We start from the raw sequence: 60948 nt of genomic DNA, 5'->3' as shown, positions 1-60948 counted from the left end.
CATTGATGATTCAAAGAATTTGTTAAAAAAGGGAAAGAGTTTGATCTCATTGAACTTAACTTATATTCTATTGGGGCAATAAGGTATAATCTTGGTTGAGTAATTTATTTTAGAGTATTTTTTATAGAACAGAGAAATATCTAGAAGATGAGACACATTTGATTTTAAAATGAAAAGCATTTATTCATAATTACAGTACTTTAAAAATACTTTCATATTATGGCCACTTAAAAGAGGGGTTAAGAAGAGGAAAGAAAAAGAATGGGGAAAAGAAGAAAGATGAAGGGGAGAGGCAAAGAGACAAATATTATTTTATAGAGAGAGTGACTCAGACTCTTAAATATACACAAAAACACATGTAATGGGAAAGACAGAAAAAGAGGGAGAAGAAGTAGAGAGAAAAGACAGAAGGAGAGGGACACAGGGATGGATTTTCTATTTGTATCCTTAAGGATGTCACACAAAAAGTGTTTTACAAATGATGTTTCATTCATTCATTCATTGATTTATACATTTGGGCTTCCATAAAGTACTGGCATTTAAGGCCCTCTACAATCTGGCTCACTGACTTTTCAACCTTTTATCCTGTTCATCCCTATGTGTTCCATTCATCGGTCTATTCACTCCTGCACCTTTTTATTCTGATGTTTTAGCCCATTCTCATTTTTGTTTGTTGGAATTCGAAACCAGCTTCACAACTCAGTTCACCTCTTATTGTCTCCCTCATCCTCTCAGCCATATGTGGTTTCTTCTACATTCCTATACCAATTTATTTCCACCTCTCTTTTCTGCACATTACCTTTTACTGTTAGTTTTAGAAAATTCTCCTTTCCCTTGTTAGACTGACCATCCCTCTGAGACAGTATCTCACTTTTGTTTGCTTCTTCTGTGGTCTTTGCTGCCACACTACTTGGCCTGGTTGACTCTCCAAGCAAAAGCTTTTATTTCGAGGTGCATCTTACCCTTTTTACCAGGAACAATCATTGGTATGATTTTGGACTATGTCTTAAATTTTCAGTTCTTCAAATTTGAAGATCAAGGCTCTATTAAGTTAAATGATTGATGTACTCACACATGGAGTAAGTGAGTGGGTCAAAATTTGAGACATGTCCTTAGGCTCCAAATCCAGTGTATTTTGGAGGTTGCTAATTAGGAACAGTGTGACTACATTTGAAAAGTAGCGTAAGGAAAGAATTTTAAACTTCACTAATTCCATTTAATTAGCCAGAAGCATCTCACCAGGTTAACCCCGAATCTGTCTATTAAACTCACTGGAGTTAGCATAATGAAGCATAAAGTATAGTAGAAGTATTCCATCCCTAACCTCCTAAAGATATTTGGGAAAGCACCCAAGAAACAATAAGTAAAGGTATAGAATTCTACATTAATTTAAAGTCAGAGCTTGAAGGGACATAGGGACATTGAATCTATAATACCTCCTTAGAGAGAATTTTTCCAGCCCCCTCATTTCAGAGTGAGGAAAACTGAGGTTTAGAGAAGTAATGATTTGCCAAGGTCTCACAGCTATTTAATGGCAAAGCCTGGACAGGGTATTATTCTCCACTTGTTAGTAGGTTTTTTTTTTTTTTAAATATCACACCTGTTCCATTTAGAAATAACAATCAGTACACAAAGGTGAAAAGAGGCAGATTAGCATTCCAGGCACTGTCAGAAAGGGATGGAGGAGTAAATTTGGTTCCATTCCCTCTGAACTGGTAAGTCCTATCTCTGGGTCTCTTCCCTCTTCTTCACTGCCAGACTCCTGTGAATGAGGCAGCTTGGATTATCATCCCTTCCAAGGATGAAAAAAGGGAGGTCCTGTGACTCAGTCTAACATTCCCAATCGGCCACACATCTGTCCAAAAAACTCTGAGGCAGCTCTCCATATGTAAAACAGGAAGTTCCTCACCAGTGTTGTTACTGGGGGCTCCTTACCAAGGTCAGTTTTCTCTAAGAAGGACCAAGTCCTCTCATACCAGATCCACAGAGCATCTAATCAAAATCCTTCACCCTGGAACATACCACTCTGGCTCAGGTAGGCTACTCTTAATCTATTCGTACAAAATATTCTTAAACTATTCATGAAATATTCTTCCAATTATTTTACAAATTTATTAATCCTCAAAGACAACCTTCTAAAGGAGGAGATTCTTTTCATTATTATTATTATTATTATTATTATAGCTTTTTATTTATAAAACATATGCATGGGTAATTTTTCAACAATGACCCTTGCAAATCCTTCTCTTTCAACTTTTCCCCTCCTTTTCCTCACCCCCTCCCCTAGATGGCAGGTAGTCCAATACATGTCAAATATGTTAAAGTATATGTTAAGTCCAATATATGTATACATATTTATCTTGCTGCACAAGAAAAATCGGATCTAGAAAGAAAGAAAAAAAACCTGAGGAGGAAAACAAAAATGCAAGCAAACAATAACAGAAAGAGTGGAAATGCTATGTTGTGGTCCACAGTCTTTTCCCACAGTTCTCAAGGAGGAGATTCTTGACAAGAAGGACCTATGTTCTAATTTATAGTTATATTTTATATTATATTAGATAATGACATTTTTATATAATATATAACAAAAGATTTAGTTTTGTGCTGTAATTTATGTTTGTATGACATATGGATAGAGAACCAATCTTGAAGGCAGGTATTATGCCCTTCTGAATGTTTTCAGAGATATAGAAGGAGGTAGTATGGGCAAAAAGTTAGCTTTAAATCAACAAGACTTGGGTTCAAGTCTGCCCCTGAAACCTACTAACTGACTAACATTGGGCAAGTTACTTCTCAGTGCTCTAGGGACAGAAGGAAACTGAAGGACCATAGGTCTAACTCCTTTGAGATGAGAGAGCATGACTTGCTAGTTAGGGGAAGCAGGCTGTCATTAGAAATTCGCACCTCCCAAATCCTTTCTATTCATATCCTAATACTGCTTTTCTGACTCCTTTCACTAGAGCAGAAAGATGTTTTCACTCAAGACTGATCCCCCATTTTATTATCATCCAGGAAAGCACTCAGTTTTTTGCTTTTGAGAATCTGGCTTTGGTATCCCCACCTGTTGAAGAGTTAGGAATGTATGGAGACATTGTATATCTTTGCTTATGTGCGCATGGAAAGGGAAGACAGGCCTGGACTTCCTGGCTCTTGGGAAGGTTCAGAGGCTTGAGGCAGTGAGCTTGCAGTGTAGGCAATTTAACAGTCATTTCTGCCTGGGGAACAGTTATTTTGCTTATTGGGACTCCTGGAGATGAAATTCTGTCTGTTAACTTCTTTTTGTCTGGTTCTTGAATCTTCTGCGGATAACTTTCTATGAGTTCCTTGTCCCAGAATTCTTGAGATTCAACTAACTTTTTGGTCTCCATTTTATCCAACATAAATTCCTAGGAGTAAAAAAGAAACATATCTTTCACAGGATCTCATTCATGTATGGTTTCTTCTGTGAAACTTTCCCTAGTTACTTTAGTCTATGTTTACTATTATTCCTTTCCCTTAAAATTAAAGAAATATATATAATCTAAATCTAAAGAAAACTTTAGATTTGGATGAGATGTTTAGAACATAGAATGTTAGGGATGGCAAGGACCTTAGAATACAGAATATGGTATGTTAATATGGCGTATTAGTGACAAAAGTGACTTTAGAATATAGTTAGTTGGAACATAGGACATAAGATATTAGAATTGTAAGGGACCTTAAAGAAATTCTAGTCCAGGACCTGATGTTTTGCGATGAGGCTCAGAAAGTTAAATGATTTTCTCCAAGGTCACAAATTTAAAAGTTCTAAGTCCTAAGGGAACCTATGTCTTCTAAGTTTCATTTCAGTGCTTTGACTTAGAATTTAATATAATTTTTATATTTAATATAATTCATTATGTAATTATTGGGTATTCAAAGAGGAAATTAAAAAACAGTCTCTAAGGGGTAGGTGTGGGAAATATTGAGAGTGTATATGTGGGGTGGGGAGTTTTTGATACAAGCAAACACAGATAAGTATATGTGTTAATTTGAGAAGGGAATAATTGGAAAATGCTTCCTATAAGTGAAAGCATCTGGAGATGAACCTTGAAGGAATTGATCTGTTCTAGTGAGGCAGAAGTGAGATCATAGAGGTGACAACAAGATATAAACTCAGGTTCTCTGATTCCTAAATAAGGTTCTTTAGATATCAAATAAACTCTTTTTCTTTCTACTTGACTCAGCGCTTTGCTGTGGAAACACACACACACGCACACACACCCAGCACATGCATAATGCATGCACACACACAATGCACACACATGCACAAATGCATACTCACATGCACAAAATATATATCTGCACAGTGCATGCATGCATACATGGATATACATGCATACATATAATGTTCACATATGCACTGCACATACACATGCATGCATGTACCATACCCAAGCCTTTTGATATTAACTCAAACCATTTTAAAAAAAAATCCCTTTTCCACTCTATTGCAGTTTGAAGGTTCAGCTCAAATGTTTTCTCCTGAGTTAACATTAGAGTTGAGCTCCCTGCATTTAATTATCATCTCTGCTGTGGGCTAAAAGGGACAGTGGATAGAGTGCTAGACCCAGAGGCAGGAAGACCTGAGTTCAAATATGACTTCACATACTGTACTAGTTATATGATACTGAACAAGTCACTTTGTTTACTTCAGTTTCCTCATCTATAAAATGAATTCTAGAAGAGCAGCCAAGAAAACCCTAAAAAGGATCACAAAGAATTGGACATGATTGAGCAACAATTAAAAACTCCATCAATTTTGTCATCCACAAAATGAAGTATCCTATTTTCTATGCCTCCCTCAAAAGGTTTTTGTGAAAATCAAAAGGTGGCAACCAAATGGTTTTTATACATTATAAGATGTTATTATTGTTAAGATTATTGATACAATTACTTTTCATCTTTCTTTGATAGGGTTCAAATAGAAATGGCCTAAGATGTCATTATCCTGTTTTTATGCTTTTATATTTAATGTTTGTCAGGGAGATAAAATGACATTTTTTCCCCTTGCAATTGATTAAGATAATTAAGCTGTGAACACATTACAAGTCAACAAATATATATTCATTATTATATTCTAGGCATTATGATAAACATTGGCCATCATCTTCATTATTATTAATAATTATGTGATCTTGGAAAAGTCATTTAACCTCTCTGTGTTATCAGTTTACTCATCTTTACTTGAGGCAATTGGGCTAGATATATTCTCTGTTAGATGATCCTGTGATTCCCCCCAAACTGAAATGATATCTTCTACTTCTCAACTCTCAATAGTACCCTGTTTACAATTGTGTATCTCTTACTTTATATTGTACTTCTTTATATCCATTTCTTAACTTCCTTTCTAGATTATTTGATTCTTGAAGGCAGGGACCAAATCTTGTTTACTTTTTTTATCTCCCATAGGATTAAACAAAATGTCTAACTTATAACAAATGTTTGTTGAATTGAAATGGAGCTTAATGTAAAGGGGAGATGAAAGTGTAGTGGGAACAAGGATCCTCAGAACTTTTTGCCAAAGCTGAACTAGCCAGAGGAAGGAGAAAATACAACAATCCCATTTAGGTAGTGTCTTATGATTACAAAACATTTCATATATTGGGATCATTTGATGCTCAGAGGTTCCCAATGAGAACGAACTTTGGTTTTTCAATGTAATTTTCTTTACAATATTTTATGTTTGATGATTCTCCCTTTGGTCTCTTCAGAGATTGTGAGAACTCTTTCTCTAGAGCTTGTGCTCTTTCCAATGTCCCTACTTTGCTTCCTTTTGGGGGATCTATTATATGTCTATGGCCTCATTAACATCCCTACAGGAAGTACAAAGATAATAAGATGTGATTTTTGTACCTGAGGTGCTTTTTGTTGCATATTAGATATGGATCAACAAGGGGCTGCATCATGAGGCTGACTGATGGATGGTGGAGAACTTTGCAGGGCTGTCACAGTCTGAAGACAGTTGCAAAGTTTCCCTTTATATAAAACTTTCAGGTTTATCAAACATATGCTTTACTCAAAACAAACTGATGAGATAGCAATATGAGCTTTCTAATCCTAATTTTCCAAATGAGAAAACTGAGGCTGTGAGAGAAGTGGCTGGTTATTCAAGCTTATCCAGCTAGACAGCCAGAGCTGGGATTCAAACATGGCCTTTTGAATCCAGAAGTCCACTCTTTTTACTCTGATACTCTGCCCAAAGACAAAGAGCATCTCACTCACCTGAATCATTTCCAATTTGCAACCCAAGTCCAAATGTGTCAGAGGGCCATAGTGTTGGATTTGGCACTTCTGTGCCAGGTTGGTGATGATTATCAGTGTGCTCCCTATATCCTGGTCCTGTGGGGGAGAGGAAGCATTTGTAATACCTGAGTGTAAAGGGTGACTTTCCTAGACTCTGTGTTCAAATGATCATAGCAGTCACCATTGTATAGCACTTTATAGATTATAAAACTCATCAATATAATTAACTTCATGGATTAGATAGTACAACTATTATTATCTCCATTTTACAGAGGAAGAAACTGAGAGTGGGGAGAGAAAGTGATTTGTTCAAAGTCACACAATTTTAGTGTCAGAACCATGCTTCTTTTCACTGCTCTTGCCTCCTTATTTGAGCAGGAAGATAAAGCATCAAGTGTTTCCAGAAATGATGGAGAAAACATGATCTTCCTGGGATGATGAAGACCCATTTCTATGCAGGACAATGGGGCTCTGAGCCACATCCCTCTTCTGGGGAGAGTAGAAAGAACATTAGATTTGGAGTTAGCAGTGCTGAGTCCTAATCCCGGTTTAGCTTTCTGCTGGGTGGTGGCTGGGTAAGGCTATCCCCAACTCTGTCCCCATCTGTAAAATGAGAAGGTTGGACTAGCTATCTCTGAAGTTCCTTCCCATTCTAATGAACCAGGTGTGCATCCTCAGGATAGAGTGCTTGAGTCAGCCTTCTAAACTTTCCGTTTTCATGACATTGCTCTTCAATTCCCAAGCCTTCACTGGTTTCCCATTGCCCATGGAATCTGATCTTGGCATTTGGTCTCTACAAACAGGTGCCAAACAGATCTTCTCTCTGCTCTCCTTCAAATGTACACATTTATATAAGATGTCTCCAGTTTTAAACTACTGAAACTTAAAACTGCATCAGGACTTTTGGGACATCCTGAATGGTATTTTAATGCTTACAAAGCACGTCACATACTTGGTTATCTCATTTGATTTTTACAACATCCTTTGATGTAGGTTCTATGGGTATCATTGATCCCATTTTACATGGAAGTGTGAGATTAAGTTCCTTTAGGTTTTTGACTGGTCATAAATATATGTGAAAAATTGGAAATGTGAGGAAGAAGAGAGGGCAGCTAAATGGCATGGTAGATAGAGTGATAGATAGCTTTGGAGTTAGAAGTTCCAGAATTCAAACCCAGTCTTAGATACTTTCTGTATGACCCTAGGCAAGTCACTTAACCCTTTTTTGCCTCAGTTCTTCAAAAAATAAGTTGGAAAAGCAAATGGCAAACCTCTCTAGTAAGCTTTGCCAAAAAAGTCCAAATAGGATCATAGAAAGTCATGAAAAGACTGGATAACTAAAACAACTCACCAACAAGTAGAAGAGACAATGAATAACCTTTCACCTCAGCTGTTTTTTTGAATGTGAGTCTTACATGTACAAATAGAAGAAGTTTAGAGTTGGAAAACAGGACACTCCATGCCCCAGAGCTATTTGGAAGTCATTAGAGAAAGCTGTTGTTATTATTGTTGTTATTTATCCTTCTTGATGAGGACCAATGACATAATGAAATTGATGTCTTGATCTGCTCATGAACTGGATAGAAGTGGGACAGAGTTATGGCCCTTACTCTCTCCTTCAGATTCATTGAAGTTCAGTGGCAAGACAAAGGTCAGATCACTGGTGATGACCTTGGGTACAGTTCCTCATCTGTAAAATAGAGCTGGAGAAGGAAATGGCCTTTCTTAGGTTTCAGTTTGTATGGGGTCAGGCTCATTCAATGACTAAAGACTGAGTGAGACTTGAGATAAAAGCTCACAAAGGTATCAATCTGGGAGAGGATGACCATTTGGGTTTCTGTATAGAACACAAAAAAATTGCTATATACACTCATTCTAAGCCATCAGGACTTAAACAATGAGCCACAGTGGTTTAGCTTGGGATTATTTTTGGCCAATCAATGAAAGCCAGAGTAGTTTTAAGATAGAATCAAATAAAATTAAAAAATCTGTTTTTCCAGAGTTATATTTCAAGAAATCAAAAATGAAGAGCCCTTGTATGGATAATGGAAATCTTGTTTCAGAGACTCAGTAGGAGACACAGAATTACTACTAAGGGACATGAGGTCTCTGACAGACACTTGGGCATCATGGCTAAGAAGCCATGATGAGGGTATTAACTAGCATGAGGATCCTGATATCTATCACTAAGAATTGGTACCTGGGATAAATAACCACCCCCCAAAGTGGACGTGAAATGCCTCCTAGCTAAGAGCCTAGAAATAAGCAGATGCTTTCATAAAGAAAAGAAAAGCCAATAAGGATTTTTTCCTTAGAATTGTATCTGGGCTTACAGTTGTGGAAAGGGTGTAAAAGAACTTATAAAAATGTGTTGAAGGAAAAACATAACACAGAGCTCATTCTTTTCATGATAGTCAACAACTTCAAATAAAGGCAGAACTGAAAATTGAGAGACGCTCCATAATAATCCAGGATGGGGTGAGAGTACCAATGTGGCAAAAACAGAAGGTCCAATAAAGCGGTTTTCAGTAAAACTATATCTGAAAGTGATGTGCAACCACTGAGGGCAGTGAACAGATAATCATAGGAGATAAAATGGATAGTTTTGATCACATAAATTTAAAAGTTTTGTACAAATAACACCAATGTGGTTGGAATCAGATAAAAAAATAGCAAATTTATGTGATTGGGGTCTAATATCTAAAATATATGAGTCAAATTAAAATATAATTACAAAATCATTTACCAATAGATAACTGGCCACAGAATTTGAACAGTTCTTCAAAAGAAGAAAGTAAGCTATTAATAACCATCTAAAATGTTCCAAATCCCTAATAATAGGAGACATGTAAAATGTTAAGAGCTCAGAAGTTCTACCTTATACCTGTCAGATTGACAGATGAAAAAAGGGAAAATGACAATTTTTGGAAAATTTGTGGAAGGATAGACATGCTAATAGACTGTCAGTTAATCATTCTGAATTGTGAATTAATCATTTTGAACAGTAATTTGGTAAGATACTCAAAACATGTTAAATTGTGCATATTTTTTAATAAAGTGATAGCATCATTGGGTCTATACTATAAAGATCAAATAAAGAGGGAAAATGTTCATAATATTCTTTTTTGTTCAAGAAAAAAAGAAACTGGAAACAATATGAGTATCCATCAAATTGGGAATGACTGAAAAAATTATGGGATATGAATATAATGAAATATTAGTGGATTGTAAATAATGAAAAGAATAGATTCAGATAGAATCAAGGGGATTTATATGGTGAATGAAATGAGCAGAATCAAGAGGATAGTTTATTAATAACTATAACATATTCATGAAAGACCATTGTCTTCTTGATGGTCAATCATGAACTCCAGAAAGACTTATGATAAATAGGCTGCCCATCTCTGGCAGAGAGGGGTTGAATAAGACACACATTATAAGCATTTTATCTTAACACATTTGTTTTAGGAGAGGCTTTTAATTTGGATTATGAGGCAGGACTGATGGAGTATGGAATAAAGAAAGAAGCATCAATGACACATTTTAAAAAAATAACCCAGAAGAAAGCAGTACATTCAGAAGAGAATCCTGACATGTAGGGCAAATTGGATAAACTTGATATATACAGTTCTCCCCAGGTTGTGGCCCCTCAATGAATTCTTAGCAAAATTCTTTACATTGACTAACCATCATAACTCCATAGGTAGTGTATCCAATCAGAAATCCAAGATATGATGTCAACACCCAAAGATTATATATTCCTTATAAAAGAAACTTCTCTAGGAATTTAGCCCTCTACTTACTGCCATAATCCCCCACCTGCCATATCTGAATGATATTTCTCCCAATGGCATCTTTCTACTTAATGACATCTTCTCCCTAGTTAATTGAGGGTTCCAGCTAGGGAACTTGTTTTTCCCTTGTTATTGCTAACCACCCCCCCCCTTTTTTTTTTTTTTTTTTTGCTAAAAACTCTTAAGGATTCAGCCAGCTCTTAGCAGCATAATAAAATTTTTGCCCCTTGATTTGGAGAATTGATTGTTAAATTGCCTACAAATTCTTCTGAGACATCTTGTGATACCAGTCTGTAACCCCAATATATTTTGGGGGTCCAACAATCCCAGACTTCAGTATTTGGTGGCCTATAGGTAAAGTCTTGAAACCCCAATCAATGTTTTTGGGGATTTAGTACTCTTGTACCCTATCATTTGGTGGTGATTCCCATCAGAGGGCTAATGTTATGGTGGAAAATATTCCAGGGTTCAATACAGGAGACTAGCATTTGAATCTTATGAATCCTAGCTAGGTGACTATGGACAAGAGTGCTGTTTCTTTGAGTTTCAATTTTTTCTGTTATAAAATGGGAATAGAATAAAAATTTCACTATCATATAGGATTGTTCAGAGAAAAGTGCTTTAGAAATGCAATGTATTTTATGAGTAACCCGCAGACTTCATAGACTTACTTCATCTTTTAAGATACTTTTCTTCAACTGTTCAGCCATTTTCATCTTACTGTTTTTTCCCTTAATTTCATCAAATTTCTTTTGCAATGTTGAGAGCTCAGTATTCAGAGCCTAGAATATGCAAATGAGAATAGGTTCAATCCTAAAAACATATAAAAGTTAGACAAGGTGTTTAGCATCTACCAAAAAATCTTTAGTTCCAACCTCTAGGAATCTCTTCTTCACATTTCTGCTTTTATATAAAGGCTTGATTCAATTGTTTTTATTTTCATTAAGCTTTCCTGATTCTCTTCAGTCACATACTGTAGAATCATAAAGCTCCAGCCAGGGCAGGAAGGGATTTCAGAGATCATTTAGTTCAACTTGTAGTTGAATTGTAATCCCTTCCACAAATCCATTGCAAGTCATGGCCAACCCTTTGTCTGAAGATGTTTAGATCATAAGAGAAAGGTTCTAATTGTAAAATAGAAGAGTTTGCTTATGTTGGGTTCAAATCTACCTTTCTGTAATTTCTTCTTATTGGGCACAATTTTGCCCTCTGGTTCCACAGAACAAATTTAACATGATCTTTATATTTTCCCCTAGTCCTTTGCTTATATCCCCCTAAAGTAATACATAGGCACTAACCTCCCTCTGTTTCTCTGTCTCTGTCTCCCCTCATTAACTAATACATCTATTTAATTATTTATTCATTCATTTATTTAATTGTTCATTTATTTATTCGTTCATCCATATATCAATTAATTATTCATTTATCTATCCATATATTTTTTCTCTATCCCATCCATCCATCCACCCATCCATCCATTCATTCATCTATCCCTCTCTCTCTCTCTCTTTCTCTATCTTCCTCTCTTCCTCTTCCTTCCTTCCCCTCCTCATTTCTCTCCCCTGAGTTTGCTATCCTATTAGTATCATGGCCTAGTCGATAGAAATGGAATTTGGAATTAGGAAGATCTGATTCAAATCACTACTATTTCTGACACATATTAACTTTTGACTCCAAATCTTGGTGCCCCAGGCAACATTCTAAGACTGTAAATTCTAGAGTTGATGCTGATCTGTTTGTGCTGGAGAGAATATCCTCACTAGGAGTTCCTTATACTTGGGAAATCACAGAATTGGTCCCCTCACCATCGTCCCCCCAGATTAGAAGGGTCTTGGACAGTGTTCCTCTCAGAACCTTTAGCATAGCAACACTTGTACTGGGTGCTGAGTAGATGTTTTTTGAATAGTATTATTCTATTCAATAGAATAGAATTTTACTGAAAAGAATTAAAACTCTTACTTGCCAGCCTGTGTGTTGGGTAAATTCCCTCATCCTTTCTAGGGTATCATATCTAGGCTCAGGCATGACAAAGAGAAGTGGTTCTGGTCAATTATTTACCCAAAATTATCACTTAATGCATGTTTTCTCTCCAGGCTTGACCCTATGCATGGAAATTGAGGACAGCCAAATAAATGGACTTGGGGAATATGGAAAACCTTCCTCCAATCTTAAGTTATTTCCCCCCTCCCACCTTCTGAAATGTTCTCTGCTAGCATAAACATGGTATGTGGAATTGCAGGAGGAATCCTAGACTTGGAGTTGGAAATTTTGTGGCTGTTCAGTCATATCCGATTCTTCACAACTCCCATGGACCACATAGCGCACCAGGCTTTCCTATTCTCCACTATCTCCCCAAATCTGTCCAATCTCATGCCCCTTTTGGAGCTAGAATTCTTGGGCTCAAGTACTGTCTTTGCCACTAATTCTCTTTATAGCTTTGTGTCTTCTTTTTCTTCTTCTTATATTTTTTATTATTAACCTGACATGAGAGAAGCCATTAAATGCAGTGAATAAAGACTCAGGCTTTGAGCCAGAGATATCCTGTTTAAATACCTCCTGACACATAGTAGCTTTGTGAACCTAGTTGTCATGCAATCTATGAGTACCCCCCAGGAAACCTCCCTAAGATTATAAATTAAAAGGCAATCTGACATTCTGCATTGATAGAGGGAGTTTCCTTTCTTCGAATTCTCTGTACCAATGAAATCACTTCCCTGATGCAAGATATAATATATACAAAGTGCTTGCAAACTTTAGAGAACTATATAAATGAGAACCATTTTTACTACTACCAAGTACAACTACAACTACTACTACCAACTACAACTACAACTACTACAACTACTATTACAACTACAACTACTACTACAACTACAACAACTACTATAACTACAATTACTACTACAACTATAACTAATTACAACTACAACTCTTACTACAACTACAACTAACTACAACTACTACTATTACTAAACTACTATTACAACTATTAATACAACTACAACTAACTACAATTATTACTATAACTACAACTAACTACAACAACTACTACTACAACAATTACTACTACAACAACTACTAGAACTACAACAACTACTACTATTACAAGATTTTGAGTCTGTTTCCCTACTATCAATTAGCATCATTTCTGTGGGCTTTTATATCCTTATCTATAAAATGAGGTTAGGTGAGATACTTTTAAAGTACTCTTTCCATGAATATGCTGGTAAATGTTTAACAACTGGCCACATACTTTGCTTTTTAACCTTTTACTTTGCAGTATCTAAATTATTATTTTCTCCATCACTCCTGAAGTCTAGGCAATCAACAAAACAATAAATAAAACTCTGGTTTACCCATTTCTCACTGTAAATGCTTCCAATAAAGATTTAACAACCAACTCTCCAACTGGTTTGAACTGGCTCCAGTACTTCTTCTGATATTATTTTAACTCATATTATAAAGTCCCTTCTAACCCTATTCTTCTAGTTCTCTTTTTTTTTTTTTGAAGATGGCCTTTAATTCCAAATTCCATTATCTCACTAAAGAATGGGGAAGGTTATCATAATGGAGCCCAGGCTTTCTTCTAGAAACTGAAATTCATACTTTCTTTTAAATACCCTGGCCTTAGTTAAATTGTTCTACTTCACTGGGTCTCAGTGTCTTATCTGTACAAGAATGATCTCCAAAGGTGCCTTCTAGCTCTAGGTCTAATGAACTATGAAAGCTTTCAGATAAGAAATTGAAAGCAATACATTTGATATTTCACATCTATTCATAGTCAATGGGGATGGGGGAATGGAGGGTAAGTATTGGGTCACTTTCTAAATACCCTAACTCATTGGAAATAATATGCCCAGGGCCCTGCTTGTTATATCAGGATGACATTACAAGTGTGTTGTTGGTATGTTGCAGTTGCAAAACTTCAAGATTTTTCTGGACTTTCTTGTAAGCATCTGAGAGCTTAGACACTTGATTTGTTAAGTTCTTGTTGGTTTTGGAGAGGATCTCATAGTGGTCTATGATTTTCTTTATAGAAGAGTTCAAATCCCAGCTTCTATAGCCTGCATTAGGACAGAGAATCAAAGATTCTATCAGATAAAGAAATCATTTTCATGGTGAAAGAAGTGCAAGCCCTGTTCTAGTTCCACAAAAGGCCTGATGTTTACCTGACATTGTACTTTATCTCATTCTGTTCCTTCTGCCTGAAATGCCCAAGTTCCCTCCTTTCTTTCTCTACTTGGGTAAATCTAATACTTCTTTCAACGACCCTTTTTCTTTCAACGACTTACTTCTTTCAAGACCCTTGAATGCCATCCCAATTCTGAAACTTGTCCTGGCTTCCCAAGAGTAGAAAAAACATGGGAAAAATAGAAGCCCAGAACTCAAGTCATAACTTCAATATTTCTTTTTTAGGCAAGTCATATAACTTGCCTTAAGTATCAATTAACCTCCAATTTCCCAAGGATTTTACCCTTCCCTTTCCCCTTATGAAATAACAACACTCTTATAACCTAAGGACAGCTAGGTAGTGCAACGGATAGAGTACCAGGTCTGGAGTCAGAAAGACTGTGTGGTGTGGTTTACCATTTCTTTCTCTAGTTCCCCTGGTCTAGCTGAGCAACCTGGTTGTTCACTAGATGCTTGGGATTAGGCTCATCCAAGAAAGACTATATGAGTGTTAAAATGGAGGGGGCATCATAGATTAGACTCCAAGGATTTTGAAGTATATTCAGGCATATGGATGAAGCATTTTAAAAAACAAATCCTTCTGTAAATGGTTTGTTTGGATATTTTTCTGTGAATTCTGTTGTTAGTTAAACGTGACATCTTCAAATGGGGTCCCCTCGGTTCAAAAATGACCCTGTGCCATTCCATAATGTTATTTTCCCATGGGGCTATGCTGACCCTGGTGGGGGGCAGGGGATGTGTTCTGGGAGCCTTTTGAAGTCCAGCATGAGGTACCTCGGAGCCAAGGTGGTCAGGTTGGGGACTGCTGTGAGCTCAGGAGTGGTACATAGATTGGAGGAAAGGGGAGGAAGGGAGGAGGGAGAAGGATGGTGGGTGGGGGAGGGGAATAAGGGAAAGAGACTGGGAGAAGTAGAAGTAGAAAGAGGAGGGGAAGGAAATGGAAGAAGAGGAAGAGGTGGGAAGAAGAGGAAGAGGAGGGAAGAAGGATGGAGGGAGGGAGAAGGGAGGAAGGGAAAGGGGAGAAGGGTGAGAGAGAGAAGGAATAGATGGAGATATAGCCAGCTCTGACTGTGACTCAGCTGATGGACTTTTTCCATTTTCATTCCTACAGTCTGTTTTCTGCCTCTTTCATAGATTCCCATTTAGTTGTTATGTGCCAGTTACATGCCATTATCACTAGGTGGCAGAAGTTCCATTCAACTTTAATTTCAATCTCTGCATCCTTATCCCTGACCCAGTAGCAGTAGTGGCTGACATTTAAATTCCTTATGATTTCAGGGAACTTTTACCTATATTATCTCTTTTGACTTCAGCACAATCCCAGGAAGGAGAGGGATGTATTGGAAAGAATATGGAATTTTCAGTCAGAAGACCATGGTTCTGGCTCCAGCTTTGCCACTTACGGTTTTGAGCATGTTACTTTCTCTCCCCCAGGCTCAGTTTTTCCATTTGTAAAATGGGGATGGTAACACTTATACTGCCTGCCTCAAGAAGATATTCTGAGGAAGATAAATTGTTAACTGCAAAGCATTATGTTAGTGGGATATATTCAATAAGTTTAAATATTTATTATTCATCTTTTTTTCTGTGTGCACAGGTACAATTCAAAAACTTCTCTTGTTGCTGTTATCTTGTAGCATGTAGCTCTCCTTCCTTTCCTCCTTCCTTCCCCTTCTATCTCTTTCTCCTTTCTTCCTTTCTTTCTTCCTTTTTCCTTCTTTCCCTTCCTCTTTTCTTTCTTCCATCCCTCTTTCCTCTTTTCCTTCCTTTCTTCCCTCCTTCCTCTTTCCCTTACCCCTTTCCTTTCCTTCTGTTCATTCATTCGTTTATTTGTTCCTTGATTCTTTTTTCCCTCCTCTCCTTTCTTTTTCCTCTCCCTCCTTCCTTTCCTCCTTCCATTCTTCCTCCTGCTTCCCTTTTTATTGTTTTGCAGCCCTATAGGTCTTTTAAAACAGAATTCTTAAGGTCCCTGAAATAGGCAGAAAGGTAGAGAGAAGATAAACTTGAGACTGAGTTCAGATTTTTGACTCCAACACTAGCTATGTGACCCTTAGCAAATCATTTAACTTCTTGGACCTTCAATTCCTTATCTGGCAGTGGAAATAATATTTATAATACCTAACACACAAGGTTGTCCCAGGGACTGCTTTGTAAATTTTAAGTACTATGAAAATCTGAATTGTTATTATTAATTTCTATCTATAGTCTGAGCTAAGAATAAATTGAGAGCACGGTTTGGGCTTGACAAGATACTTTCAGTTCAATAATTCAGCTTCAGTGCACAAATGTTCATCTCACAACTTGGCCTCCTCTGCCCTTTATTTCTGACATCTTATAAGTCCAGTCTGTCTGATTATTGACTACTATTTTATTTGTACTATACTTATTAAGCTAGGGAACTGGTTATTTGAGCCACTTTTTTTTTTGTTTCAATAAACTACTCCAATATTTTTTCCAAGAAAACCCTGAATAGGGTCACTGAGAGTTGTTCATGGTTGAAATGACTGAACAAAATATAGGACCATGCAGGGCATGTGACTTGCCCAAAGTGGCACAGCAGACCAGTGGCTGAGCTGATTTTACCAACTAGGTTTTTTTAATCTTCGTATTGTGTTCTGTCTATAGCAGGTTGCCTTCAGAGGAAGTGAGATCCCCATTTCTGTAGATCTTCAAGTGAAGAACGAAAAATCATCTATTAGGAATTCTGTAGAAGAGATTTCTGTTCAATTAGAGTATCAAGCAGATATCCTCCAAGGTCTCAACAGTACTAAGGAAGGCAGTGTAATAGAGTAGAAAGAACGCAAGATATGGAATTGAGAAGACAGATTCAAAACCCACATCTAATTCTGTGATTTGGGGGTATCCAACTAATCAATTAATCATTATTACTATGTACCAGGCTCTCTTTTATGCTCTGGGATACAAATAAAATAATGAAAAAAGTCCCTAATTTTAAGGAGCTTCCAGTCTACTTGAGACACAAAATATTCTCTCTCTCTCTCTCTCTCTCTCTCTCTCTCTCTCTTTCTCTCTCTCTCTCTCTCTCTCTCTCTCTCTCCCTCTCTCTCTCTCTCCCTCTCTCTCTCTCTGTCCCTCTCTCTCTCTCTCCCTCTCTCTCTCCTTCTCCCCTTTTTCTCCCCTCCCCTCTTTCTCCTTCCACTCTCTCTTCTCTTGGCTCTGTCTCTGTCTTTCTTTTTCCTCTCTCTGTCACTCTCTCTCCTCTCTGTCTCTCCTCTCTTTGTCTCTGTCTCTCTGTGTCTATCTGTCTCTACCTGTTTCTTTGTCTCTCTCTTTTCTTTTTCTATGTGTGTCTCTGTGTTTCTCTCTGTCTCTATCAACCATACCTAGGTATGGCTAGAATGATACTTAGAAATACCTGGATATCTAGATATAGCTATATCTCTATATCTGTATTTCTGTTTATAACTATATCTATCATACCTATATATGTATGCTGGATGCATTTAGGGTTCTCTTGCCATTTCCTTTTCAGCTCGTTTTGTGGATGAGAAAACTAAGATAAATAGGGTTAATTGACTTGACTAGAACTGGGATAACTAGGTGACTTATAGTCAGCAAAGAATTCTGAAGGTGAGGAGGATGTGTAATTCAGGGCTACTGGATGCCTAATCCCCAGATGGAGGCGGGTGACAGAATGCCATGTATGAGTGATACTAACAAGACCAGTTTGCCTGGATTCCAGTGTATGAGGTAGTAATGTGCAGTGAATCTAGAAAGATGGGTTGAAATCCAGCTGTTAAATGTCAGATGAAGAAATGAAGGAAGGAGGCATTTATTAAAGGCTTATCATGTTCCAGTTACTTTACAAATATTATCTCATTGGAGCTTCACAACAACACTTGGGGATAATAATAGCACCTACCTTCATTTTATTATTGAGCAAACTGGGGCAGTCAGAGATTAAGTCATTTGCACAATCATACAACTATAAGTATTCAAGGCTGCATTTGAACTCAGATTTTCCTGATTCTGGGTCCAGTGCATGAGCCATTGTGCCATCTAGATATCCAATGTCCAGGGTGGTAATGTATTATATGTCTAGAAAGACAAGTTGGGGCTACAAATGCTATAGGAGTTTATATTTGATCCTGAGGATAATAGGAAGTCATTGGAGTTTATAGTTACATCCTGATTATTGTGAATAATAAATCTCATGAATTGGTTGCCCATATTAGAATTTATGCTATTTAAAATTATCATTATATTGTTGTGGTGGTGGTTCAGTTGTTTCAGTGCTGTATGGTTTTTTTTGGGGGCCCATTTGGAATTTCCTTACTACTTTCTTCTCCAGTTCATTTTGCAGATGAGGAAACTGAGGCAAATAGGGTTAAGTGGCTTTCCCAGAATTGCACTGCTAGGAAGTTTCTGAGGTTGGATTTGAATTCAGGTTTTCCTGACACCAGGCCCAGTACTCTATTCACTTAGCTACCTAACTGCCCCTTATAATTATGTAAAATATATTTACTTATTCCAATCCAATGGAAATAAGTCATACAGATTCTAATAAGTGGTCAAACTCACCTTCCTGGCTTCAAATACTTAGTAGATGTGTGTTCTTGGGCAAGCCACTTAACCCTATTTGCCTCAGTTTCCTCATCTGCAAAATGAACTGGAGAAGGAGACGATAAACTACTCTAGCATCTTTGCCAAGAAAGCATGAATGGGGTTATAGAGACGACTGAACAAACAGTAGCAATAACAAAATTATTATTGCTATATGTAAAATGAAGGCATATATATGTATATATATATATATATATATATATATATATATAATTTCCTCACAAGACAGCTGTATAAAATAAAGTAATATGAGTGAAATGTTTTGGCCAAATAAATATAAGCTCCTTTTATTATGATTGTCTTTTTTTTGGCCAATATTCATTCTTAACAGTGAATTCTCTGGCCTCTCTAATATTGTCTGAGTGGCCTAAGCAGTAAAATGTAAGCCTGAGATAAAAAAAAAAAAATGACTGTGGATTAAAGAATGCAATAACTTACAATTAGGCAATTTATCAAGGACTTTAGCCAGGAAGTCTTCAAATGGCCTGTACTTCTCCATCTTTTTCTTCAGCATCTGTTTCCTGCAGTAATAGAGCCAAGATCAATTATCAGTCAATAAACTTTTATTAAAGGCCCACTATGACCCAGGCACAGTGCTAAATTCTGAAGATATAAAAAGGGGAAAAGACAGTAACCCCAAGAACCTTAGAATCCTAAAGTTGAATAGGATCTTAACATTTATTTTCTAGCTTAATAGGAGATAGACAGATAAATGGCTAGTAAAGCATTCATTAGTGATTATTGTGTGCCGGACACTGTAATAAATGCTAAGAATATATATATAAGCAAACAAGCCAGTTCTTACCTTCAAGGAGCTTATGTTTTAATGAGGGAAGACAATAAATTAAAATGATTGTTAAATTATAGCTTGAAGATTTCTAGTGAGCTCTTTAACAGTAAGAACTTTAATCTGAGGAGGAAATGAATGATTAAGTAATTTTTTGACCCCAAAGCAAGTGAATAAGAACAGAATACCTATTTGAAGTTATATCACTCTAATATATCTTTGTAGGGAAATCAAACACCAAATCTTTCCAGAGATCCTTTTATTGGTATAGACTGAGACATGGTTAATTTATGAAAAGTAGAACTTCAATATACTCTTATTTAGGAGGTAACAATAATAATAATAATAATAACGATAATGATAATGATCAAAATAGCAACTTCGGAATTGTCTCCCACATTGTTACCACTTAAATATTGCTTCAAGATTTGTAAAATAATTTGTCTGTATTATCTCATTTGATCTTCCTAACAACTCCATGAGTTATGTGCTATTGTTATCCCCATTTTAGAGATAAGAGAATTAAAACAGAGAGATTAAATGACTTGCACAAGGTCATGTAGTTGCTAAGTACCTGAGGCAGGATTTGAACAGATCTATTTTTACTCTTAAATTCAGTGCCCATTTGATTAAGCCAGACTGCTATAAAGATGAAATGAGATAAACTATTTAAAGCTTTTTGCAAACCTTACTGTCAGTTACTACTATAATAGTATGATACACTATACACCAATATTAATAATAGGTGCCTAAAACATTTATAAATTTCCAGAAACTACATTCATTCATCTGGATTATTTTAGATTGAGGTCCCCAAGAGGTTATGACCAAGTGATTATACCAAGAAATAATGTAAGCTTCTTGTGGACAGGGAGTATAATTTTATTTTTATATCTCTAGGTCCCCAGTTTAATCAATGCTTGTTGATTGAATATTTGCCAAGTTACATATTGAATATTTGTCAAGCTGAGTTTTATTGATTTAGTGACAATAGCTGCTACTTTACCTATGTCTGTTTTGAAGAAAACTTATCTAATCTTTTCTGCCTCAGTTTCTTCATCTATAAAATGAGGGATTTGGACTTGAGTCTTTTAAGGTCTTTTCTAGATCTAAATCTGTGACCTATGAACAACTGTCTCAAGGTGTTAACTAAAGGTTACTAAAGGTACTAAAGATACTAAAGAAAACTAAAGATAACATTACTAAAGATAACATTATTCTCATTTTCAAAAGAAGTATGTAAATATTAAGATTTAGAGGCAGTGTGACATTAAAAGAACTAGACTTGGGTTTAGAAGAATGAACCAGATTCAGCAACTGAGTGGATATATGGGACCATGTGATAATGAGAATAACACTAAGTTGCAAACCAGGGTTTTGAATTCTCATTCTACCATTGTGTGGTCTTGGTCAGGTCATTCAAATTTCCCAGGTCTCAGTTTCCTCATCAACAAAATGAGACTAATAATAATTGCATTACACAGGCATCAATATGATAATGTATAGGTAAGGCACTTTATAATAGTATAGCATTAAATAAATGTAAATTATTTGAGAAGCATTTTGCTCAAGAAATCTGCTGAAAAAAAATACAAGACTTGAAATAAAAAGATCTGTATTTGGCTCTTGGTTTTGGCATTTACTGATTGACACAGACTTCAGCAAGGTTCTCAAATTCTACAAGCTTCAGGCTTCTTCATCTCTACAATAGAGATAATAAGGTTTACACTGTCTAGTGAAGGAAGAACTTTGTAAACTTTAAATGATTAAATCTGAGTTGTTATTGCTCTCATCCAAATCATTATTTATTAGTGTCATTAGCTTTCCCTATACTTTCTTCCGTCTCCTGCTTCCCTATTATTATTATAATAGTACTGTGGTTGCAAAGGACTTGTGGCTAATATATATATATATATATATATATATATATATATATATATATATATATGGAAATTACTCTTTGCCCCATCACAGAAGCTCATGTCTTAGACCAGGCCTGACTATGGCGCTTCAGAAAAATTCAAGTAAAACTGCTGATATAATGCTGAAAGATCTTTAAAAATAAAAAAAAGCTAGAGAGTTGGTAATCAGTCACTAGGAATGATCTCAGATGTGACTGGCGCAACATTGAAAAGGACCAAGAATGGAGATCAATAATTCACTTTTGAAAAATACTAGTTCTGGAGTCAGAAACACCTTTTTCAAAAAAAGCAGATCACAGGTGCAGACCAAAATAAAATTCCAAACTTGCTGGACCATTTATCTGATGGACAATGAAACTGAGTTATTCTGAGTCAGGAAGAGGACCAGGATTACCACTGAAGGAAATGATGTAATGTTTTATCTTTCTTAGTTTTGCAATAATCCCCACTGAAAGGGGAGTTATTGAGATACCTTTGTAATCAATCAATCAAATATTTATTAGGCATCTATTATATCTAGGTTTTATGTTGGACCCCAAAAATGCAAGTGTAAAGAAAAATGAAACTGCTCTTACCTGCAAGGAATTTGTGTTCTAATGGGGGAAAACAAGAATGTGGGTTAGTAGGTATAGAGTAAATAGGAAGCAAATAAAAACAGACATATATTAATTAGTTAAATACTGGATAGTTTGAAAGGGAAGATATTGGGGGTGAGATATCACAAAAAGCTTCATGTAAATGATAAAGTTTGAGGTTTGTCTTAAAAGAGAAAGAATCCACAAGACCTCTTATACTTAATGTTGCTATGAGACAGGAGAAAACTTACAGCAGCCTTCCTTGAAAACAAACCTGGCCTGGAGTTCTCTAAGTTCTTGGCTCAAATGGTCTATCTCTTCCTGTTTGATTTTGTTTATTTTTACATCTGCTGCCCACTCTTCCAGAGCCTGTTTCTTTTTGACTTTGCTTTCCTTCAAAAGCTTGTCCATGAGTTGATTTCTCTGGAACCCAAAAGGAGAGATACTTTAGAAAAAAAAATGCTGCCATTTTTGAAAGCAAATAGATGCAGTATTAATGTCAGCTATTATAGACCCATTCTGTTGACCCAGAGGAGAGAGCTACCTCTTTCTAATACATGTCTGTACTTGATATGGGGATAGAGTTGGTGAAGAGGGGTAAGACTTTAAATGAGTCATTCTATATTGGAATCAATGAGAAAGACATATCAAAGCACTGCAATTGAAGTCAGAAAATCTGATCACTTACTAGGTGAGCTCAGGCAGGTCACAGGATTATAGAGTTAGAGTTTAGTTACCTTAGAGATGATTGAGTCCAATCAACACCATTTTATTTATTAGGATGTTAAGATCCAGATTGGTGAACACATGTTCACCTAAGGTCACACATGAACAAAATTATAAAAAACAAGATTTGGATTAAGGCCCTCTGACACCAAAAGTCAGTGGTTTTTCCATTGTACTAAGTTATTTCACTGCTTTAGGAGTATGTTCTCACCTGTAAAATATGGATACTTCCCCTCCTGAACTCACAGAATTATTGTTAAATGACACCAAATCATTATAGAAATTTCTATTATTGCTATAATTATTACTAGGTAAATTTAAGGCTGTAAGTTACAAATAAGATGCCCACCTCTATTGATAGATGGAGCTTTCTTGTCTGGAAGTTCCATACACTCATAGAATCACAGGTCTGGTTCTAATGCTCTAAACTCCTATATACTAACTACTTTTTTTTTCCCTTCAGCATCAAAGGTTTGATATTTATTCCATATTTGTAGTTTAAGTTTAATGCCTATTGATTTTATTTCACCATCTTTTAAAAAATATTTTGTTTCATAAAATATTTCCTAATTATATATATATATATATATATATATATATATATATATATAATTTAAAGCTCATTTTAAAAAATTGGAAATTACAAATTCTTCCCCACTTTAACCCTCCCTCCTCTTGGAGAAGGCAGCAATTTTTTTTATCAGTTATACATGTAAAGTCAAGTAAAACACATATCCATATTAGTTGTGTTGCAAAAGAAAACACAAATAAAATGAAAAAAGTATGTGTGCTTCACTTTGCATTCAAAGTTCCTCAGTTCTCTCTCTGGACAGCATCTATGAAAAATTCTTGGGTCCTTTGGAATTGTTTTAGATTGTCTTGATCAGGGATTTACAAACTTTTTCCACTTGTGACCCTTTTTCATAATTGTTATATGATCCCATCTCGAACCTGAGGTGTTTTCTGGCAGCCTTCATGCACGTTCAGTGCAAAGTGCATATGTTGTATGTTTAGAATCAAAACTACAGTGAAGTTGCTCAATGCAATACAGGCAAGAACCTCCAGAAACACCTCGGATTCATTATGCATTTGATTTAAAATTAATTTTTGGTTGTGTGTTCAGGAACCTTTTATTATTGCCAAACTTTTTTGAGATCCTTACATTCAGTTATATCACACCATTTGTGCTTCTAATCCACAGTTTAAGAAGTTTGTCTTGATCACTGAAGTTAAATCTTTCATAGTTGATCATCTTTAAAATATTACTGTTACCATCTACAATGTTCTCCTTGTACGTTTTCAAAAGAAAAAAAATCTGAATGTACTTATTAATTTAATTCCCTCCCCCCAACCCAGTTACATTCAAAACATTTTTTAAAATATTTTTTAAAATTGAGTTCTAGCTTCTCTACCTTATCCCACAATTAATAAACCATATGTGAATTTATGCAAAACATTTCCATAAAAATCAAGTTATGAAAGAAAACATAGATCTACCATCCTAATGAAAATAAAAACCCTCAAGAAAAATTAAGTTAAAAAGAATGGTTCAATCTGTATTCAGAAGCTGTATTCAGTTTCTTCTTTGGGTATGAATAGAATTTTTCATCCTAAATCCTTCAGAGTAGTTGTGAATGTTTGTATTACTGAGAATAGCAAAGTCATTCATAGCTTGTCATCCCAAAACATTGCTATTACTCTATATACTTTGTATACAGTATATTTCACTTTGTTCATGGACGATTTTCCAGGTGTTTTTTTTCTCCTGAGAGCATCCTGCTCATCATTTCCCAGAGAATAAGATTCTATCACAAACATATATCACAGTTTATTAAGTCATATCCAAATTGAGGGACATCCCCTCAATTTGGGAATTTTTTTTGTCCTGTAGGAGAGCTGCTATGAATATTTTTTGTACATATAGGTCAATAGCTGCTATGAATATTTTTGTACATATAGGTCAATTTTTTTTTTACAGTTACTATTGCTAGTTGTATTTTCCTTCATTTATTATCTTTCCTCTTTCACACTGTATCTTCTCAAAAGTGTTTTGCTATTGATCATTCTCTCCCCTAAGAGGCTCTTTCTTTTATCACCTTTCTCCTCCTTCCCATATCCTATTCCCCTCCTTTTTTCCTGCAGGGTGAGATAGATTTCTATATCTCTATTGAGTATGTTGTTTCCTATTTGAGCCAATTCTGCTGAGAGTAAGGTTCACTCACTTTCCCTCTCTTCCCCCTCTTCCCCTCCACTGTAAAAGCTTTTTCTTGCCCCTTTTTTATAACAGATAATTTGTATCATTCCACTTCTCCCTTTCCCTTTCTTCTAGTATATTCCTCTTTGATCCCTTAATTTCATCATTTTTTAAAAAAGATATTTCAACTCATATATGTGCCCTCTGTCTCTCTCTCTCTCTCTATATATATATTTTACATATATATATATATATACTCCTTCTAACTACTGTAATAATGAGAACATTCTAATGAGTTACAAGTATCATCCTTCCATGTAAGAATGTAAACAGGTAAACATGATTAAGTCCCTTGTGATTTCACTTTCTTGATTACCTCCTTATGTGTCTTTAAAGTCCTGTATTTGAAAATCAAATTTTCCATTTAGCTCTGGTCTTTTCATCACCAATGCTTGAAAAACCTATGTTTCATTGAATGACCACCTTTTCCTCTGAAGGATTATACTCAGTTTTGCTAGATAGGTGATTCTTGGTTACAATACTAACTCCATTGCTCTCCAGAATATCATATTCTAAGCCCTCCAGTCCTTTAATGTAGAGGCTGCTAAATCTTGTGTTATTCTGACTGTTCTCAATTTCTATTTTACCTGTTGGTTCTAGAACATCAGGGCAGTTTTCCTTGTTAATTTCTTGAAAGATGATATCCAGGCTCTTTTTTTGATCATGACTTTTAGGTAGAACAATAATTTTAAAATTATATCTCCTGGATCTATTTTCCAAGTCAGTTTTTCCAATGAGATATTTCAATTTTTTTCCTAGTTTTTCTTTTTTTTGGTTTTGTTTTATTGTATCTTGATTTCTCATAAGGTCATTAACTTCTACTTGCTCAATTCTATTTTTTAAGGAATTATTTTCCTCAATAAGTTTTTGTACCTTCTTTCCCAATTGGCCAATTTTGCTTTTTAAGGTATTCTCCTCATTATTTCCTTTTGCACCACTCTCAATTCTTTTCCTATTTTTTCCTCTATCTCTCTTATTTGATTTTCAAAGTTCTTTTTGATTTCTTCCATGGCCTGAGCCCAATTCTTATTTTTCTTGGAGGCTTTGGATGCAGGAACTTTGACTTTGTTATCATCTTCTGAGTGTGTGTTTTGATCTTCCTTGTCACCATTCAGTAGTCTGAAGCTTTTCTGTTTTTTGCTCATTTTTCTAGCCTATTACTCAGCTTTTAACTTTTTGTTAAAGTAGGGCTCTTTTTTCCAGGGTGGAGGGTGTCCTGTCCCAAACTTCAGGGATTATGTGTGGCTGTTTTCAGAAATCCTTCTAGGAGTCTGACCACAAGCACTTTTTTCTCTCCTGGAGTTCTTAGCTACGTCCCCAGCTGTGACTGCACACCAGACTCCCACCCTGTTACCACAGACCCTATCTACTGACCTTCCAAATCCTTCCAGGTAGAGAGGTCCAGAAGCCTCTAGCACTGCTGCTGATTCAGAGGTCCTGACTTACTGATGCTGGAGTCTGGGCCAGGGTTAGGGCTGTGGCTCTTCTGCACTGGAACTGCATGCTGGACTCCTATCCTGGTATTGTAGACTTTTTTTTTTCTAAAACTTCTAAGTTGCCTTCAGCTGGAAAATGTTCTACTCTGTTTTTTTGGGTTTTATGATGTCCAAAATTTGTTTAAAGTCATTATTTAATGGAATTTGGAGCAGTTTTGGGGAGAGATTGGGCAAGTTCTGGTCTTTACTCCACCATCTTGGCTCCGTTTTTTTCTCCTTGTTCTTATTACTTCAATTTGTATAAGTTCATAAAAGTCTTTTCAGGTTTTTCTTATAACTACTTAAAAAGTGCTGTATACCCTTATACCAATTCCAGATTATAATCTTTTTAATTCTTTTTTTAAAATAGCTTTTTATTTACAAGATATTATACATGGGTAATTTTTCAGCATTGACCCTTGCAAAATCTTCTGTTCCAACTTTTCCCCTTCTTTCCCTCCCCTCCTCCCCTAAATGGCAGGTAGTCCAATACATGTTAAATATGTCAAGTATATGTTAAATACAATATATGTATACATATTTATACAATTATACAAGCATTTTTTTTAGCTTCAAGATCCTTCTCCAACATCTTTTTTTTTTAAATAACTTTTTATTGACAGAACCCATACCAGGGTAATTTTTTACAACATTATCCCTTGCACTCACTTCTGTTACGATTTTTCCCCTCCTTCCCTCCACCCCCTCCCCCAGATAGCAAGCAGTCCTATACATGTTAAATAGGTTAAAGTAGATCTTGGATACAATATATGTGTGCAGAACCGAACAGTTCTCTTGTTGCTCAGGGAGAATTAGATTTAGAAGGTAAAAATAACCCGGGAAGAAGAACAAGAATGCAAGCAGTTTATATTCATTTCCTAGTGTTCTTTCTTTGGGTGTAACTGCTTCTGTCCATCCTTGATCAATTGAAACTGAGCTAGATCTTCTCTTTGTCGAAGAAATCCACTTCCATCAGAATACATCCTCATATAGAATTGTTGTTGAGGTATATAATGATCTCCTGGTTCTGCTCATTTCACTCAGCATCAGTTCATGTAAGTCTTGCCAATCCTCTCTGTATTCATCCTGCTTAACCTTTTTAATTCAACCAATAAACATTATTAAATACCTGCCATGAATCAAGCATTGTACTAAGTGTTAGGGATACAAAAAGACAAAAAAAATTACAATCTACCTAAATACTCAAGTTCATGAGTTTCATATCCAAAAACATCCCATTCATATCTGGCAGACCACTTTCTGATGATGATCAGCAATTGAATGAGGCTGGTTTTCAGACTTGTTAGCTTTGATGTTCTGCTGACATAGCTTTAAGAACCTGTGATTCACTCAAATTCATGATTGGGTAAGGACTTTATGGAAGTGGTTTTATTCACATAAAGGGTTATCTCTCTTTGGCTTTGACATTCTAATCATGGCTTAACCACTACAGCATAATGCCTCTCAATAAATATTGATTTATCTCATAGAATCAAATAATATGGAACTGGAAGGAACCTCATAAACCATTACAATTACAGAATAATTATAGGTGGCTTTGGCCACTCAGTGTTCTCTTTCATGATCTTCAGTAAACCCTTATATCAATTTCCTTCCCTATCTTGCTTATCACCACACTGAAGGCTCCTCTGGAACCGGTAAAAAAATCATTAAAATAACAAATTTACTTTAAAAAAAAAAAGACTGTATATTACCATGTATAAAGATAAGGTTAGAATGGGTTCATGATTTAGACATAAAAAGTGATTCTATAAACAATTTAGGAGAATAGGGAATAGTCTGCTTCTCAGATCAATGGAGAAGGGAGGAATTTATGGCCAAAGAAGAACTAGACAACATTATGGAATGCAAAATGGATAATTTTGATTACATTAAATTAAAAAAAATTTTTGCACAGAGAAAATCAATGTAGCCAAGATTAGAAAGGAAACTTTTTCTGGAGAGCAATTTGGAACTGCATCCAAAAGGCTATCAAACTGTGCATACCCTTGATTCAGCAGTGTTTTTCCTGGGTCTGTATCCAAAAGAGATCATAAAAAAGGGAAAAGGACCCACATGTGCAAAAATGTTTGTAGCAACAAGGAATTGGAGATTGAGTGGATGCCCATCAGTTAGGGAATAAAATTTGGTATATGAATGAGATGGAATATTTTTGTTCTCTAAAAAATGATGAGCAGGCTGATTTCAGAAAAACCTGAAAGACTTATGTGAACTGATGTTTATAGTGAACAGAACCAGGAGAACATTGTACATGGTAATAAGATTATGTGATGATCAACTATGATGGATTTAGCTCTTCTCAACAATGCAGTGATTCAATGCAATTCTAATAGACTTAGGCTGGAATATGCTGTGGCATTCAGAGAGAAAACAATGGAGACTAAATGTAGGATTGAAGCATATAGTATTTTTACCTTTTTGTTGTTGTTGTTTTGTTTGCTTTTTTCTTTATTTTTTTTTCCCTTTTGATCTTATATTTCTTGTGATGAATATGGAAATATGTCTGGAAGAATTGTATATATTTAACCTATATCAGATTGCTTGCTATCTTGGGGAGGGAGGAGAGGCAGAGAGAGGAAGAAAAATTTGCAACACAAAATTTTGCAGAGCTGAATATTGAAAACCATCTTGTATATATTTGGAAAAATAAAATACTATTAAAAATAAAAAAAATTGATTTTCCATGTAACTGGTGAAAAAAATAGTAAATTAAAAAAAATACAGACTGTGCATTGAATTCCTAACAACTCTATGAATCAACTCTATGACACTAGAAAATGTCATAATTCTTGTTTTATAACTGAAAAAACCAAGGCTCAGAGAATTGAAATAACTTACTCGTGGTCATGAGATTAGTAAGCAAAAGAGCCAGGTTTTTGTCTTTAGACAAAAAAGAAAGTGTCTTTTCCATCCCATTGTATTTCCTCTGTAGATTTTTATCTGTGGGTTGCTTGAACCAGAGAACCTTTCATATGAAATAATGATATAAAATATTAATATGAAAGGATCTTTTGTCCTTTTTGGAATTATGTAGGAAGATCTTGATGGGTGATTTTATTCTTATTTTATTTTTAATTTATGGAATGAAACAAGCATTTCCATAACATAGTACAATAAAAAGATGATTGTACATCTATGAAAGAGATGAATGCAAATCTATTATATACAAGTTGTTATTCCTTTCAAAAATATGAGAAAATTATCATGTAAATTTTTTTTCTCTTCCTTTACCCCCACTCTAGAAAAGGCTACTAATGGACATAAATATAAGTATTTCTGTAAACTCATTCTATATACTTTTATTTATCTATTCTATGAATGAAAATAGTATTTTTCTTCATATATCCTCTGTAGCTAATTTAGATAATTATAATAGACAAAATAAGTTATTGCTCAAAGTTGTACTTAAAACAATATTGCTGTTACTGTATATAAAAAAAAGTTGTTATACAGAACTCTTGGTTCTGTTAATTTTACTTTTCATTATTTCATGAAAGTTTTTCCATGTTTTTCTAAAACCATTGAGCTTATTGTGTCTTATAATATAGTATTATTCCATCATAATAGTATTCATGAGTAATTTTTAATTATCATTTATCTCTAGAACAAAAATTACCAATTTTCTGTATTATGGACCCCTCTGATAGTCTGATAAACCCATGGATTTTTTCCAGAAAAATGTTTTAAATGCATAAAATTAAATAACATAGGATTACAAAGAAAACCAATTATGCTCAAATATAATTATATACTTTTTAAAAAGTTGACAGGTTAAGAATCCTTGATATAGAACAATATTATAAAAATTCAACTACATATTTATGACACAAGTGCATAGTTAGTGTTTTTTTTAGGATTAGGTTTTTATATTAATGAGTCACTGGGTTTGGGGCACTGCCTGTATTTGTCCTAAATTGATGTATTAGGAGAATGCAGGAATTGACAAAGGAACAACAAAATCTCAGCAAATTAGAGCCAGCTCTTCCTGTCTTGACTCCAACCCGCATTGGAGAGATGAACATTACTGGGATGAAGGTGATCATTCCTAGAGTGTCTATGTTGCTCTAGGGTGGAGAGTCTTACTTACGTATTTTTGTCCTTGTAACAAGTCAATCTTTCCTTTTGTCACGTTTTCTATCCGTTTTTTCCACTCTTTTCTCTTTGCTTCCAGCATTTTATTCACCTGGATAAATTCATCATCAGCCAGAATCTGGGCACTGAAGATTAGATCATTTTGCAGTGTGTTCACACTATACCGAGGATTCTGGGTCCTATGGTTTTCATACAGCTGAACAGGGGTGTTTTCAAGTCTCTCTTCAGTAGAGCTATTTTCTCTAGTGCTGACCGTGTTTTCATGCTTCTTTGGCTTAACACTGGCTTCATGCATCTGATGGGAATTCTGCAATCATAATAGAATGTTAAACCTGGAAAGGAACTTAGACCATCTAATCTTTTCTTGATTATTTTCTATGTCATTTGTTTTATGCTAAATGTTATTAGGAATTTTAAACAAATCAAATTTAGCTATAAAAAAAGGGCGACAATAGTCAGACCAACAAAATATTTTGGGATTTGATGAACCATTCTTTGTTTCCTTCCTCTATGCCATTTTGATGTTCATGTTTTGTCTCATTCTTTGTTTTTTCAAATTCAAAGTACAGCTAAGAGTTGCTGTGATTCAATAAATTTATCATGTGACCAATATTTTGGTGATGAATTTCCCCCATATATAGGTAGGTTAAATCTCAAGTTACCATCATTGGGTGTACTTGAAGAGTTTCCAGCTTGGTATCATCTGTTCAAGATTTTGCTCCATATTCACAGAATCTATGAGTGCTCCTCATAGGAGGAGATGCATATTAAGTGAAGATTTTTTTTGCCTCTTCTATCTCCCTGATTATAGAGAAAATCATAAAAGATGAAACAATTCTTGCCCCAAAGTGGATTATCAGCGCAGAAAAACCAAACTTTTGAAATAATAGAACATCTCTCTTCGAGCTGAAGGAGGACTATCTCATTAAACAATGATGGATGCTTCCATGGGAAATCTGTCTTCTAAAAACCTAGAGTCCTTGGGCAAATGAGGAATAGGTAATAAATGAATGCAACTAACCTCATTAACAGTGGAATTCATGAAGTTTTCATTGTCTTTTTCTCTAGAAAAGAGAGACAAGAATTATTATGACAAAATCAAGGTGTTTCTATTTCCAAAGCATCTAGGCAGATAAATATAAGTTAAATGAAAAAAATGATTAAAAGTGCCTACTATATATGCGGTGAGAAGCATTATGATTTGGTGGATCAAGGGTCAGATTTGAAGTCAGGAAAATATTGGGTTCATGTGTTGCTTCTGACATGTAATCACAGAAACATAAAATTTGAGAGCTGGATGGGACCTTAGTACTATCTTGTCTGACCCCCACACAAAAGGGGCTTCTACTACATACTAGCTAACTATGTGACCAAAGAGAATTACCTACCTTCTCAATGACCTAGAACAGATTCTATAGATGCTTTGCTGACCTGCTTTTGTGGAGAGGTTTTTACACTGGGAGTTCTCTATATTGGCGAAATCACAGTTTCAAACAAAACAAAAAACAGTGCTTCTCTTTTTTTAATCTCTGGAAGGAAGGAAGGAGGGAAGGAAGGAAAGAAGAGAGAAGGAAAGAAATAATCATTTTATTTATTAAATGCCTACTATGTGCCAGGCACTGTGATAAGTGTTTTACAAATACATCTCATTTAATCCTTACAACAACCTTATGAAATAGGTGCTATTATTATAACCTTTTTATAGTTGAGCAAACTGAGGCAGACAGAGGTTTTTACACTGGAAGTTCTTTATATTGGTGAAATCACAGGTTCAAACAAAACAAAAAACAGTGCCTCCCTGTTTTTAATCTCTGGAAGGAAGGAAGGAAGGAAGGAAGAAGGAGAGAAGGAAGGAAGGAAGGAGGGAGGGAGGGAGAGAAGGAGGGAAGGAAGGAAGGAGGGAAAGAAGGAGGGAAGGAAGGACATAAAGAAGGAGGGAAGGAAGGAAGGAGAGAAGAAAGGAAGGAGGGAGGGAAGAAGAGAAGGAAGGAAGGAAGGAAGCAAGGTAGAGGAGAGACGAGAAGAGAAAAGAGGAGGAAAGGAAAGAAATAGAGAGGATTTAGAACAGATGCTATGGATGGTGTAAAATAATGAGCCTGCCAGATAATAATAGAAAGTTAGATAGCACAGTATTAGTGGTCCCAATCAGCACAGTTCTAAGACTTTTAAAATCAGTACTCAGGGACTTCAGATTAGAAATAAAGCCTTGATAGGATTGACCCAGGAATAGAAATTAGATAAGGACAAAAGGCCAAGGTGGCTTGAAGTTGGAAGGTGTTACCTTGTTGAAATGACTGATAAAGGGTCTTGACTGCATAGGGAAGAGAATATAGGATAGAGATGCTGGTCTGCAGTATAACCCCACTTCTGTCTGTGTCTAGGGTGGTTTTTTTTTTTTTTTTTTACAGGGACAGACCTGTGATACTTCATTCTTCATGTGAGGAAGGAGTCATGACTCCTGATTGTCTGAAAGACTATTGAATGATTAGGAGAGTAGGAAGCTGAGAAAGACAAGGGTTTGTGTGCTATTGAAATGTGATCAGAGCTGCAGACATGACAGGAAGCCAGTTCCCCAAATGTTCTTTAACCCCCACACCTAGGGATTTAAAAAATGTACTTCCCTTCAACTCCATGATTTGAGCAAAGAGCTCATGGGTCCCCATATTCTTTCTGTCTTGGAGATAATGAGATCTTTCAAGAGAACAAGGAAAGAGGGAGAGTGAGAAACAGGGAAAGAGGGAATAAAAGTCATAGTAAGGGCAAAGTATGGGTTCAGGAAGAGTGAAGTGGTGGGAAAGGCAGAAGGGTAAGGATATCATGAAAAAAGAGGGGAATTTTAGACTTTATGATCTTGGAAATGGAGAAGTTTGAGGTGATAATAAAGACCAAGCTTCATATGATCACTACTATGAGTGACTGAGGTAGAATAGAAACAGAAATCATGGAATTGAAGGATAGAGGAACTGAGACCATGATCTTAGAAATTATGCTAAGAATTTAGTATATGTGTTTACATTATTTATTAATGATTGATTAGATTGTATCAATTCACAATATATTAATATATAACATTGTGATCATATAGCATAATATATAAACTATTAAATATCAGTTAAATTTTATTAAATTATTATTGTTTAATTATTATTGTTAATATTCTCAATGAATGAATGATGAAAATATTTTTGAATGGAAGGTCAACAATTCAAAAAATCTTGAGACTTTATTTTCATATATTAAAATTTAGAGCTGGAAGGGAGTCTTAGAATCAAAGATTTGACAAAAGACAGAGCTAGAGGATATGTTAAGGTTAGAAAACAGAATATTAGGGCTGGAAAGATCTTAGAATGTGAAGAATAGGTTATTATATTCTCAATGTTGGAAGGAACCTTAAAGGTCATTTTTCCCAACTCTCTTATTTTTCAGCTGAGGAACTTGAAACCCAGAGACTCACTTTTCCAAAGTCACACATATTTATAAATGGCAGGTCCTATGATTCCAAGTTCAGCAGCCTTCAGAACTTAGAATATAAGAACTAGAAGAGACTTTTGAGATGATCTATTCCAACCCTCTTCTTTTCAGAGGTGGACATGGGCTCAGAGAAGGGATGTGATTTTCTTAAAGTCATGTGGACCTCTACTTAATGACAAAGACTATATTAGAGGCTGTTTTTCTTCCACACACACTTTTTTCCCACTATACTATATCATAAATCAAAAAATATATTTGTTATTTTGCTTAGGAAAGACTATTTAAGATGCAGTGACTGGTACAGTGAATATAGCAATAGAACATTGGTGAAAAGAACTGTCAGATTGAATTTATGTCTATTGGAGAGGAAGGACATGGTGGGCACTTACTTGAAGGAGACTTAGTACATTTATTTCCATACTGGGAAGCATATGACACCTGTAGGTGTTAAGTCATGACTTCATAATGGTAGCCACATCATAGTGTCAATACAATCCTTGTAATCACTACTGACAGTTTCACCTAAATTCTATCCTTCTCATCTGAAGCTTCAATTTCTACCATTAGCTTTCTTTTGTTATTTTCTTATGTAGAAGGAGCTGAAAGGCAAGACAAACTGTTCAGGAGGCTTGAGCTGTGTACTCTATTTGCAAGTCTTGTCCCCACTTGATTTCCAATAGAAAATACAGCTTTTGAAAGACAGTTTAAGGACCTACCAAAGAATTCTGGCATACTTTTCTTAAGACACAGGGTCCTGAAATTATCTCTGATTTTCTCCTTTTCAGGGCTGATCTCACATAGGTGTGATTTCAGGGGCTCTGGAAAATGTATTACACCCTCAAAAAGAGTTACTCCTGATCTTGATGTTATGAGAATGAGGTAAACTGAGTCCAAGATAGGAGACTCACCTAAGAGCAGCACTTGAGATGGATGATGGTTGCAACATGTTCAGCTGATTGAGAGGTGATGGTAGAGAGCAGACTCTACCTGAGACTCCTTTCTCTCTGAGTCAGTATGCAGTGTAATGGCAAGTTACCTTGGCACTTAGGAGCACTTAGGAAACTACTGTTCAAGCACTGGCACTGTCCTTTATTAACTCTGTGATCCCTGGGAAAATTTTTAATCCTTCTTGGTATGTTTACTTTATATTTAAAACAGAGAAATTAAAATTAGATGCTTTTTAAAAAAATAGCTTTGTGTATAGTTTTTCTTCTTAGATCACAGTCATTTTTGATAGCACCCCTCCTCCAGTCCTTAAAATGGAACGTCCCTTGTAGCAAAGTAAAACAGTTAAGTAGAATCAACCAGTATAGAGGCTATGTTTGATAATATGTACAGCATTCTGTCCTCACAGTAATATATCTCTCTTCTGCTAAAGAATATAAATATATGTATTTATTATTCTTCTGATTATTACTATCTGGGATCACTGTTGGTTTTTTTTTTTTTTTTACAATTAGTTAGAGACTAGTATTCTTTTAATTTGTTATTGTATATGTTCTGGTTTTGCTTATTTCACTCTCAATTCATATACATATTCTTATATTATCTTTCTGATTTCCTCAAATTTATCTTTTAAAATAAGTTTTATTAAAAGATAAAGTAATTTTGATTACATGAGATTTAAAAGCTTTACACAAAATTAATGCATCTAGGATAAGAAGAGAAATAACCAAATGGGAAAAATTTTTTATCTAATTTCTCACATAAGAGTTTGACAGCCAAGACATACAACTAACAGATGTATATATGTGTGTTTATTTGTATTTGTGTATACATGTATGCAGATATATAAATGTTTTAAATACATATTCACATATATATACAGACATTCATTAATATCCATAACCATAAGCCATTCCCCAGATGTCATCAATGAATATGAACAAGCATTTCTCAGAAAAAGAATTACCAACTATTGACAACACATATGAGAAAGAAATGTATCAAATCACCAATAAGAAAAATGAAAATCAAAACAATTCTAAATTGCCTCATGTTTAGCAAACTGGCAAGGATGATAAAAGAGCATCATGGTCAAATTTGGAGGATTGTGGGAAGATACTTTGTGATGTTGTAGAGTTATGTATTTGCAATAGTAATTTTGGAAAACAATTTGGAATTATGCCAAATTAAAATTTTCCTTTTGACCTAGAGATTATACTACTGGATATATAGCCTAAGTAATCATTGATAAAAAAAAGAAAGTCCCCACAAATAGTCAATAACTATAGCAATCTAGTGTTTGACAAACTCAAAGACCCCAGCTTTTGCGATAAGAATTCATTATTTGATAAAACTGTTGGGAAAATTGGAAATTAGTATGACAGAAACTAGGCATTGACCCACACTTAACACCAAAATAAGATCAAAATGAGTTCATGATCTAGGTATAAAGAATGAGATTATAAATAAATTAGAAGAACATAGGATAGTTTACCTCTCAAATCTGTGAAGGAGAAAGGAATTTGTGACCAAAGAAGAACTAGAAGTCATTATTGATCACAAAATAGAAAATTTCAATTATTTTAAGTTAAAAAGCTTTTATACAAACAAAACTAATGCAGATAGGATTAGAAGGGAAGCAATAAACTGGGAAAATATTTTTACAGCTAAAGGTTCTGATAAAGGCCTCATCTCCAAAATATATAAAGAATTGACTCTAATTTATAAGAAATCAAGCCATTCTCCAATTGATAAATGGTCAAAGGCTATAGAACAGACAACTTTTGGATGAAGAAATTGAAACTATTTCTAGTCATATGAAAAGGTGTTCCAAATCATTATTGATCAGAGAAATGCAAATTAAGACAACTCTAAGATACCACTGCACACCTCTCAGATTGACTAATATGACAGAAAAAGATAATGATGAATGTTGGAGAGAATGTGGGAAAACTGGGACACTGATACATTGTTGGTGGAGTTGTGAATGGATCCAACTATTCTGGAGAGCAATTTGGAACTATACTCAAAAAGTTGTCAAACTGTGCATACCCTTTGATCCAGCAGTATTACTACTGGGCTTATATCCCAAAGAGATATTAAAGAAGGGAAAGGGACCCATATGTGCAAAAATGTCTGCGGCAGCCCTTTTTGTAGTGGCTAGAAACTGGAAACTGAATGGATGCTCATCAATTGGAGAATGGTTGGGTAAATTGTGGTATATGAATGTTATGGAATATTATTGTTCTATAAAAAATGATGAACAGGATGAATACAGAGAGGCTTGGAGAGACTTGTATGATCTGATGCTGAGTGAAATGAATAGAACCAGGAGATCATTATACACTTCAACAACAATATGATGATCAATTGTGATGGACGTGACTATCTTCAACAATGAGAAGATCCGAATCAGTTCCAATTGATATGTAATGAACAGAACCAGCTACACCCAGAGAAAGAACACTGGGAAATGAATATGAACCACAACATAGCATTTCTACTCTTTCTGTTGTTCTTTGCTTGCATTTTTGTTTTTTCTTCTCAGGTTATTTTTTACCTTCTTTCTAAATCCGATCTTTCTTGTATGGCAAGATAACTGTATAAATATGTATACATATATTGTATTTAACATATACTTTAATATATTTAACCTGTATGGGACTACTTGCCATCTAGGGGAGGGGGTAGAGGGGAGGAGGGGAAAAGTTGAAACAGAAGTTTTTGCAAGGGTCAATGTTGAAAAATTACCCATGCATATGTTTTGTATATAAAAAGCTATAATAAAAAAAGAAAGTCCCCACTGACAGCAAAATATTTAATAGCAGCACTTTTGGGATAATAAAATCTTGTAAACAAAGTAGATGCACATTGCGAAAAGTCTAAACAAATTGTGGTAAATGAATGTAATGAAATATTACTCTGATATAAGAAATGACAAATACAGAGAAGGATGGAATGATTTACATAACATATGGAAAGTGAAGTATGAATAGCTAAGGAAATAATATACACAATGATCACAACATTGTAAGTGGAAAGAATAGCCACTACAAGGCAATTAAAAGTAAATGTTACAAAATTATAATGAACAAGAATAGAACAAAAAACAGATATAAGATTCTTCCCCCTACTCCTTTACAGAAGTTGAAGGTGCATGGGGGTAGAATATTGTATAATTTTTTTGGCTGATAAATTGGTATTGCTGGGTTTTTTTTCCTTTTTCTTCTCTTCTCTTTCTCCTCCCTCTTGTCCTCTTTCTCCTTCTTCTCTTCTTCCTTCTTCCTGAGTTCAAATCTGGTCTCAGATGTTTATTAGCTATGTGATCCTAGGCAAATCACTTAACCCTGTTTGTTTTACCTTCCTCATCTGTAATATGAGTTGGAGAATGAAATAACAAACCACTCTAGTATCCTTAACAAGAAACCTCAAATAGGCTCATGAAGAGTTGGACATAATTGAAAAATGATTGAATAAATGTATAGAAACGCTAATGACTTTTTTTTTCTTTTGGCTTCCTTCATGATAACTCAAATACCACCTTTTGTAAAAAGACTTCTCCAGTCTTGCTAGATGCCAGTGCCTTTCCCTCTGAGACTATCTTCTATCTATTATGTATATATTTTGCACGTATCTAGTAATTTGCATGTTGCCTCCCTCATTACCTTGAAGGTCAAAATTGATTTTCCTTTTTGTATGCTTAGTGTTTAGCCAAGGGTTTGACACATAGTAAGCACTTTTTAAATGGTTATTAAGCTTGATGGTATATATCTGTAATTCTCACTGCAGGAGAAACTGATATTGAAGGATCACTTGAATTCAGAAATTCCGTCCTTCAGAAGGCTAAAACATTTAGATATACACACTAAATTGTGGACCAGTATTCTAAGTCCTCAGGAAGAGAGGGACTACCAAGCAACCAAGAAAGGGTGGAATAAACCCAGGGAAATAAAGCAGATCAAAGCTTCCATACCAATCAGCAGTGGAATTAGACTCATGAGTAGTTCTCTATTTCCAGCTTAAGTGAAATAAAGAAACCCAGTCTCAAAAATGAAAAAAAAAAACAAAACCAAAAACAATCCCCCAAAACAACAGAAAAAACCTTTGATTTCCTGAATGACTATCCAGACATTTTATGAAATTATTGATAGAATCATTTTGTTAATTCTCTAGAGTTTTCTAAGTAAATCATTATGTCTGTATTAGTTCCCAACTCAAACTTCTAGCTCAAACTTTTCAGATCCTTATGCTTCTGGGTCTTGTATTTTATGTTGTATGTTTTAATACTATATTTCTTCCACTTGTCTATCTTATAAAGTTCCTTCCACTCCAAGAATCTAATATTGCATATTCATTCACTAAAGATTGGTTCGGATTGGTTGATAAAGATACAAGCTTAGACTAAAATATTAGTCCTCATTTTTTTACATGATAGTTATCTGATTTGAGGATGATTTGTAGTAAATCTATCCTCTTTTTGTTCTTCCCCACAGTATTTTATGGACAAATTGCTCTTTGGAATTATTCATATACCTGTCTATGATCCTAGACCAATTTATGTAAGATGCTTGGGGAATATGAAACTAAACTGGTTAGCAGATGAGGAGATTGAAATTTTGTGGGGAATCTTATATTTTGTAAGTACTTAGTAGATGATTAAATGTTTAAGATTGTTTCTCACACCTCTGGCAACTTCAAATTTAATAGCATTGTGTAATTTTAAGAGCTCTAAATTTGGCATCAAGGAGACCTGTGTGAACCCTGGCTCTAATACAATTTTAAGGTTTAATAGTTTCAAACTGAACTAAGACTTTTGGGACATTCTGTATTTATTAGCTGTGTGATATTGGTCAAGTTATTTAACCTTTTTGAGCTTCTATTTTCTTATTTATAAAAGGGGATAATGATAAATATACTTCTTAACACACAAGATTGTAATGAAGACATTCTTTGTAAATTTCAAAGTGTTACAGAAATGGAACCTGTTATTAGTTTTCATTTGAGTGGATAATTGAGAGGTGATTATATTTTTCCTTTGTCTCAGGATCCAGTTAGCTTTTGGAAAGTATTTATGGAAAAAGCTAAGATTTGACTAGAGACTATTCCAGTACCAACCTGGTGTCCCAGTATTTGTTTCCATCCTCATTCAACATAGTATTCTTCCTTCCAGCTCCAAATTCAGGTACAGTTCTCTATAAGACACCAATATGTATGTTATGATGGAATGAGAAATTAAAAAAGAGGGGAAATGAGGCTTTGTTTCTAAAATACCCAGATTCTGATTAACTAATGGGTTGATATGTTACTTCTTTGCTTAAATTTAAAAAAAATTATTTTTTCCCAGTTGAAATGTAAAATTAATTCTTATCATTATTCTTATCATTATTATTATTATTTTTGCTGAGGCAATTGGGGTTAAGTGACTTGCTCAGGGTCACACAGCTAGGAAGTGTTAAGTGTCTTGAATACAGATTTGACCTCAGGTCCTTCTGACTTCAGGGTTGGTGCTCTATCCACTGCACTACCTAGCTGCCTCTTATCATTAACTTTTTAAAAAAAAATCTGAGTTTCTTCTGGGAAAATTGGAGTATGGAAGAAACCAGGCATTTACCACACCTCATACTCTATACCAAGATAAGGTTGAAATGGGTTCATGATTTAGATATAAAGAGTGATATTTTAAGCAAATTAGAAAAAAAAGGATAGTTTAACTCAGATCTGTAGAGAAGGAAGGAATTTGTGGTCAAAGAAGAACGGGAGTACATTATTGGATACAAAATAAATAATTTTGACTATATTAAGTTAAGTTTTTGTACAAACAAAACTAATGCAGACAAGATTAGAAGGGAAGCAATAAAGAGTTCTGATAAAGGCCTCATTTCTAAAATATATAGAGAATTGACTCAAATTTATAAAAATTCAAGCCATTTTCCAATTGATAAATAGTCAAAGAATATGAACAGTTTTCAGGTGAAGAAATTGAAACCATTTCTCGTCATATGAAAAGGTACTCTAAATCACTATTGATTAGAGAAATGCAAATTAAGACAAATCTGAGGTACCACTACATACATCTCAGATTGGCTAATATGAGAGAAAAAGATAATGATGAATGTTGGAGGAGATGCAGAAAAACTGGGACATTAATATATCATTGGTGGATCTGTGAAATGATTCAACTATTTTGGAGAGCAATTTGAGACTCAAAGGGCTATCAAAATGTGCATACCTTTTAAACCAGCAGTGTTTCTACTGAGTTTGTATTCCAAAGAGATCATAAAGGAGGGAAAGGGACCAATGTGTGCAAAAATGTTTGTAGCAGCCCTCTTTGTAGTGACAAGAAACTGGAAGCTGAGTGGATGCCCATCAGTTGGAGAATAGCTGAATAAGTTATGGTTTATTAATGTTATGGAATATTATTGTTGCATAAGAAACTATCAGCAGGATGATTTCAGAGAGGCCTGGAAAGACTTCCATGAATTGATAACTGAGTGAAGTGAGCAGAACTAAGAGATTATTATTTATGGCAACAAGAGTATGTGATGATCAATTTTGATGGACGTGGCTCTTTTCAACAATGAGGTGATTCAGGCCAGTTCCAATGATCTTATGATGAAGAGAGCCATTTGTACCTAGAGAGAGGACTGTGGGGACTGAGTGTGGACCACAATAATAGTAGTTTCACTTTCTTGTTGTTGTTGTTTGCTTGCATTTTGTTTTCTTTATCATTTTTTTCCTTTTTGATCTGGTATTTCTTGTGCAGCATGATAATTGTGGAAATATGTATAGGAGAACTGCACATGTTTAACATATATTTAGGGGAGGGTGTGGGGAAATGTAGGGAAAAATTTGGAACATAAGGTTTTGCAAGGGTGAATGTTGAAAATTATCCATGTATATGTTTTGAAAATCAAAAGCTTTAATTAAAAATTATTTTAAAAATCTGAGTTTCAAATTCTCTCCTGCCTTCTTTTTCTTTCCCTTTCCCTGAGATGGTAAGAAATCTGATATAGATTATACACGTGCAATCATATAAAACATTTTTATATTAGTCATTTTGTGGAAGAAAAGATGAACAAAAAATAGAGTGAAAAATAATATGCTTTGATATACATTCAGACTCTATCAGTTCTTTTTCTGAAGGTGAATAGCATTTTTCATCATGAATCTTTTTGGAATTCTCTTTCATTGTATTTCTGAGAACAGTCATTTACAGTTGATCATCATACAATATTGCTGTTAATGAGTGCAGTGTTCTCCAGTCCATGTAAATCTTTCCAAGTTTTCTGAAATCATCTTCTTCATCATTTCGTATAGCACAATAGCAATCATATACTACAATTTGTTCAACCATTCCCCCGTTGATAGACATCCCCTTAATTTCCAATTCTTAGTCACCATAAAAGAACTACTATAAATATTGTTGTACAAATTTAATGTAATCATAATTAACCATTTTACATTTATAATGCTTATCTATTTATAAATTTTTCACTTCTCCATAGCTCTGGCAAGTAAACTATTCCTTCTTTGTTCTTCTGCTTTGTTTATGGCATCATCCTCTTGGTATACAATGTAAGATACTGCTCTATACCTAGTTTCTGCCATACTGTTTTCCAGTTTTTCCTAGCAGTTTTTGCTAATAATCAATTTTTGTCCCCAAAGCTTGGGTCTTTGGGTTTATAAACTTGATCGCTATGGTCATTTACTACTGTGTTTGTGTACCTAATGTATTCTACCATTCTACTGCTCTCTCTTTTATCCAGTATCATATTGTTTTGTTGATTACCTCTTTATAATATAGTTTGAGATCTGGTGTGATTAGACCACCTTTCTTCACATTAAAAAAATTAACTTTTTTGATATTCTTAAACTTTTATTCTTCAGGTTTTTCTAGCTCCATATTTTTTTGAAGTATTTTTATTGCTATGATAGTGAATAAGTAAATTAATTTAAGTAGAATTGTCAGAATATACCAGAACAATTGATATTAGATCTGCCTTTATTTGTTCCAAAAGTGTTTTCTAATTGTGTTCATATAATTCCTGTATTTTGGTAGGAACCCCCTTCCAAGTAGTTTATATTGTTTATTTGTCATTTTAAATGGAATTTAAATATAATACCTAGCATTTATATATGTAACCCATGACTCAAAGGTCATTTGCAAAAGACTTTCCTTATTGGTTGAGATAAGTTCTATGCCTTTGTAAGAGGGGAGTTGATGAGAGCTTGGAAGAGAAGAAATATTCTGGCTTTTTGGTTTCCAACTTTGTGGGAGAAAATACATGGTTTCAGGCTCTCTTCAGATACCTGCATGGGGAGAGAGACTCTGGGAAGCTGACATGTAAAGGAACCAGCAGCCTTAATCATGTCCCTATTTTCATTATATTACACTAGAAACCTTGAAAAACTTCCCCTTGGGTGAGACATGAGACACTCTTGGTTGAATTGAGATATCTTGCTCGCAGTGGGAAAACTCATTCACTACAGGTACTTATGCCTGGTAAACATTTTAATATGTATATTTTGATTTCTTTTTGTTGTCTGGATAAATGATTTTTTTTTGCTATTAGCTCTGTTTATTGTCAAACTGGCCCCTAATGGGAAAGGAATCAAGCCTTGTATATATAACTTGGGACACTCTTTTCCATTAAGGCATAGTGACAAGAAGCTCAATTTGCACCTCAAAATTATTTTCTAACTAACAACATTTGAGGCATCAGTTTGATATCATTCTACCCTTGTTCTCTCTCTCTCTCTCTCTCTCTCTCTCTCTCTCTCTCTCTCTCTCTCTCTGGAGAGCAGAATGGTCAACCTCTGGCCTCATCCTCTTGGCAGGAATCAAAGTCTTCCTTAGAGAAGGATGTGGGGAGGAAACTTTAATGACTTCTATTTTTGTCTCTCACAAGCCATATTCAGGCAGATCTGTTTGGACTTGTATATGTAAAACACAGTATCCAGAACATACCTATATACTACATAAAATGTTTTAATGTTCACAAAGTACTTTCATTTGTTATTTCATTTAGTCTCATTTGAATGTAAGCTCCATGAGGGCAGAGAATCTTTTGTTTCAAAATGCCCATTTTTAAAAAAAGCACAATATGGGAGCTTAATAAATGTTTGTTCAGTTGAATAACATTGGGAGAAAAATACCAGAGGGCTACTAGAGTAATATTTCAGAACTTTAAAAGATCTTTACTGTCACTGAAGTAGATAACTCTTCCATAGGTAGAGATCCTCAGCCCTTTACTCCTTTGTAGATAATTGAATGGTTTGCTGCAGTAAAAAATGTTATTTGCTGGTAATCAAAGGTTGGATGATAAAGCTTTTCATATACCTCTAGGCAAATACTTGAATGATAGACATAGATCTTTTGCTGGACCAATACTTAGAAATGTAGCATTTCTGAGTTGGAAGGCACTGTGCTGGTAATCTTATGGAAGCCTTAGTTAAATGAGTATCTTCTTCCCATCATCCTCAACAAGTGGTCATCTAGTCTTTGATAAAAGGGCTTTGGAAAGGGAGGGCTATTTTCTGTCACAGTTCATTTCATTTTTGGGTAAATCAACATTAGGAATTTTTCCTTTTATTTAGGACAAATTTGCCTTTCTTCAACTCTCAAATAATATTTTTAGTTCTGCTTTCTGGAATTAAGCAGAATGAGTAACCCTTCTTCCATATAACAGACCTTCAGATATTTGTTAAGAGCTATCATTCCCATATATGCATGTGTGTGTGTGTGTGTGTGTGTGTGTGTGTGTGTGTGTATAGCATATTCTTTATTTAAGTCTTCTCTTCTTTAGGTTAAACATTCCTAATTATTTCAACTGGGCCATCTTCCTCTGGACATTCTTCAGTTTATCACTGGCTTTCCTAAAACAGGGCACTTAGAAATCAGATACATTTCCAGTTTCATAACAAATTTAGGACTGTGGTTCTAAAATTGAAAGAGATTATCTAGTCTAATTCTTTCCTTTTTCAGATAAAGAAAACTAAACCCTTGGAGACCAAGTGACTTGCTTAAGATTACATAGTCAGTAAGCATCAGATTCTTTTGATTCACAGCCAATGCTTTCCCTTTCACTTACTAGAATTTGAATTCTATTGGCACAGCATCTTGAAAACTCATGTTCATTTCCAGGCCTTGGTGGGGCATTGGAGTAGAAGTTTAGCGGAGAAACAACAAATAATAGAAGCTCATATTTTATAAGGGCGTTTACAGTTTACAAGGTCCTTCCTTTACTTCCTGAGAGAAGTGGTACAAGTATTATTATTCCCATTTTGTAGATGAGGAAAGTAAGACTCAGATTATATCTTGAACTCAGGTCCTTTGACTTGATGTCTGAGGCTTTTCTTACTAGTGTATAATGATTTTTATTTCACAAGTAAATATAAATAATAAAAATAAATAAACAAATAATGTTTGAGAGGACCCTGGCAATTATTATACTTAGAATGTGGTGGTGGTAGGGAAAGAATACCCTCTAAGGCTTAAGAAAATCTTGGGTATCATTCATTCATTTATCAAACATTAACCGATGGTGACTCTTTTCTGGTGACTATGCAAGAAGTCAAAATAAAAAGTTGATTTTTGCCTTAAGGTAGAGCTTAAACTTTTCCTTCTCAGGACCCCTTCTCTTCTGAGAAATTTTTATTTGACCCCATCTCAAATCTGATCCAAGGTGTTTCTGGCAGCATTCATTCATGTGTAATGCAAAGTGTGTATGTTTGTGTTCATATCCAAGGCTACGGTGAAGTCTCATGATATAATTAGGGCAAGCACTGCCAGAAACACCTTGGATTCATTACACATTTGATTTTGAGTTAAATTTTGGTTCTTGTGTTCAGAAACCTTTTACTGTTGCCAATTTTTTTGCGACCTCCCCACATTCAGTTAGATGACCCCATCTGGGTTTGTGGCCCACAGTTTAAGAAGATTTGCCCTAAGGCACTTACAGTCTATTTCTGATATTTTGGGTTTTGTGCCACAGGTTAAAACAAGGACCTTTTCTTGACTTCCCCTCCTAATCAATCCTCCTAAAATAGTCCATGGTGACATTGTCATTTGACTATGACCATTAATGTCTTGGAGGTTGTCTCTTCTTGGAAGACAAGATGTCTTTGTTACTTAAGTGGATGGATGCAGTGAGAGAAAGGAGATAAAAGACTCAAGCTTTGATTGAGTCCTCTGTTTATGAAATGTAATATACTTATCCTGTATAAAGTATGCACCTTGAGAGACAGGTCATCCATTTCTATTCCTTCATGTTGCTGGGCCATCTCTTGTCAGTGGTATTGACTTTTGTCTTGCCATTGGAGTCAGAGAGAGTGAAGCTTATGATTTTGCACAGTCCTGTCTCCCTAAAACCCAAATTACTGGCAAGTCAATGGTCCTCTTCAAGAACAAAGAACACACAACAACAACTAATTGTCACTTCTGACAAGTCACCTGGACCTTGCTGAAATATGGGCATAACTATACCTTACCTGACTGTAGAAACATAAGGACAGAGGGCATTTTAGGACACATACTTTTGGAGCTGGAAGTGAGACCCCATTGAGCTCAGTTTTTTAACCTGATCACAAATGAGGAAACTGAAGCCTAGGGTGGGGAGTGCAAAAAGGGACTTTGTCCAGATTGCAGAACCAATTGATGGAGGAGCCAAGATTAGAAGCAGGTATACTGATCACCCTTGTGCTCTTTCCCTTACACCATGCTGCTTAATGTCAGGGAGTTAAGTAAAAAGTTTTCTTCTTTCCAGCTTTAAGATGTATAAATATTGTATAAGAAGATACAGAAACTCAGCTCTAGCAAAGCCATAGTCTCTACTGAGACTATCACCCAAAATAGTCACCTAAAAGCAGAAGGGTAGTGGAAAGTATTTGCTTTCTGGGAGGATTTTATTCTTAGCCTAACATGCTTTACTTAGTATCTAGATAACTCAGTGACAGGCCTCTGAACTGGTCTGTGTGAAAGACAAAAAGAGGGGACAGTTAAGGAGTTGGGGCAAATTGCTTAGGGAATGGCTATATTAATTGTGATACATGAATATTGTGGAATAATCCCAGGCCCTCAAATACAATGGATATGGACTGTTCGGAGAGGTGTGGAAAGACTCATGAACAAATGGAAAACAATATATACAATGACTACAAAGTATAAAGAAAACTGAACAATATATAATAATGATAACTGAACTTGGCCCTGGAAAAGAGAAGAGAAAAAGTATCTTTTTCTTTGCAAAGCTAGAATCAACAGATATGGAACTTTGAGATTAGTTATATTATATATATATATATATATATATATATATATATATAATACTGTTAGATTCAAAGTATGTCTGTGAATTTTGTTCAACTGTTCTTTTTTTTTAAATCTTTGGTACCAGAAATGGTTTATTTGAATTGGGATGGGTAAGGGGGAGATATATTCAGAAATGAAGATGTAAAATAAAGATATAAAAGATATAAGCCATAAAAATATAGATTTAAGATTTTTTAAAAATATGATATAAAATAAAATCTTTTCATCAAAACTTTCAAAGAAAGAGAAAGGGTAATTTTTGTTTTTTTTCCCTATTCTCTTTATATAACATTTGGATAACTAGGAAGCTATAAGCATCTGCTCTATTTTCCTCCTATTCTTTTCTCTTCCTGGGTGCATTTATTTAGAAAGCTCAAGTTAATACTGAAGCCTGGTTACTTATCCTGATAAGGGAGTCACTGTCTCCATGGGGTAAGACTCAGGGTCTAGAGCCTTAGCCATGCTATTTGGACATGGCCTACTTATGTTCAGAATCCTCCAGGCTGCACAGTGATTCAATGCCTTGGCAATTTAGCTAACCGCTACTGCTAATGGAGTAAAAAAGTTCTCTCCAGAGAGAAAAACAAAAGCAGTTTGTCTTCAGCACTTTCTGCACTATCTTTTATTCCCAGCTAATTGTCCCATATAGCCCCGATTCCTGTCTCCCCTATTCAAAGTAAAATCAACCCTTATGAAAAGGTCTAATTTTCATTTGCCCTCCAATCTTTGTGTATATATTTATTTTTTCCCAGGTTGAATCCTCTATTTTTCTTGGTTAGTCATTTCACTGATTTTTTCTGACCCCATTTGGGGTTTTCTTGGCAAAGATACTGGAGTGGTTTGCCATTTCCTTCTCCAGTTCATTCTATAGATGAGGAAACTTAGGCAAACAAGGTTAAGTCATTTGTCCAGTGTCATGCAGCTAATAAAAATCTCAGGAAGGATTTGAATCGAGTTGCCCTAAAGATACTGAAGTGATTTGTTGCTTCCTTTTCCAGTGGATTAAGGCAAACAGGGTTAAGTGACATTTCTAAGGTCACACAGCCAGTCAGAGTCAGAGGCCAGACTTGAACTCAGAAAAATGAGTCTTCCTGAATCCAGCCCTGATGTTCTATCCATTGTGCCACCTAGCTGAATCCTCCATACCCACTTCCAATTGTGTCTAAATTCCTTGAAGGGAAAGACTAATTTTGTTTTGTCTTTGTACTTCCAGCATCTAGCAAAATGCCTTTGGTAAAGCAAATTCTTTAAAAAAAATGTCAGTACTTTAAAAAAAGTACATGCTTAAAGATATCAGTGCCTTATGTCATAGGACTTTGAGAATTGACAGGCATCTTGAGATTTGTAGTTCAAAGAGGCAAGAATTTCTTTTTCAGCTTTGAGAGTGATTTGGGACTATCAGGATTTTTTTTTTTTTTTTTTTTTTTTTTTTTTTTTAGCCAGGAAGCATAATTGAGTCTACAGTTTTTTTAAAAATAATATTTTATTTTTTCTAATTACATGTAAAGACAAATTTTAATATCCATTTAAAATTTTGAATTCCAAATCTTACACTTTGGAGTTCTTAAGGAATACACACACACACACACACACACACACACACACACACAGATACATACACACTCATTCCCTTTCACCCCTGCTTCCCATATATATAAACTCTGAGAAATAAATTGAGAACAGGTACTTGAAGAACCAATAAAAAGAATTGGCATGCAGAGGTGAGAGAAGAAAGAAAGAATACGGTGGATGTGAGGTGAGAGGAGAAAGAAAGAGTAGAGTAGATATACAAGGGAGAAGCTCAGGAGAACCATAGGCCTCTACAGGAATCCAGAAGCAGAAGATTTTATCTACCTTTTCAAGGACTAGAAGAAATACTAAAAAAAGTTCTGTTCTTAAATCAGGAGAATATTGTTCACAGTAACAGTAACATTATGTGATTATCAACTTTGATAGACTTAGCTTTTCTCAGCAAATACAGTGATCTAAGACAATTCCAAGGTACTTATGCAAGAAAATGCTAACCATATCCAGAGCAAAAAGTATGGAGTTTGAATGTAGATAGAAGCATACTAGTCTCACTTTTTTTTTCTCTCGTGGTTTTTTCCTTTTGATCTGAGTCTTCTTTCACAACATAACTAAAGCAGAAATATATTTAACATGATTGTACATGTATAAGCTATATCAGCTGCCTTGGGGAAGGGAGAAGCAAGGAGAAAAATTTGTAGCTCATAATCTTTTAAAAATGATGTTGAAAACTATTTTTATATGTAACTGGAAAAAATAAAATATTATTAGAATATAAGTCCTTTGGAAAAGAAAAAGAAATGTTCTGCTTTTCCATCAAATTTCTTTCCATTGCTAATCCATTAACAAACATTTTTTCTTTACTCTGATGTTTGTGGTAATCTAAATTTTTGCTTCAAACACGAAAAGACTCACATAAATGAGGGAAACATAAATCCAGTATAGATTTGGGAAGAGAGACAACACTGCTGTAGTACTTATAAATATTTGTAGGATTGCATTAGATTTTCAAAATGAACAAACAAAAGAAATATTTACTAAGTGCAAGGAAAGAGAGTCTTTATGGCATAGTAGATAGAGAGCTAACCTCAGAGTTAGGCACACCTACCTTACAGTCTGACTTTTGCCACATATCTGCTGGATAAGTTCTCTTACCTTGGCAGTATGCTTTCCAGGGATGTCCATGTGGATAATGAGAATTGCCAGAGCTGGCTCAGTGTTTGGGAGGATCTGAAAGGAGAGGTATTAGATTGATTACCAAACTGAAGGTCTACAGAGCTGTTGTGGTGAGCTCATTGTTTTATACCTGTGAAACCTGGACAGTATTCTAGCACCAAGCCAGGAAACTGAACTGCATCCATTTGAATTGTCTTAGGAGGATTCTGAAGATCACCTGGCAGAATAAGAGACCAGACACTTGAGGCCCTTTCTCTTACTAAACTCCCAGGCATTCCAACTCTGCTGCAGAGAGCACAGCTACACTGGGCTGGCCACATTGCTCAAATGCCAAATGTACGCTTGCCAAAAAGATTATTTTACAGAGAACTCACACAGGGCAAGCCCTCATATGGTGGTCAGAAAAAGCGATACAAGGACACTCTCAAGAACTTTAGAATTGATTGTATGACATTGGAGTCACTGGCACAGGACTGCTCAGATTAGTGTGCCCTCATCAGAGAAGGTGCTGTGCTCTAAAGCAAAGCAGAATTGAATTAGCTCAGAAGAAACACGGATATGCAAAATTAGAGCAGCAACCCTAGATGTTCATAGGGACTATTTGTGTCTGATCTGTGGCAGAGCATTCCAATCTCACATCAGCACAGTGGGACACATTGTAACTGGACTCTAACATGGTAATGTCATTTTGGTCCTTTTCCAGAATGAAGGACCAAAACAATCAGCTGTGTGACACTAAGTATCTTAGTTCTCTTGGTTCCCTAGACCTATGATGTCAAACTTGAATATAAATGGAGTCATGAAACTGTATACAAAAATTCCTTTGGGCTGTATATTAACTAAGAAAACCACATATTAACCTTATCTATGTCTTATTATATTTATTTAATTTGGCTAAATATTTCCTGATTACTTCTAAATCTGGTTCAGGCTATCTTAGGAATATTGTAAGCCTGTTTTGGGCTACATGCATCCTGCAGGCTGTGTATGCACTTTTGCTCTAGACAACTTACTAAGATTATTGGTTTCGGAAAAGGCGCTGACATGCATTGAAAAAGGAGTTTTCTCTCCAGGGACTTCCCTTCACAAATAAAATAACTGTCTCTATGTACACCAAAGCATTCAAGTCCTACCTTTGACATATTGTTTGTGGGAATAAGTCACTTAACCTTGCAGTGTTCTAAGCAGTTCCGTAAGGATGTTTTAATCAAAGTGTAGCATTGCATGGGGAAAAGGGTTTCCACACCAGGAATTCTCTACTCTAATGAAGTCATAGGTCTGGATCCCCATACTGTTTTACCCCCTTTACCCCAATAAAAAAAAAGACATACAGTGTATCTCTATTAGTTCTCTTCTGACATCTCATTATACTATGGAGATGAATCTGGGTTTTTCAAGTTATATTAATAAATTCTGGAAGGTCCTAATGTTTTGGCAAGGCTCCAAGCACATGCCTGCTGTCAACTGGATGTGTTCTAGGAGTAGTCTGGCAAAGTGCAGAAAGGGTCATCAGAAGGGTGGCTACCAGATAATAATGTTTCTTTACCTTCAGATCCTTGTGAAAGAACAGAGTCCCTGGAACTTACAGCTACAGAGAGTGTCCACTGTGAAAAAAAAAATTTTAAACACTTTTGTGGAATAGATTAGAATGCAGACCTGGTAGGAACCAAGAGGTAATTTCTTCTAACTTTATCCTTTTTAAATGAGCAAACTGGGACCAGAGAAGAAAACTGATCAAGCATGAATAACAATTTTTCTAGACTTGGTTATTATTATTTTTTGCCTTTCTTTGTCTTTAGTGTCTGGCATGGTACCTGGCACCCAGCAGGCATTCAATAAATGCCAGTTGACTGACTTTTTTTTTCCATTCCACCATATTACCGAGTAAGTCCTGAGAAAGAAAATTTCTTTTCTTGATACCAAGCAATAGGACAACCAATCCTAAATCTCAGTGCAAGATCTGAGCTGCAATGAGACAGTTATGTGATTAGGAAGGAGAATAAACAAAGAATCATGCAAGCTAGTATTTCCAGCCAGTTTTATAATAAAAAAAAGCAGCTCTGCTTTTAACTTGTCCTTGTCCTTGACTTTCCCAAAGGGAAGCTAGCTTTACCACATGGGAAGAGTGTGAATAACCAAAGTTATGTCTGTGGACATTAAGCAGATTTATCTTTTTTCTGTTCTCTTCTACCCATCCAAATACCTTCCCTACATTCTCTTTGAATTCATTTACCAGGAGAAAAAATTCTTTCATTCCACAGAGTTGAAGTTTAAAATATAAATAGTATTAATAATAACTTCCATTTTTGTAGTGCTTTAAGGTTTAAAAAGAGTTTTTTTCAATGAGGTGATGGTGAAGTATAAAGGTTATTGACTTTAGTGTCAGAGAATCAGGATTTTAATCCTTAGAGCTTAATTTTTTTAGGCTGAGTTTCTTCATCTGTAAAATGAGAAAATTGAACTATATGACCTCCAATGCGCTAAATCTGCATTAATTATGATTCTGTGAACAACACCATGAAATAGATAGTGAAAATATTCTCTTTGTTCACATAGCCAGAGCTGTAACTAGGGTAAAGCCATCTGTACTTTGTCCCAAGTACTAAACTGAAAAGGATTTAGAGTACTTATAATATTTTGTCTGGGGTATAGGATGTTCACAGAAAACTAGTATTACTACTCTCATGTGAGATAAAAAACATGAAATAGTCAAATTTAAAGGCATCTTCATGCCAAATGTTCATATGGACTATTTGTGCCCTGACTTGTGGCACAGCCTTCCAAACTCACATTGGTCTGATCATCGACTGTCCAGCACGCTGTACCTTGATTCCATCAAAGTGATGTCATTTTGGTCCTCTTTGAGAACGAAGGAAAACAACCAATTAATATTTTATCACTGTAGAAGCAACAGAATTTAGCACCTGCTTATCAAACATAATCTGTAAAAATAATAAAAAAAAAACACTACTAAGTATGAAGCCTGAGTGAGCTTTTTATTTGCCACAATCCCAGGGATTACTGGGTGGTTTCCTTGCAACGTGTCTTATAGTTTTTAAAGCTTGCATTTGGGTGATTAAATGGTTCATTGTCAAGAGGGAATTTATAGGATAACTCAAAAAAGAATCTAAAAATCAAATGGGAGACATTGAAAAAATACTAAAAAAATAAAAAGGAAAAAACCATCCAAGGAAACTAAGAAGATTATGAAAAAAAATTAACCTACTAGAAAAGGAGATACTGTTTTATAGATAAAAATAATTCCGAAAATTATAATTGGGCAAGGGAAAGCCAGTGAAGCTATAAGAGATCAACAAATAACAAAACAATATAAAAAAAGAAAAAAGAACAGAATGTGAAACATTCTAAACATTTTATAAGAAAAACAACAGATCTGAAGAACAGATCAAGAAGAGAAAACATAAGAATAATTGGACAATCTGAAAATTGTAACAAAAAAATACAATAATGAAAACAATATTTCAAAAAAAATTATCCTGGAGTGATAGAACATGAGGGGAAAATAGAAATAGAAAAAAAAATCTACCTATCACTATCTCAAAGAGATTCTTGGTGGAAAACACATAGGAATATCATTGCCAAATTTCAAATCCCACAGAATGAAGTGAAAATTTTGCAAGGCAAAAGAAAAAAAAATTCAAATATGCTGAAGTTACAATTAGAATTGCCCAGAACTTATCAGCAGTCACAATAAAAGGCTGAAAGTCCTGGAATCATATGTACCGGCAATCAAAAGAACTAGGCCTCTTGGTCAAAAATATCATATCCAGTAAAATTGTTATTTGAATGAAAAAAAAATAGACATGTAACAAACTTGCAGATTTTCAGGACTTTCATTTAAACCTGAACTCAACAGAAAATTTAATATGTAAGAGTCAACATCAAAGATCAATTTGTAGGAACTTGAATTGTTTATGTTTTAACATGTTTATGATTTTTACATGGAAATGTATACCATATGTTTAAAACTGACATCAATAATTGTGAGCTCAAAATAAAGATTTGGGGCAGAATTGAGTAAGATCTGACTCAAAAACAAAACCACCTAGGAAAACTTCAAAATAAAAATTATTTTATACAAATGAGGATCAGAGGAAGAAGAGACAATGAGACCTTAGAGAGAAGGAGGGCTAGTAGTTCTACTCACATTGGGAATGGGTTACATAGGCAACACTTCATATATATTATGAAGGCTATGGTATTCTCCAAAATCTATAATAAACAAGGGAGGAGGGATGGATGGAGCAGTAAGCAAAGAGGTGAGGGTCTAAGAAGACAAAAGAAAGATCCACGGGTGGGGGAAGATTAAATAATAGCAAGGCAAATTAAGGGACAGAATTAAGGCAGAAGAGTTAGCAGAGATAGAAAAGAAGAGATTTGCATAAACTACAAGGATCAGGAGTAGAATTTATTAGGGAAAAAAAAAGTAGAGCTAGTAATCACTGATCCTAGACAAAGTCAAACTTGATTCAATCAAGAGAGAAATCTACATTAAATGTCAGCAGTACTAATATTTTAGATGCATATTTGCAAATGGGTACATAAGGCATGTGTATATATGTGTCTGAGTGTATGTAGAAATGTATGCATACTGCTCTATGAATGTGTGTGAATCTGTGAATGGGTGTGAATGTATGTGTATATATACATATATATGTATGTCTATAGCTATATAAGTATATACAAATATATTTATGATTAACTATATCCTGCTTGGGGGAGGTGGGTGGGATAAAAGAGGAAAAAAAAAGAACAAAGTAAAAAAGTACACATCAGAGAACAAAAGAACAATTTACAAGGAAGCAAAGATGAACACTCATGAATATAATTCTATTATATATACTTTCTTGAATTGGTAATTTATTGTTATATATATTTAATTCTGATGTTCTGCTGGGCAATGACAATGTTTTAGTTTTTGTTTTCCTTTTCTGTTTTTCTTTTTTAAATAAAAAAGATAAAAATATAAAAAAAGAAATTCTAAGAGCATAATTTTATTAAGGTGTCAAAAAAGTGAAGGAATTCTTTTTTTTATTCAAGATCATATAGCTATCACATGGCAGAATTAGGATTTCTAATATTGTGTAGCACACTTTCTGCATGATGCAACTTTTCATTTAAGCTTATATTGAGTTGCAAAGTCAATTAGAATAATTTTCTATCACTGAGTTCTGTCCCTTTCTATTTCTGAAACTCTCTATAAAATGATCTTTTCATGTTTACCCCTTCACTTAAATTGTGCTAAGCTCTTTTGAAACTCCTTTCTGGCTTGGGTCTAACAAGGGAAGAGGGGCCTCTATGGGGGCAGGGATGCTGGGAAATAGAGTCTTTTCCCAAGAGGTTTGGAAGGAGTCTGGTGCCAGTCAGCATTTTCGAGGTTACAGAAAAAAGCTAGCAAGTAAGAACAGCTTGTTCCAGGTGGGATTTGGGACTTGAGTTTGCTCCTTTTTCTCTGGCTGGGGCTAGCAGCCCATTCCCTTACACATCCTAGCCAACTGTTGGAGCTGTTACATGAGAAAGCAACTTTTAAGTCCTCTGAGTTCTCATCAAGCCTTGGTATGTCCTTGTAGGAATCCCAGCCTCCCACAGTTGTTCCTTCACTAAACTCAGGAGTCACAGAGTTCTTGCTTGTCCTCTGCTTTTGAGTTAAAATAATCATGTTCCGATGGCAAGTGGAGATCTTGTATCCAGAGTTTTGTGGGGCCTTAAAGATAATCTAGTTCAATCCATTTACTTGAGGGAGGAGGAAACGGAGTCAAACTAGACAGCTAGTGCACGGTGGATTAAGTCCTGGACTGAGTTCAAATTCTGCTTCTGATGCTGTGTGATCTGGTCAAATCACCTTACCTCTCTCGGTCCCCATTTCCTCATTTGTAAAGGGGGGACAATAGTTGCATCTCATCTACCTCCCAAATTAGTGTGAGGATCAAATGAGATAAACATGTAAAATGCTTTGTGAACCTTAAAGTGCTCAAAGTGCTATGTAAATGCTAACTGTGAAAGGTAGGCAGTGGATAGAGCATGGCCTTGGAATCAGGAGGATGTGAGTTCAAATGCTGCCTCAGGTGCTTATTAGCTGTGGGACCCTGGTCAAGTCACTTAATCCTGATTACCTCCAAAAGGAAAAATAGTGGAAAAATCCTTCAGTATGGAACCAGAAAAGCTGGATTCAAATTCTAGCTCTTTCACTTCCTGAAGACCTTAGACAAGACAATCTGCTGCGATTTCCTTTTTCTATAAAGACAAGAGATTAAACTTCGTGATTTCTACCTCTAACTCAAAGTTACCTGAGTAGAAATGATGGGATTGTGGGCGCCAAATGATGTGATTTAGGAGAGCACCAAATGCTGGAGTTTGGTCATGTGAAGAATTCACAATGGCAATTCTCTTTGCAAAAGGGAGATTTATTTAGGAGATGGGTTTACAGACAAAAATGAAGAGATATAATAGACATTAGGAATGGTAAATATGAAATAGAATGGGGAGAGCATATAGAAAGAGGTTTTTAACAATGTAAAATTAAATTAAAAATTAAAAAGACTAGTTTCCTTATGGAACTCACAATTTACCAGGAGAAAGGGAACACCTTAATGAGGTTGGAGCATGCCCTTAGCTGGCAACACCCTAGAAGTTAGTATAAGAAGGAGAAAGAAATTTTATGGGATTGGAGCCTTCTCTTAACTGGCAGTACCCTAAAAGTTATCTATAAGAAAGAGAAAGATACTTTATGGGGTTGAAGCCTCTTATCTGGCAGCACCCTAAAAGTTAGCTATAAGAAGGAGAAAGACACTTTATGGGGTTGGAGTTTTCTCTTACCTGGCAGCATCCTAAAAGTTAGCTATAAGAAGGAGAAATACACTTTATGGGGTTGGAGCCTTCTCTAACTGGCAGCACCTTAAAAGTTAGCTATAAGAAGGAGAAAGACACTTTATGGGGTTGGACCCTTCTCTTACCTGGCAGCACCCTAAAAGTTAGCTATAAGAAGGAGAAAGACACTTTATGGGGTTGGACCCTTCTCTTACCTGGCAGCACCCTAAAAGTTAGCTATAAGAAGACACCATAAGGAATGGGGGGGTATAAAAGACAGCACATGGTACATAGGAGAGATGAAGGGGAAGATAATCACCTGCACAGAGGGCTATGATGAGCTACAACCCCAAGAGGGATTCAGCAAAGATGGTGTGAGCTGCGGACAGATTTATAGGGGAAATTTAACCTCAGAGGTTTGACATAGCTTGGATTTCTTGGCTGGAAACGGCAATGTGGGGCCACCCACAGAGGGGGAACCTTCACAGAGTGGGACCACAAAGTTAAATTGGTCTCTCTCCAGTGTTCTCTGCTTGCTGGAGGGAGTCATTCTATCATTGCTCCAGTCCCTCTCTGCCAACTGCACCCAGTTCCTGAGTACCTCATAAGTTGGAAGGACTCAGGACTTAAATTTACATCTCTTGATTTCAGATCTCTTCCTAGGATTGCCTTTTCTTATCCATTCTTATTTCCTTTATTACTAGTAAGGAGGAGAAAGTCATCATGTTGTTTGGGATCAGACAAGGAGCTTGAGTCAATATTGTTGACCCAAATCCTATTCTGGTACCTCTGCTTTTAACACTGTCTCCCCAGGAGTGATAAAGGATAAGCCTGGAGCTGATTCTATTTTTCTGAGTGTCACCTCCATCTGTCATCATCCTGAAGACTACAGAACACTTTATCTGTGTGAGGTATAACTGTGCTCTGGAAAAAGTGTCTCGTATAAGGAGGGGGCGTTCCAAGGGGCCCAGACCTATGTCGTAGGGGCCCCCCCAACTCTCATTTTGCTCTCGGGGCTGGGTGTGTTCCAAAGAATTTGACACTTGCTAATTCTAGGTACAAGGAAATGGGCAGCCTAGAGATTCTCAGGGTATGCAGATCAAGTCCTGTGGTCAGTACTGGTTGTTCTCAATTATTTTCAAGGACTGATGTACTTAGGGGATTTTAAAACTAAAAGGGATCTTAGTGATCATTTAAAAATAATAATTTTAAAAGGCAGCAAGGTGGTGCAATGGATAGAATTCTGGGGCTGGAGCCAGGAAGAGCTGAGTTCAAATGTGGTCTCAGACAGTTACTAGGTGTGTGACTCTTGTTTGTCTCGATTCCCTCATCTGAGTTGGAGAAGGAAATGGCAAATTGCTCTGGTATCTTTGCCAAGAAAACCCTGAATGGGGTCATGAAGAATCAGGTCTGACTGAAAAATGACTGAAAAAAAAGATAAAGGAGCAAAGGAATCAAGGATATAGGTGTGAGTATGTAGTTGAACTATAGGGTGAACATAGTTTTACAGATTGTGAGATCAGAGCAGGAAGAAAAGGCCAGGAAGACCTGAAAACTATCAAAGAATTCTAGGACTGAGAATGAGGAGGAGGGCAGAGATAAAGGTGTAGGAGTGAGATAGAGAGAGAGAGATGGAAGTATAGGAGATAATGGTCAGAAAGTAGAACTTCAAAATTCAGAATGCTCCAAATGGCAAAATTATGAATAATGATCATTTAAAGATTACTGTCCCTCACTAATGCATTGTTGGTGAAGTGTGAAATATCCTGAGAGCAATTTGGAACTAAGCCCAAAGGGCTATCAAACTGCGCATACTCTTCGACCCAGCAGTGTCACTACTGGGCTTATATCCCAAAGAAATTATAAAAGAGGGAAAAGGACCCACATGTGCAAAAATGTTTGTAGCAGCAAGGAAATGGAAATTGAGTAGATGCCCATCAATTGGGGAATGACTGAAAAAGTTATGGTATATGAATATAATGGAATATTATTGTTCTGTAAGAAATGACCAACAGGATGAATTCTGAGAGGCTGGAGAGACTTACATGAGCTGATGCTAAGTGAAGTGAGCAGAACCAAAGGAACATTGTACACAGCAGCAAGATTATGTGATGATCAACTGTGATAACTTAGTTCTTTTTAGTAATGAGGTAATTCGAGACAATTTAATAGATTTGTGATGGAAAGAGCCATCTATGTCCAGAGAAAGAATTATGGAAACTGAATGTGAATCAAAGCATAGTATTTTCATCCCTTTTGGTGTTGTTATTGTTTGTTATTTTTTTTCCTTTTTCGTGTTTTTTCCCCTTTTGATCTTATTTTTTTGGTGCAACATGATGAATAAGGAAATATGTTTATAAGAATTGCACGTTTAACCTATATCAGATTATTTGCTGTTTAGGGAAGGGAAAAGTGAAGGAAAGAAAAAGAAAAATTTGGAATACAAAGTTTTGCAAAGATGAATATTGAAAATTATCTTTGCTTGTATTTGAAAAAATAAAATGACTTTTAAAAGATAATTTCTTTAAAAAATATCCCTTAGGTCAGTTTCAATGGATTTGTGATGGAGAGAGCCATTTGCACCCAGAGAGAGGACTATGGAGACTGTATGGATCACAACATAGTATTTTCTTTGTTGTTGTTGTTGTTGTTGTTTGCTTTTTTGTTTTTTCTCATTTCTTTTTTCCTTTTTTTATCTTTTTTTCTTGTGTGCCATGATAATTGTGGAAATATGCATAAAAGAATTGCAAAAAAATCAAATAAATAAATAAATAAAAACTATCCTGTCTAGGTGAATCAGAGTAAATTAATTGTAGGTCATGGGAATTGCTTAACTTGATGAACTAAAAAAGCTGTCAGATCAGGTTTTTGGAAAGAAATTAATTGTGCATAATGAAGCCCATAATTATGTGGGCAAGGTTTGATTTGCAGGGAAAATCTGTGAAGTCAGACTCTGAATTCCTTGAGAAAGGGAGAAGAAAAGGACCTCGAGTTTAGCAGATGATAGGAACAAAGTTTTGCTAAACTGGGTGATACTGAGTAGCTAACATTCACAGACTTCTAAACGGCCCATGGGTGGATTTCAGACATATGTGAACTTAAATGAAAAAAAAATGACTTCTTTATTTTCAGGAACTTCTAACTGAAACTGAGAATTTTGTGCAATTATGACTGTGGGCCACAAGCATTATGTTTAAAAAAAAAAGGGGGGGGGTCATGGACTTCATCAGACTGGTGAATGGGTCCATGACACATAAAAATGTTAAGAACTTTTAATATAAAATGGTAAAAACAAAAGAGCTTTTGCATCATAGACTGAGAACCAAAAGAGTCAAAACTCTGAGATAAAGGCATCTACAAGCAGTGGGGAAAATGCCAGGCAAAGATCTGAGTTCAAATCCAGATTCAGATATTTACTAGCTATGTGACTCTCCACAAGTCACTTAACTTCTGTGTGTGTCTTAGTTTCCTCTTCTATAAAATGGGAACAACAACAATAAACAACCTCTTGCAGTTGTTGAGGGGATCAAATGAGATAATATTTGTAAAGCACTTAGCATAGTGATTTGAACTCATACCTTGTGACTCTGACTCTGTTTTTCTTTTCACCTGCCATCCCATTATTTTATAGGTAGGAAGGTAAAAGAGGGAAATGCATTTATTAAGCATCTATTGCATGCTGGGCACTATACTAAATGCTTTATAAATATTTCATTTGATTTTCACTACAACCTTGGGAGATAGGTGCCTCATTTTACAGTTGAGGAACTAAGGCAAACAGAGATTAAGTGATTTACCCAGGGTCACACAGCTAGTAAGTGTCTGAGACTGGATTTAAACTCAGGAAGATGAGTTTTCCTGACTCCAGACCCAGAACTTTGTGCACTACGGCGTCATTTAGCTGTCATTGTAGCATTATACATTAGCTCTTAGAGTACTTTTCTGAGTTTAGAAGTCCCCTTTGACAATAATTTACCTTTAGGATGTATTAGGTCTTGATCAGCTT

General features: G+C 35.4%; 1 protein-coding gene across 3 annotated transcripts; it reads right to left on the bottom strand.

The window, feature by feature from the left end:
• Positions 1–2972: 2972 nt before the first annotated feature.
• Positions 2973–50462, bottom strand: CCDC197 (coiled-coil domain containing 197). 3 transcript variants are annotated; one of them, XM_031952333.1, is made up of 11 exons: positions 50245–50462; positions 50094–50168; positions 40217–40293; positions 31707–31749; positions 30681–30992; positions 22392–22540; positions 19272–19354; positions 13950–14122; positions 10730–10840; positions 6244–6360; positions 2973–3386 (listed from the first exon to the last, which is right to left on the bottom strand). In XM_031952333.1, exons 2-11 carry the CDS (start codon positions 50121–50123, stop codon positions 3021–3023), a joined length of 1461 nt encoding a protein of 486 aa, XP_031808193.1. In that variant the 5' UTR covers positions 50124–50168; positions 50245–50462; the 3' UTR covers positions 2973–3020. The 3 variants fall into 3 exon arrangements, with proteins under 3 accessions (XP_031808193.1, XP_031808194.1, XP_012402706.1); XM_031952334.1 differs by lacking the exons at positions 40217–40293; positions 50245–50462 and having other exon boundaries at positions 50094–50165; XM_012547252.2 differs by lacking the exons at positions 40217–40293; positions 50094–50168; positions 50245–50462 and adding an exon at positions 35065–35187.
• Positions 50463–60948: the final 10486 nt, after the last annotated feature.

The sequence above is a fragment of the Sarcophilus harrisii genome, chromosome 2, assembly GCF_902635505.1.
Source record: "Sarcophilus harrisii chromosome 2, mSarHar1.11, whole genome shotgun sequence".
Taxonomy (NCBI): Eukaryota; Metazoa; Chordata; class Mammalia; order Dasyuromorphia; family Dasyuridae; genus Sarcophilus; species Sarcophilus harrisii.
The sequence above is the reverse complement of the archived record's forward strand: the minus strand, read 5'-3'. Positions and strand labels throughout refer to the sequence as shown.

Bases quoted from the DNA above. Each gene is read 5' to 3' on its own strand.
- CCDC197 (XM_031952333.1), bottom strand. From the start codon at position 50,123: ATGGACATCCCTGGAAAGCATACTGCCAAG. The intron at 19,355-22,391 runs GTTTGTTTTCAA...CTATTACTGCAG, and splicing joins CTTAGAGAACTCCAGGCCAG to GAAACAGATGCTGAAGAAAA. The intron at 6,361-10,729 runs GTAAGTCTATGA...TCTCCCCCACAG, and splicing joins AAAGTATCTTAAAAGATGAA to GACCAGGATATAGGGAGCAC.